The sequence below is a fragment of the Nerophis ophidion genome, linkage group LG04, assembly GCF_033978795.1.
Source record: "Nerophis ophidion isolate RoL-2023_Sa linkage group LG04, RoL_Noph_v1.0, whole genome shotgun sequence".
Classification (NCBI taxonomy): Eukaryota; Metazoa; Chordata; class Actinopteri; order Syngnathiformes; family Syngnathidae; genus Nerophis; species Nerophis ophidion.
The window spans coordinates 40,218,793-40,290,881 of record NC_084614.1 but is presented as its reverse complement, the minus strand read 5'-3'; positions in this window follow the sequence as shown (position 1 = coordinate 40,290,881).

Here is a 72,089-nt window from a genome sequence, read left to right as displayed (position 1 = left end):
GCAACACCTCACTTACCGTATGTTTCGGACCATAGGACGCACCGGATTAAAAGGCGCACTGCACATGAGCGGGTCTATTCAGGTCTATTTTCATACAAAAGGTGCACCAGATTAACAAGGCTCATTAAAGGGGTCATATTATGATTTTTTTTTCTAAATTTAAATCTTTTCCTTGTGGTCTACATAACATGTAATTGTGGTTCTCTGGTGAAAATATTGTATAGATTGTTTTATAGACCATTTTAAAAGTAGCTTTCTGAGCCTCTCTTCAATATGTGCCGTTTTGTGGGCGGTCCTATTAATTTAGTTCATCTTCGACAGCGTCTTCTCCCCGTCATCTTTGTTGTAGCGGTGTAGAGTGCAAGGATGGAAATCGAAGAAGTATCAAGAGATGAGGTTAACTGTTTAAATGACATTTTGACTTTACTTCAATCAATAACGGAGCAGCATCTCCTCATCCGTGGCTCAATAACAACACCGGAAATTTGGCTTGTATAAAACTGTCCAACCGGAATTCTCTAGTAACTAAAGTCCCGGGGGTGATATATGTAAAACCCACAACAGTTTTTATCACTTTGGTAGCTGGTTCACTGACAGATATAAGTAAAAACTTTACGCTACTTTATTTTAGAAATGGCAACAGCAGAAGATAATGGCCACAAAAGAAGATGCTTATCGATTACGGTATCTGCACGGACTACAATGGCAGACATACGCACATTTTCCGGACTTACCGTATGCAGATCCCAAATACACATCAGCAGGTACCATAATGTAAGAGAATTTGGTTTTGCATAATATTTCGAAACAATACGCCATGTAATATGTTTTCTGATAGGTGCCATTTTGCAGTCCTTATACACACACCATAATAATACTTGTATGTTTAATGCGGTGACAATCCATCAAGTGGTGCAGCTTCATAGCTGACCGAAGTCCTACTAAAATCCAGATTTTTGAGCACCGTGTGTAATGTTGTATATTCTCCATGGAGCATTTAAAGTTTTGGTGTTGTTTACTGGCGTCATCTTGCAGTCTACATGGGTCTCATATGTATGACTGCAATCTACTGATCACACTTATTACACCATGTCCCAAATAAAATTGCTTAGAGGTCGGAAAGCACAACCAAAATTTTAGGCATACTCTAAATTGTCCATTGGTGAACTGGATTTTAATTGTTATTATTATTTATTTCATTGTTCTTAGTCCATCTGTAATTCACTAGCAGCCAGTCCAATGTCTGCTAGGATCCTATTGAGGACCAGCAGTATAGAATAATTCTGTCTGGATGCTTGGACACAAGCAGTGTCATCTTTGTCAATGCTTAACAGCACGTCATACTGTACATAATGATAGATTTTAACAATAAAAAAGCCACAGAGAAATAAAAAATCAATGGTGGATTTACGGAGGAAAAGACTACCAGCATGGTGCCTATCAGGATCTTTGAGAGGCGGCTAAACTTCCTTTCCCAGGGCACCCTGTGGAGCTTGTTTCACTTATTAGCTGCACTTTCTAATGTGTCAAGCTGTTCGATTCCTGCTGGTAGAAGCTTTGAACCTGTTGCATAAAACGTATAGGAGGCTAAAAAAGTGAGTGATTGTGGATTAATTTTGTCGTGCTTTCTGTTAAGGTTACAAGGATTTGTTGGATTTTGCACATAGTCACGAATAAGTCAAATGGATGTTTTTTGTATGCCAACTAGAACAGCCACTGGAGATCCCAACAAATAAACATATCTCATGTGCAACTTTGTCTACCTAAAAGGGCTAAAACACTTAGATAATCATAAACCTGGCAAATATTGAATACTTAAGTGAGTTCCGAGAAGATATTTAAACTTGACTATAAAAAGCGGAGGGGCCCAAAGTGCGGTTCGCCGAGTCATTGAGTCATTTTGATTGGCCAGCCAAAGGGTGAGTTCCCAAAATGTACATATTCATAATTAGAGATGTCCAATAATATCGTACTGCCGTTATTATCGGCCGATAAATGCTTTAAAATGTAACATCAGAAATTATTGGTATCGGTTTCAAAATTATCAGTATCGGTTTCAAAAAGTAACATTTCTGACTTTTTAAAACGCCTCTGTGTACACAGACGTAGGAAGTACAGACCGCCAAAAACCTTAAAGGCACTGCCTTTGCGTGCCGGCTCAATCAAATAATAACTACGGCTTTTCACACACACAAGTGAATGCAAGACATACTTGGTCAACAGCCATACAGGTCACACTGAGGGTGGCCATAAAAACAACTCTAACACCGTTACATATATGCGCCACACTGTGAACCCACACCAAACAAGAATGACAAACACATTTCGGGAATACCCAGAACCCCTTGCAGCACTAACTCTTCCGAGATGCTACAATATACACCCCCACTACTCAAGTTCCACATTTACAGCACCAAAGTCACTTTAACCTCACACTCTCAGCTTCCGTCTGCTCCAACGTCTCACCCTTCCTTTGTGCAAACTTCTTCAAACAGTAGTTTTAGTTAGTTAGTGAAGTTACAAGTTTATTCACAATACCATATAACATTTACAATAGTGGTGAATATCATCATTTAAAGATGTTGGTATGTGAAAGTGTCCCCCAAATAAGCTAGAAGCTTTTGACAGGGGGTCCAAAGGACAATATATACATGGAAAGATGAAACATGGTAGCAAGCACAACAACAAAAAACAAAAACAAAACAACAACAACGCTATATGATAAACACAAGATAATAGTACTAAAGCAAGCATACACATACATACATACATACATTCATACAACCATGCAAAACCCAACAGTAGTCTACCCCACATGAGGCATTAAAGATATGTGTTTAATAGGAAATGTTTCAGTTTCTTCTTGAAGTTGGAGAATGGATACAGCATCTTGAGGCTCTCATTAAGCTGGTTGCAAATCTTTGGTCCCCTGCATACGACACTGCGAGCGGTACAAGCCAGTAAACGAGGTTTACCTGTTATCAGATCTAAGTTACGAGTGTTGTGGGCATGCTGGGGATGGTAGATAGGAACCCAGCTACAGAGCCTAAGATTCAGCCTGTAAATGTCTTGATAGGTTAAACAAGCATTTTGATAAATATTGAACTCTGTCAGTCTTAAGAGATGATATTTATGAAATAGAAGACGAGTGGGGGCATTAAACTTGGACCATGACAGGGCCCGTATAAGTGAAGTTGGTAGAGTGGCTGTGCCAGCAATCTGAGGGTTACTGGTTCAATCCCCACCTTCTACCATCGTAGTCACGTCCGTTGTGTCCTTGGGCAAGACACTTCACCCTTGCTCCTGAGGGGTCCTGGTGAACGCCTTGCAGGGCAGCTCCCGCCGTCAGTGTGTGAATGTGTGTGTGTGAATGGGTGAATGTGGAAATACTGTCAAAGCGCTTTGGGCTCCTTTAAAAAGGGGTAGAAAAGCACTTTACAAGTACAACCCATTTACCATTTACCATTTTCTTTTGCATGGATTCTAATTTGTGAAGGTAGGTAGGGAAGGTGTTACACCAGATGATATTACAGTAGTTTAGATGCGGTTCGAAAAGAGTTTTGTACAAGGTAAGTAGAGCATAAAGAGGAAGATAATGACGAAGGTGAAAGAACAGGCCAACATATTTGGATAATTTGTTTAACAGATGGCTAATGTGACATTTGAAATTGAGGTATTCGTCAATGATGACCCCCAGGAATTTTGTGGAGTATACTCTCTGTATTTCCTGCCCATTGATGTTAATATGGCAGTGCTCAGTATTTGTCCGTTTTTTATTAGAACGAAATAGAATAAAACATTTTTTATTTACATTAAGTGAGAGCTTATTGCATTTGAACCAGGAATCCACTTTCACAAACTCTGAATTGACAGATTTATCCTCGGTATATTCAGCTCTTCCACATGATTTTGTGGGCGGTATTATTTACGTGCCTCCACTTTGACTGCGTCGTCTCCCTGTCAGCCATGTTGTAGTTTTTAGCGCTTCCACTTTTAATGTACACGCTACTTTGTTTTAGAAATGGCAACAGCAGATGATGCATGTGCGAGCCAGTCTGCTCCACAACAAGAGGATAGACAAAAAAAAAAAGGAGCTTACTGACTACAATGGCGGACTGGCGCAACGCTCTTCGGGTAAACCTATACCATGAAGATATCCGCACACGTCCTTCACAAGTCAGAGCAAAATCGGAAAGGCTCATTTTGTAGAATTATGTAGGAAGACAAGACTGTTTTATAAATATCTTTGCCATGCCTCCATGGTTTGGTTTCAAATGTTCGGGACTAATGTAGATCCAATATACACAAAAACAAGTATTTAGAGGTAAAAAGCATTATCGGTCCCCTTTGAGAAATAATCTGGCATCTTTCTGCTGTTCCGAATGCGTCCACCTGCCTCATTTCTCTCACCACAGTTGCAGAGGTGTCTGCAAACCGAGCAGAGGCCAGAACACGGCACTCTGAAACCTGACCAAAGGAATGGCTTATTGGCATACAGACCATGGCAAATGTATTCGGCAGAAATGACAAATGCAATAATAATAGATTTCTGGGGAGCATTTAGGCAGCCAAGCATCTTTATTCATTGCTAAACCGAGCCTGAGCTCCATCTAGGACACACCAGTTGTCTGCCCACCCCTGAATGCAAACAGTTGGCCGCCAGGGACTCTTTGCGCATGTGACAATAAAAGGGTTCCACCCGTGTATTCTGTCAATGCTCATCTCCAGCCTGTTGACACTTTTCCAGCACCTGTTGCTGATTTTGGCAGCGCAAATGCGACTTTGTGGTGCGATTGAAAGGGAATGTACGATGACTGAGGAGACTTCAGTAGTGGCTGGCCAGACACATATGGCGGAGAACCGGAGGCAGGGAGGCTTAAAGCCCCCCTCACTGAGGGCACTGAGAGTGGTCACTGTTGTGGACAAGCCCTCAAATAATTCATTTAAAGTACAGTACTTTTGTTCACCTATCTATGCAAATGATGCAAAGTGACAGGCAGCCAAATTGAGAGCTCTACTACTAGATGGCCAAACGTACTTAAATAACCTGTGTATACATAGATATACAGTATATTCTGAGCTATCGAGCGCACTGGTATTTAAACCGCAATCACTAAATTTAGAATTAAATAATTGTTTTACACATATTAGCAGCACAAGGCTATAAACCGCAAAAAATACTGTATATGTTGTGAAATTAGATATTTGTAAATGTTTATTTACATACCTTAATTATATGTCTGCAACACGGCAGTAAAACAACTGATCAAACAAAACCGAAGTCATGTTCATCGTCATTTGATGACCAAATAACTACCTTTACATGTTATGTAGACCACAAGGAAGTTTTTTACATTTAAGAAAAAAATAATAATAATATGACTCCTTTAAAGGCCTACTGAAATGAGATTTTCTCATTTAAACAGGGATAGCAGGTCCATTCTATGTGTCATACTTGATCATTTCGTGATATTGCCAGATTTTTGCTGAAAGGATTTAGTAGAGAACATCCACGATAAAGTTCGCACCTGGAGAAAAGCCCTGCCTCTACCGGAAGTCGCAGACGATGACGTCACATGTTGATGGCTCTTCACATATTCACATTGTTTTTAATGGGAGCCTCCAACAAAAACATCTATTCAGACCGAGAAAACGACAATTTCCCCATTAATTTGAGCGAGGATGAAAGATTCGTGTTTGAGGATATTGATAGCGACGGACTAGAATTTTTTTTTTTAAAGTTTAAAAAAAACAAAAACGCGATTGCATTGGGACGGATTCAGATGTTTTTAGACACATTTACTAGGATAATTCTCGGAAATCCCTTATCTTTCTATTGAGTTGCTAGTGTTTTAGTGAGTTTAACAGTACCTGATAGTCAGAGGGGTGTGTCCACGGGTGTGTTGACGCACAGTGTCTCAGGGAAGTCGACGGCAGCTTTATGGACGGCACAAGCTCAGCTGATCTCCGGTAAGAAGCGACTTTTTACCACAATTTTCTCACCGAAACCTGCTGGTTGACATTCGGTTGGGATCCATGTTCGCTGTGATCCATAGTAAAGTTTCACCTCTGTGAATTTTAAACAAGGAATCACCGTGTGTTTGTGTGGCTAAAGCTTCCCAACTTCATCTTTCTACTTTTACTTCTCCAATATTAATTGAACAAATTGCAAAGGATTCAGCAACACAAATCTCCATAATACTGTGTAATTATGCGGTTAAAGCAGACGACTTTTAGCTGTGTGTGTGCGCAGCGCTCATACTTCCTAACAGACTGTGACGTCAAGAGTACACGTCATCATTACGCGATGTTTTCAAGAAAAAACTCTCGGGAAATTTAAAATAGCAATTTAGTAAACTAAAAAGGCCGTATTGGCATGTGTTGCAATGTTAATATTTCATCATTGATATATAAACTATCAGACTGCGTGGTGGGTAGTAGTGGGTTTCAGTAGGCCTCTAATGCGCCTTATAACCCGGTACGCCTAATATATGAAAAAAGATCAAAAATAGACCATTTATCGGTAGTGCGCCGTATAATCCGTTGGGCCCTCTAAGTCCAAAAAATATGGTAAGTTAATTGATAATGTCACCATCCAACCAGGCTTCATGGTGGTAGAGGGGTTAGTGCGTCTGCCTCACAATACAAAGGTCCTGCAGTCCTGGGTTCAATCCCAGGCTTGGGATTTTTCTGTGTGGAGTTTGCATGTTCTCCCCGTGAATGTGTGGGTTCTCTCCGGGTACTACGGCTTCCTCCCACCTCCAAAGACATGCACCTGGGAATAGGTTGACTGGCAACACTAAATCGGCCCTAGTGTGTGAATGTGAGTGTGAATGTTGTCTGTCTATCTGTGTTGGCCCTGTGATGAGGTGGCGACTTGTCCAGGGTGTACACCGCCTTCCGCCCGATTGTAGCTGAGATAAGCGCCAGCGCCCCCGCGACCCCAAAAGGTGAAGTCTCTCCCTTACAGATAGGGTGAGAAGCTCTGCCATCCGGGGTAAGCTCAAAGTCAAGCCGCTGCTCCTCCACATTGAGAGTAGTCAGATGAGGTGGTTCCGGCATCTGCTCAGAGAGGTGTTTAGGCCACGTCCGACTGGTAGGAGGCTACGGGGAAGACCCAGGACACGTTGGGAAGACTATGTCTCCCGGCTGGCCTGGGAACACCTCGGGATCTCCTGGGAGGAGCTGAAAGAGGTGGCTGGGGAGACGGAAGTCTGGGCTTCTCTGCTTAGGCGGCTGCCCCCGCGACCCAACCTCTGATAAGCGGAAGAAAATGGATGGATGGATAGACCATCCCACATGACGGTTTGCACAGTGTTCTGTATCATTTTCTGTCCTGGTGCTCTCATTTTGGTTCTACTTCCCGTTGCCACATCTTCACTTTATTTAGTTTCCTGCCAGCGCACCTGTTTTCTATTTCTAATCAAGTATATTTAGGTGTATCTGTTGCTCCAAGCCCGCGCTAGCCTTTAGTCAGCGTAGACAAGTTCCTCTGCTGCTCTTACGTGCCTTGCACTACTCTTTTGTTTCTGTTGCTTCATGCAATAGAAGTCATTCAATACTTTGACCGGCACACCTCCTTTTGTCTCTGCATCCTGAGGTCTCGCCTGTGACAGATAAACTGTAAGGAGAACAGTTGAATTGTAATATGTGAAGCCCTATTAAAGCATCGGAATGGCTTAAAAATGTCCAAAAATAAGATTTTGGAAATGAGCTAACTTATCCGTCATTATTTTGGAGAAGCAAACAGCTGCAATAGCCACATGACAACCACTCAAATGTTTCATATACATCACTAAATGTCTTCATGAGTGTCACGCTGGCACACGTTGGCTGAAGATATTTTCAGCAGTTTTTTTTTCATTCGTTTTTTATTTCTGATATGTGTGTTACGTATTGTCTCTCCAGCTACATTACCATTTCCGTCACCTCTGTGGGCAGGTTTTTAAGTTGAGGGTCTCGGTCGGCTGCAGCGAGACGTACTTGGAGAAACAAAGCGTGCAACGGCAAGTTGAACCAAAATAAGAACACCAGGACAGGAAAAGATAGAGATCACAAACTGTCATGCGGGATCATGCCAGTAAGTTCTAGTCAAGTTGTATCAAACTTATTTAACACATTTGACCAGAACTCTTGTGGGTTTTATTCATTTTTATGCTTTCTTGCTGAAAAGTGTGGTAATTACAAAAAAATTTATATAGTTAGGACCACAATTAAAGATTCATATTGACAATAATAATGTAATAATCTATTTGGAAGGAGGATACTAAATGATAAACAGCCACTTGTGTTAAAATACACTTTATATTTATACAAACATATATATATATATATATATATATATATATATATATATATATATATATATATATATATATATATATATATATATATATATATATATATATATATTAATATAATAATCAGATTGAAAAGTCATCCTGCTGTCACTCAACTGTCTTTGCTTTATTTTGCTCATTCCTGCTATCGTCAGTTCCTTTCCATTTCACCTTGACTTTATTTCTTTGGAAACAATGCACTGATACATAATGTAAAATAGACAAAGAAAAGAACCTAAGGTGGTGTGTAGATTTGAATTTCAATGCACACTCTGTCCTTCTATCCAGTTAGAGCCCCTTCACCTTATCCTTCCATCTGCCCCTCCCATGTTTTTCATTAAGCATCAAACAGTGGCTGAATAACATCAGGAGGCGCTCAACAGCTCAAGCACAGCTCAGCAGTCTAGCTGGGTGCCCAATTACCATCAGAGGTATTTTCAACCTCCATCGGCTTGAACCCACTCCTTTCCATCCACTGCAGACTCGCTGTATCCTTGGAAGATACAAAACTGACTTTCTGTCGAAAGCCCCAATCTGGTGGGAGAGTACGCGTGGTCGCATGCCAAAATGCTGATGGACGGGGTTTTTTTTAACACAAAAAATAATCGATTTCTGACTTGTGCACTGATTTTGTGATCATGAAGTTGTATCAGAGGGTTACACTGAAAAGAAAAAACATTAAATCCAAACATTTAAACTTACGATTCAATTAAAGGTTAAAATCATTAAATAAAAGTGGGTTTTTTGAAATCATTGTTGTTTACATTTACTTTGACATATCATCATCATTATTGTTATTGTTATTGCTATTTTTATCATTATTACTATTATCCATCCATCCATCCATTTTCTACCGCTTATTCCCTTTCGGGGTCGCGGGGGGCGCTGGCGCCTATCTCAGCTACGATCATTTATTTTATTATTTTTTGTTTATTTATGTTATTATTTATTTATCTATTTATTTTATTAGTTTATTTTGATATTATTATTATTTATTGATATATTTTATTATTGTCATCATTATTATCATTATTATTAATATTAAAATCTCCAAACAGAGACTTGCAATATCAAATATGATTTATTATTGCTTATTATTTAAATGATTGATATACATATATGTATATATGTATATACATATATGTATGTGTATATATATATATATATATATATATATATATATATATATATATATATATATATAAACACACACACATACATGCTAATAGTGTTCACTATGTAAAGCGCTGTGAGTCGCTAGAGAAAAAGCACTATATATCTGTGTATGTATTTACTGTATATATTTTTATATATACCTGTTTATGCAGTGTGTGTGTGTGTTTATACATATATATATAAATCATAAATACTGTTTATAAAATCCATAAAAGCAATTTTAATTAAACATTTTAATTAATAAATATATAGGACTGTCAAACGATAAAACTTTTTAATCGCAATAATCACATTTTGTCCGTAGTTAACTCATGATTAATTTTGATTATTTGCAGATATATAAATGTTTTTTGTTTTTTTTAAATCAGTGTACCTCAGACAGATCATTTTCAAGTGTTTTATACTGTCAACATAGAATTTGACAATGTGTTTGCTTTATGCAAATATTGGTTCATGAAACAAATTAGGCCCTGCGATGAGGTGGCGACTTGTCCAGGGTGTTCCCCGCCTTCCGCCTGATTGCAGCTGAGATAGGCGCCAGCGCCCCCGCGACCCCAAAAGGGAATAAGCGGTAGAAAATGGATGGATGGAAACAAATTAGCTTGAGCCGCTCAACGCAAAATGGATATAAACACTTATTTACATGCGCTATTTTCAGTCCTGGTGTTCATACCTTAGTCCGACTCACTTTAGATTATGACCAATTCATTATATAATAGAATAATGAATTCACAACCTACAATAAATCTGCATTTTAATGCCTTTATAATTATTTGTATTTTTCGAAAATATTTCTATTTCGAGCAAATACATTTAGTTTTTTCCTTCTAGTTTTATAATTATTTGATGATGAGTTTAAGTGAAAATGTTCAATGAATTCAAACCTTAAAAATAAATGTTTCCCTAGACTTAACTGCATGTGTATCATAAAAACGTGAAAAAATTTTATTTAAAAAATTTATATTTTTATTTATTTATTTTCAGTGTTTCCCTGTACTCCGCATGTATTTCTATAAATTGACAAAGTTGTCTTATTCACAAGCATGCTCACACTGGAGCAACACATGTTATTTTGTTTTAGTCAGAGCAATAATGATGTGTTAAAAATAGTCGTCTCTGACCTTGAGAGACTTTTTTTGAGCATGTGGAAGGTCAACATGGATGAATTTGCCAGCGGGTGATCTCAGGCAGATCTGACGGTGATTAAGATATAAGACGGTGGTCGAATGACTCATAAGGTTCCATATGGGGGCAGAAATTGGGAAAGAAGGAAGAGAAACACCCAGATCCGACCAGTTTTATTTCCAATATTCAGACTGTAAGGATGGATTATGATAATGTGTCTTTGTTCTTGGGTATGATCATTAAGTAAAATGTTTCCTGTGTATTATTTTATATTGCATCTGAATAGTGAATAAGCCTTTTTTTTTATTATTCAAAAATCACGGATGCTCTTTATTATATTGTTTTAATATGAAGTGCCAGGACATTGTTTTGGAATGATAACATGAAGATGCATGGCTAAATAGTCCAAGTAAATATACATGGTGATATACATATTGTATATTATCTATTTAAGTGAAATATTGTACATGCATTATAAAAGCAAAGTTACATTTAATGAATAATGAATTCATCTAAAAGATGTATATACATTTAAAAAAAATAACTCTACGGGGTGCCCCTCACATACACTAAGTATATTATCATTTGAATATTGTTAATGCATTACACAAAAAGTAAAACAGAATTAATAACTGATTATTGAAAAAAAAAGAAGGAAATTAAAAACATCTAATACAGAGCATGCTCTTCACATATATCATTCATTCTACTGGAATATTGTCCATACATTATACAAACACAAATATTTAATTAATTGATTTTTATTTTTTTAATTGTAGCTGAGATAGGCACCAGCGCCCCCCGCGACCCCAAAAGGAATAAGCGGTAGAAAATGGATGGATGGAGGGAATTATTTGGTGTTTTTTTATTCTTTAAAGTAAATGTTAGAATATAATAATACATCCATCCATTTTCTACCGCTTATTCCCTTTTGGGGTCGCGGGGGGCGCTGGCGCCTATCTCAGCTACAATCGGGCGGAAGGCGGTGTACACCCTGAACAAGTCACCAGCTCATCGCAGGGCCAACACAGATAGAATAATACATTTCTATATATATAAATATATTGTTATTTATATAATAATATAAATACAATAGAATAATACATTTCTATATATATATATATATATATATATATATATATATATATATATATATATATATATATATTAAATAATAATATGAATATAATCAAATGAGTTATTGGTATGTTTTATATTTGGAAATGTTTGTTATTCTATTTTATTGCATAATTTGTGCCCTGTACAAACCAATATATGTCTGCATACTTAGCACAACAAAGACATGATTGATGTAACATAAATCATGTTCATTCCCAATAACCTGCCTGCTTCAATATGCGACGCCATTGTTAGGGGACTTCATGCACACGTGGGGGGGTCAATCAGAGCCTGGGGTTAAGTGTACCGATGACTCTGGTGTCACTGGAGAAGTCGCAACCTTTAACCCTTGTTCAAATTCTCTAAGCCTCTCAACATCATTACTCTGGAAGCTTCTTGCCGCCATCACACCTGCCCTGTACCCCTGTGAATATATTTTTTAACCCTTGACAACCCAGAAGTAACAATTATAGATCAAAACAGGGCCATTTATGCTGCTGTTTAAGATATAATAATGGGGAATATACCACCGACCAGGAAAATATTATGAGCTATTTGTGATATGTGTTCTTTAGAATACTACTAAATAATGCCAAAGATCTGTAATGTTACATTGTTGAATGTGTCAATTTTCAAATTTACAGTAACTGATCCGATATCGATAGCTGATATCAGTCCGATATCAGCAACAATTCAGGAATATATTGGACTGCATATACAATCTCCGTATTTTCTTGTGTTTTAGTCGAGTCATCTACAAAAGGTAAACATAGTAGGCTGAAGGCTACTAGGAGCTAGCACAGGGGTAGGGAACCTATGGCTTTCGAGCCAGATGCGGCTCTTTTAATGACTGCATCTGGCTCTCAGATAAATCTTAGCTGACATTACTTAACACGGTAAGTAATGAATAATTCCGCTGGTAATCACAGTGTTAAAAATAACGTTCAAATTATAAAACATTCTCATGCATTTTAATCCAACCATCAGTTTTCTATCGCACTTGTTCAAGATGTCGCATTGATGGTAAGAAGTATTATATTTATTATTGGTTAACTTTAGAATAACAATGTTATTAAAAAGAATAAGAGACTTATTATACTCTAAAAATGTTGGTCTTACTTAAAAACGCACGCATTTAGTTGTATTCAGTCTTAAAAAATATTATATGGCTCTCACGGTAATACATTTTAAATATTTGGCTTTCATGGCTCTCTCAGCCAAAAAGGTTCCCGACCCCTGAGCTAGCATCTACACGACACCTACTGTATGCAAACAATAGCTCACCAAGCCAGACAAACACAATAAGTGTCCTTAATTTGATGTGTATATTTTCATATTTACAGAAACTTAGTGATAGTGATAGCAAACATCAGTCTGATATCAGCATAAAAACAAATATCGGATTATATCGGTTTGCATCTAAAATCTCCAATACAAGCAGTCCTTTCTTGAATTTTAGTCAAGTCATTTACAAAAGATAAACATGCTAGGCTATAAGCTACTAGGAGATGGCAGCTACACAACCACTAATCCCACAATAGCGCACACAATAGATACAGTATGTCCATAATTAAACAATATTGCAGTCTATTGTCAATATAAACAAGTATCAAATAATTGTAGTTGCACATTACTTACACATACAAAGTCTAAGAGGCAGACACATTTTAGAAAGTATCCAGTAACAAGCGTGTCTGCGCCATTAGCCTAACTTAATGAATTCTTATGTGTCGCCAAAAAACGATCACTCCACATCAACTTAAAGACAGCATGAGTCATTTCCAGATGGTTGATATAAAATGTATTTAGTGTTTTTCATACTCTGTTTAGGTAATTTCAACTTTTTCTAACATTCAACAATACAAAATACTTAAAATATGCATGGTTCCCGATGATATCGTATCGGACCAATATTGGTATCCTACTATATATATATATATACATATAATGCTCACGGCTCCAATGTTGTACCAAGGACTGCTGTTTACCAGAATCATCCATGTTTGTATTGTACATTTTAATACATGCAGAGTCTACAGTGAATTTGGTGTCTTCATCAAATAAATATGAACGAGTGAAACTATCTCCGTGGTCAGCGAATCATCATAAAAAAAGAAGAAAAGCACACAAGGGAAAGTTTGCAAGCGAATGCAGATTGCTTTTTCTTCTCCTGAGTGGAAAATGAAGTGCGAGTACAGCGGAGAGCAACAGGCACTCTGACATTTTCAGCCACTGTAATAAGTTGATTAAGATTGGCAGCTCACCAGCCTGATCTCCATAAAGTTATTTATCAAACTGATTTCCCGGGCTGAGAGCAACAGGGACTGAGGGGCAGAGGTGGGGGGGGTGCCCGGCTGGTGGAAGGTTAAGGCCAAGTCGCTATGGAAACCGCAGTCCGAAGATGGTTGGGAATAGCGAGCAATTACCGGTGAGTAGAGACACAGAAGCGAGACGTTGGCAGTCAGAGGCGACTTGAGTGCGATGTTTAAATAACGATGGGGGATGTTCCTGACAGAAGAGCGTTCAGGGATATGAAAGTTTAATCAGACAGGTGGGTAGCGAGGACCCCGACCTCTTCAAGGTGTGCAAACATTTCGTCGCCAATTATTACAGCAGTTTAACACCTGCACGCATTCACAACTTCTCCACATGGTGGCAGTGTTTACTTCATCATCTCCCGCGGCAACCAAATGCCCTGTAATTAAGTTAAAGTTAAAGTTAAAGTACCAATCAGTCACACACACACTAGGTGTGGTGAAATTTGTCCTCTGCATTTGACCCATCCCCTTGCTCACCCCCTAGGAAGTGAGGAGAGCAGTGGGCAGCAGCAGTGGTCGCACCCGGGAATCATTTTGGTGATTTAACCCCCAATTCCAACCCTCGATGCCGAGTGCCAAGCAGGGAGGTAATGGGTCCCATTTTTATAGTCTGTGGTATGACTCGACCGGCGTTTGAACTCACAAACTACCGATCTCAGGGCGGACACTCTAACCCAGACCTGGGCAAATTAAGGCCATGTGTCGGGCTGCCGGACATTCCCAAATATTTTTTTTTAGATCTTTAAGATGGAAAGTGGAGCTGCTATTATGATGTGCAGTGATGTTTTCTAATGACCGTAAGTCTTAACCTGTACAAAATATTTCAATGGTTGGAATCTGCGCTTATGGATGATATACCAGTTACTATGGTCATCTAATTAGTTGCTATGGTAATCTAATTAGTTACTACGGTAATCAAATTAGTTACTATGGTCATCTAATTAGTTACTATGGTAATCTATGCCACAGCAGCTCAGACGAGGCACCAAGCAGTGTGGGCGGGAAGCATTTCCACAGACACGGAAGGAGATTTTCACAACAAAGTTCTAAAGCTGAGTGATATATCAGATGTATCTGATTGTCGGTGGGTTTATTTTGTACCCTTTGTTAATAATTCACTGTTTGTTGCATTTTTGTTGTGTTTCACTCGATTGTAAAATATGTCAATCAAAAGGGGGTGTCACATTCATATTTTGTCAATATTCAGTGTTTTATCGTTCATAGAAAAATGTAAAATTACATTAAATTTTTTAATGCGGTCCGTCAAAACGTTTTAAACATTCAATCAGACATTATTGGCAAGTTTTGTATTAGTATCCCTAAAAATAGATATACCGGTCCCCAGACACATGTTTTTTCTCTAAATGTGGCCCCTGAATCAAAATAATTTCCCAGGCCTGCTCTAACCACTAGGTCACTGATTAAGTGGTTGATGTGTTTCAAAGTCAACCTGCATCCTTTCATCATGCACTTAAATTCGAGGTCCAAATTTAGAGAAAACATGTGTCAGGGGGGCCGGATATCTAATTTTTTGGAACACTAATACAAAACCTCACAATAATGTTTGATTGAATGCTAAAAACGTTATGACAGACCGCCTTAAAAAACGGAATGGAATTTTACTTTGAGACACCCAGAATGTACATGTAATAAAGAATGTGGGATTTACAATATTAACTATGAAGGATAAAACACTGAATACTGACAACATATGAACATCACACGCCCTCTCAATTGGCATTATTTACAATCAAGCGAGCAACAAAAATGCAACAAATACAGCGAAATATGAACGTGATAGGTAAAAAACAACAACTATCCACAATCTGATACATCACTAAGCTTTAGAACTTTGTTGTAAAAATCTCCTTCTGCGTCTGTCCCTGACACCCGCATTTCAGGCTGGCTGCTCTGGAACACTCTGTGAAAACGCTCTTCACCCACACGACTTGGTGCCTCATATCAGCTGCTGTGACTTAGATTACCATTGGAACTAATTAGATTACCTTAGTAACTAATATGTCATGCAAAAGCACAGATTCTAACCGTTGAAATATTTTGTATAGTTCAAGACTTACGGTCATTTGAAAAAACATCACTACACATCATAATGGCAGCTACACTTTCCATCTTAAGGATATAAAAAAATGTTTGGGAAAGTCTAGTGGGCCAAATTGAAAAGCTTAATGGGCTGCAAGTGGCCCCCGGGCCTTAATTTGCCCAGGTCTGGTCAATAACATAGCAGATTTTATTGATCAGAAAGTCTGGTTTCACACCGTTTGAGGACTCTTGGAGTTTGTAGTCTGCACTACTGGAGTGACTTAAGAGGGAGCCTCAGAGCGGCTTTGTCCTCATGCTGGGCCGCTTTAAACTGTCCAACTTACATGCCGCTGGTCCAGAGAACCAATCTGATGTCTGAAGGCTACTCTGCAAAAAAAAATTCAGTAGATTTTAACGTAAAAAAAAAAAAGAAAGCTGCGCAGTCCCTAAAATTTGAACTGTAAAATGAGTGGTAACATTTTTTTCATTTACAGTAAGATAGTACTTTATTGATTCCTTAAGGAGAGTTTTCTCAGGAAAATTAATAGTAATGCACTGTAGAAAAAATGCAGTGGATTTTACAGTCAAAAACAATTGCTAAAATGTTTCCGTTTAAATAACAATTGTACTGTTTTTCCATTTAGAATAATGCACTTTAATAAAAATAAGTCTGTAAATTTTACAGCAAAATACAGTCCGCGCAGTTGCAATCATTTTAGAAATAACAGCTACCGTTATTCTATTTATGGTAATTCACAGTAACAAAAACAAAAACAAAAAAAACAATTATAAGTAGACTTTGTGATACAAAACAGGCAGCTAAGTTGCCATAATTCTCCTGTAAAAACAAATTATTTATTATTTACAGTAATGCAGTATCAAAAGGTAAGCACTTTTTACAATAAAATAGTAGCACCTCAGTCGCCAGACTTTGCTCAGAAAAATAATAGTGGTACCGTTTTTCTATTCACAGTAATTTGTTGTGAAACTTTTAAGTTTTTTTTGTTTTTTTTTCCCCCAAAATCCATCCATTCATCCATTTTCTACCGCTTATTCCCTTTGGGGTCATGGGGGCGCCGGTGCCTATCTCAGCTACAATCGGGTGCAAGGCAGGGTAAACCCTGGACAAGTCACCACCTCATCGCAGGGCACCCTAAAATCTTTAAGGTTTTTTCTTGCAATGTATATAGAATAGAATAAAATAGAATGGACTTTATTGTCATTATATATGCATATAACGAGATTAAAGACTCCAACTTAAGGTGTGGTAGTGGGAACAAATATGGGGTGAAATAAATAGTACAAGAGGTAATAAAGGAAAAAACTAACAATTAAAATAAACAGACTACTATCCAATAAAAATAAGAAGCAACCGTGTACAATATACAAAACACTACAGAAATACAAAATACTGTACAACATACAGAACAAGTCAAGAGTACCAAAGTAATAAATAATAATCAGTGTCGGACGTATTGCACTCGAAGGGTACTATTGCACAGTAGGGTATTAGGGCATTATATTGTATTGGGGTGAATTATTATTATTATTAATTAGAGTTCAACATGGTGACAGCTTTGGGAAATCAATTGCTATATAGAGTTGCAAGCACAAAACAAGTATGTTTCAAAGATGAATACCATCCGAGCAATTCTCTAAATACCTCTTAAATTCCTAAGATAATAATGGCATTGTGAGGATTGTCTAACTGAATTAAAATGAGCTATTTAGGCAAAGTGTCAAGTAAATGTGATATTATCTAAAGAGATGCACTTGTTTTCAAAATATATCTAACAGTGATTTAAGCAATATATGTTTAATTATTAATATTTATAAATATGTTATTTATTTGTTTGTTTTGTTTCTGTTGTTGTCATTCATTTTATTATTCAAATATTGTTGTTGTATTATTAGATGTTTGTTGTTTAAAAAAATTAAGTTCATGTTTCATGGACTTGTTATATTCATATTATTATCAAGGAGATTGTGAAATTTGTATAATTTAGTGATACTATATGTATATTATGTGTTCAAACTGCAGGGCGTCATTGAACTGTTTAAGATCATGATTTAATGCATTATTAGAACTTCAGACAGGCTGATGTGATGGCCTTCTATGGCTGATCTCATCATTGCATGGCGAATGCCTTACAGGGATGATGTCATAGGGCGTAATCACGTCACCTGACCTTGTAGCACAGCTGTGTTCACCTCCACACAAAGGAATGAGACACGTAAGCTATGAGTCAGCGCTGTGTGGCGTCATCGCTAATCAATGAAACAAAGGCCTAAAGTTACCTTGTGAAATAAATTAAATAGTCTCATTATAGGTTTGGCTTTGCTAATATTAATTGTATAATTATTATACATTATACACTAATATTATACAATTTTATGAATGATTTAATTGACAATTATAATACAACATTAATTAATACTAAATAAATATTAGTTGTTACTAAGAACCAACAATTGAAGAATTACAGCCATCTACAAGAAGGCCGTGAATGCAAGTTTAAAGTTATTTATATAGGTTTTAAAAAGGACAGTAAAAGGAATTTTGGATAACTGGGAAGTTGAAATAGATGTGCACATTATATTAGATGTGGATACAAATGTTGATGCCCTTTTGTCGCTCCAGAATGGTCAGTCAAGTTAATCAATATTGACATCGTTTTGTCATAAGTGGAAAGGGAAAGGAAAATAATGAACAGAAAAAGAAGAAATGTTTAAAAATTGCAGACATGGTTAATTAAGACTAAATAAAACAATGACGTACATTATTAAAAAATAAGATGAATTGCAATAAATAAACAGAGACTAATTGGTACGGAAAAAAAAATGTATTCATATTAAAACAATGACAAAAAGTCTTGTGCAGTGATGGAGGTGGATAAACAGAAGAAAAGGTATTATAAACTAAAAAAATTAGTGAAAAATAAAATCATAAATATGAGTAATTAAAATCTGAGTAAATACAAAATAAAGAAATGTATAGAAAATCGAATAAGTTTAGATATTCAGAATAATATCTGCAAAGGAAGGACATTTTAGATGCTACACTATATATAGTATCACAGACTGATGGTCCTTCAATTCCCCAGTAAAAAAAAAAAAATACATTTAATATATACGTAATCGCAACATGTTTTATTTATTATATATAACTCCTTTTTATTTTTAACGATTTTTCACTTGTGCTACTGTGTGTAAAAACCTGCACTGCAACTAAATCATTTCCCCATTGTGGGACACAAAAATAAACAGTCAGGATTGTGACACTGGACAATATTTGTCTGTCTTCTGTATTCCTTTTAATGTCCCGTTGTCTCTCATGCCATCTACATGTCTGACTTCCTGCTACTTTGCATTTCAAAGAGTTTTACGAGACAAAAAAAGTAACTGACAAAAGCAAATGTCAACAGGGCAAAGGTCGTCCCTGACGGTTCAAATAGAGCAGCCTGACAACACAGTTAGTCACCTTCGCTCAATAACTCTTCCTTCATTAGGGATCCATTCATCCACATGATCCATTGTTTAGGTACGTACAATTTATGACTTGTCAGAGACTAAGTTATCCATCTAAATCAGTCCTTATTTGCTATTATTCATAGTCTTAGTGATGAAAATATAATATATGTAACTTTTAGTGTAAATTAATAATACACTATAATATGAATTTTTTGTATTCTTATGTATTTTTTTGTGTCCACTGGCCATGTTTAAACTTTGCTTTCGAGACATCGCTGAATAACCATATATATTGTCAAATCTACTTTCAATTAATATGCAAAATCTACAAAAAATGTTTATCTGAACAATACGAGTGGTACAAAAGATTATTATTATTATTATCATTATCATTATTATTATTATTATTCTTATTATTATTGTTATTATTATTATCATAATTAATATCAACAGTGACAAAGAGACTATCATCATTATTAGTGTTTCCATCATCATATTGTTACTATTATGTATTATTCTATTTAAAAAAATATTATTTTATTATTATCATTATTATTAGTGTTTCTGTCATCATATTATTACTATTATTTATTAATATTTTATATAAAAAAGGCCAACTATTATTTTATTATCATTATTAGTGTTTCTATCATCATATTATTACTATTATTTATTAATAATTTATTTAAAAAAATTATACTATCCTTATTTTATTTTATTCTTATTATTATTAGTGTTTCTTTCATTATATTATTACTATTATTTTGTTTTGTTTTATCATAATTTTGTTTTATTATTATTAATATTTCTAAATTTCTAGGTATTATTACTATCATTATTATCGTTATTAGCGACCCCGAAAGGGACAAGCGGTAGAAAATGGATGGACAGATGGATAGCTACAGTAATAGAAGTTTAGGCGCAAAGCTGAGCAATATAGAAGTATCTGACTCTCTCTAGTGGAGGAAATGAGGCATAACCAGAAGGTCCCTGTTATTACTATTTGTATTACAATTTTATTATTTGATCATTATTACTATTATTTATTACTATTTTATTAATATCATCATTGTATTAATGATAATTTATATATGTATTAAAAAAGCGGTAGTAAAATGGATGGATTGCTGTTGTTGTTATTATTATAATTATTATTAATAACATTATTAGAATAGAACAGAACAGTTTAATTTCGTCAAACATGAAAGGATAACAAAGGCATAGATTGATACTCTGCTAGGTGCAGTTAAAAAACAACAAGTAAAGAATAAATAGATTCGTGCGAACAACAGTAAAACAATGAAAATTTGTGTATGCTAGTGTTGGGACAGTTTGAATCTGTCTGCAGCAAACTAGCAGTTACTCAGTTACTTATTACTGCAGTTATTATTAACATTGAAAATACTATTATTATTATTACTATTATTATTATATTGTTATTATTATTAGTTGTAGTAATAACAGCAATGATATCTCATAGGATAACCTAAAATGTGGTCAAATGAGCCCAATGGAGGCCTAAAGCTGTATAGAGCAATATGGATGTGTAATAGTTAGCAACGTCTGCGTGCAATACCCATATTGAACAGCAGATGCCAGTAAGCAATGAGGCTGCAAGGAGCACATTTGGAGAGTTTTAATCTATGCATTGAATGACATAAAAACAAGGCAAGGTTTTTTTTGTTGTTGTTTTTTTTTATATTTTTATTGTCAGTTTTCTTAATACAGACATATACACATATAATAAATTAAATGAATACATAAATCATATATGAAAATAAAAATAATGAATGAAGAAGTTTTTTTTTTTTTTACACAGATTATATTGTGTAAAAACAGAATACATACAAAGAGGCTTAACATAGCAGTTGAATGTCCACTTTCAACAATCACAGCTGGGATAAGCTTGCAATTTTTAAAATGTTGTAATCTAGAAAAAAATCCCTAATCTTATTTAGACCCTATTGTAATTCTATGGTTTTCCGAATAATTCCCACCCCATAAGATATAATTAATAATAAATAATAATTAAATATATTTTTTATTTAACTATGTAGGCTGAAATATTTTTTAGTTGTTTTTTCTTCACTCTGTTGTTTATCGTGTGCACAGCACTTAATTATTGCTGCTCAGTGTTTCTGTAATATTTACAATTTTCCACTGAATAACTTATATGTCCTAATATAGATCTTGATCTCTTTATTTCACTTTTACAAAATTGTTACCATGTTAAACACAGGAATTGAACAAGTTGTCAGTAATTATTGAGACTGGACAGGAATCAGGCTTTGTGTTGTATTGTATCTTATATCTATACATATTAGTGAGCTATATGTATTATTTATTACATATATATTTTTTTACTTCTTTTACTTCTGTTATCGTATGAAAGAGCTCCCGATCGTGGAAATAATAAAAGTCTATCCTTTTCTATAAGATCTACTTATTCCTACTCATTTTTGAACTTGTGTTAACATATGATGCCCTTCAATATAACTTTGTTTCAATATTTTTCAAATAAGCTCAATACGTACCAACAAAAACATGAAAGGAACGTCAAAAGTAATATTTTATTAATCAAAATACCATCATGGGGTAATATGCATGATTTAAGTTGCCACATTTATTTTGGCTAGATGACTTAACTCTAAGGCAATATATATTGTTTAGCATACATGTGAATAGAGGAATAGGTTTTTGAATTTAACTGAATATGTGTCGTGTCCACAAGAGGACGACAAAGCTCCAGTAAATAGTGTTAGTTTATAACAGGAATATTTTGTGTTTACTTCTGTCCACTTGAGGGCGACATACCTACAGTACAGTATTATAGTTCTATAATGTTCACTTGTGGCCACTAGAGGGCGACAACGCTTCACTGATTTCACACAATGAATACTCAAACCTTCAATTTAACAATCACAATCAGCCACATTTGCATATTACATTGATGTGTGTTTGGTTTGTAGGAGGAGAAACTGATGTCTAACCCACCAACCTATCTTCATCATCCATCACCCTCACTAGCACTCAGACACACCCTCACCCAATTCAAATGTATATGTGGTTTTGTTGCACCCTCTACATATATTAACATACATACATATTAGGGCAGGGTGATTATTTGCTGATTTTATAAGTTCATCTCACAGAAAGATGAACAGTCCATATTTTGCGTGGTTCATTTGAACAGATCTGGACAGAAAATTTGTTAGTGTTTGATTCTCTGGGGCGGGGGTCGGCAACCCGAGGCTCAAGAGCTGCATGCGGCTCTTTAGCGCCGCCCTCGTGGCTCTCTGGTGCTTTTTCAAAAATGTATGAAAAATGGAAAAATATGATGGGGACAAAACATACGTTTCGTTTTAATAGGGTTTCTGTAGGAGGACAAACATGACACAGATCTCCCTAATTGTTATAAAGCCCACTGTTTGTATTAAACATGCTTACTGATTCGAGTATTTGGCAAGAGCTGTTTTGTCCTACTAATTTTGGCGGTCTTTGAACTCAACGTAGTTTGTTTACATGTATAACTTTCTCCGACTTTCTAGGACGTGTTTTATGCCACTTCCTTTTCTGTCTCATTTTGTCTACCAAACTTTTAACGTTGTGCATGAATGCACAAAGGTGAGTTTTGTTGATGTTATTGATTTGTGTGGAGTGCTAATCAAACATATTTGGTCACTGCAGGACTGCAAGCTAATCGATGCTCACATGCTATTTAGGCTAGCTATATGTACATATTGCATCGTTATGCCTCATTTAGATAGATAGTACTTTATTGATTCCTTAAGGAGAGTTCCTTCAGGAAAATTAAAAATTCCAGCAGCAGTGTACAGAGTTGAGATCAATTAAAAAAAAGTAAAAAGTAAATAATGGGGGTTTAAATAAAAACAAAAAAGAGAAGTATTACAATAAGAATAAAAAATAAAAAGCAACAATGGGAATAAAAATATAACAGTAAAAATAAGAATATAACAAGAGAAAGTAGGCAGTAGTGACCATTTTATGAAAATGTATTGCACTGTTATTGTTTTGCATCCCCTGTCATCCTAGTACCCCCCGCCCCAGAGAGGAGTTGTACAGTCTAATGGCGTGTGGGACAAAGGAGTTTTTGAGTCTATTAGTCCTGCACTTGGGATGAAGCAGTCTAGCACTGAACAGGCTCCTGTGGCTACTGATCACGCTATGCAAAGGGTGACTGGCATCATCCAGGATGCTCACTAGTTTTTCCACAGTCCTCTTCTGTGCCACCGTCACCAGTGAGTCCAGTTTCACTACGATTGTAGAACCGGCCCGCCTGATCAGTTTCTCAAGTCTGGAGCTGTCCTTCTTAGATGTACTGCCCCCCCAGCACACTACCATGTAAAAGACAACACTGGCAACCACAGACTGGTAGTACATCCACAGGAGTTTTTTTTACAAATGTTGAAGGAGTGCAGTCTCCTGAGGAAGTACAGCCTGCTCTGTCCTTTCTTGTACTGGTGGTCCGTGCTAACAGTCCAGTCCAGCTTATTGTCCACCCAAACCCCGAGGTACTTGAATGAGTCCACGGTCTGTACCTCAACTCCCTCGATCACAATAGGTTGTGACCGTGGACTCGACCTCCCAAAGTCAATGACCAGCTCCTTGGTCTTTGACGGATTGAGCTGCAAGAGGTTTGTGTGGCACCAGACAACAAAGTCCCTCACCAGGTTCCGAAACTCCTCCTCTCTGCCGTCCCTGATGCACCCGACGATGGCTGTGTCATCCGCGTACTTCTGGATGTGACACAGCTCTGAGTTGTAGCAGAAGTCAGCGGTGTACAGGGTGATTTGTAGGTATATTTCATCTCATCTAGTTTCCTTTAGGTCCTCTTAATTCAATTTATATCTCATGAGACACTATCTGTATGTAATACGCCTTTAAATTTTTTGCGGCTCCAGACAGATTTTTTTTTGTGTTTTTGGTCCAATACAGCTCTTTCAACATTTTGAGTTGCCGACCACTGCTCTAGGGGTTTTCTGCTGTTGTCGATCGACAACGGCTCAATTTAGAGGCGCACTCATGTGAATATGTGATATTGATGAGGCAGGAGTCAAAGATGAAGTGCATCAACATAAACATTTCGACAAAACGTTAACTTTGCATGATTAGAGCAACAGTAGATGGCGAATTATAGATGGCCGTGAAATATTCGGCTTGCAACAGGAGAGCGCCTGCAAAAACGTAAAGTTACATATTAGATATGTTATGAACCAGAGGCTTGACAACACAATACAACATGTATCAACGTCCATGTTACGTTTCGTGCCACAGTTTTGTTGGTCGTGGCCCCAGTGTGCAGAGACGGACGGTGGAGTGCAAGTAAAAGAAGGAGATTTAATGGATGGACTCGCAGAGATGATTGGCTGCCACGAAACGGTCCCGTTTTATAGGTGCTTTATCATACTGTATATGGATGATCTTCCGACATCTTCAGTGGGACGTCACAAATGGGTCAAATTCCAAACGGCTCATTTGTGTCATGTCTTGTGATCATGTTTTGTTTTGTTATGTTCTGTTTTAAGACCCATTAGTTCCTGTTTTTTCACTCCTTTGTTTTGTCACCATACTGTATCAACCCATTAGTTTCACCTGCCTCATGTGTTGGACTTACGCACCTGTTTTTAATCACAGAGACTATTTAAGCCTGTCACTTTCTGTTGGTCGTTCTGGCGTCATCATTCATGTTTCATGTCCTAAGTTGTTTTTGCCTCCGCCTTGTGCGCAGTACTTTTATAGTAATAATATTAAATCATGTATTCACCTTCACGCCTTGTCCGGTTCAGTCCTTTTGCATCTCGGGAAAACTATCCACGCAGTAAACTTCATCATACTCCACAGTTTGACAGTTTGGAGGAAGTATGTAAGAGGCAAGATTGTTTTATAAATATATATGCAATGTCACATTTTTAGGACTTACGTAGATCCCAAATACACAACAGAAATAAGTAAAACATTTAAAACATTTTTTTTCAATAGTAGGGCCTTAAAATGCTGGAGGTGGTGTCTTAACTGGGGATAAACAGATTTCTGACAGGGCTATACACATCATACCTCAATATAAACAGGTTAAAACCAATACTGTCTGTGCAACTAAACTATATAGAGTTAAAGTACCAATGATTGTCACACCCACACTAAGTGTGGTGAAATTACCCTCTGCATTTGATCCATTCCCATGTTCACCCCCTGGGAGGTGAGGGGAGTAGTGAGCAGAAACGGTGGCTACGCTCAGGAATAATCTTGGTGATCTAACCCCCAATTCCAACCCTTGATGCTGAGTGCCAAGCAGGGAGGTAACGGGTCCCATGTTTATAGTCTTTGGTATGACTCAGAAACTAGGGTGGACATTCTAACAATTTAATTGTGCACATTGAACTTCAGCACAGAGTGATTGCTCTGTCCTTGGAGGTTGTAGAACAGGGATATTCAACAAAAAAATTTTGGGGGGCCACTTCTCTAAAAAGCTAAGGACTCTTCTCCCTTCCCCAGTAGTCTTATTTTGTATATCCTGGAGAACCAGCGTGCTCTACAGTAGACATTTTGTTTTTGGTCTATCTATTTTGTCGAAGTTCCAGGAGTGCTCTGTTGATTTTAAGGACATTCTGCAAAGAAACACTGAGTCAAAGATCATATCTATGACAGCACTCTAGTATTTTTTAAGAATCTGCTGCAAAAATGTCTCTCTAAAGTTTTTTTAACTGAACTGTATATATATCCTATATAGAGAGTATACTAAAATTATTAAAAATAGATAAACTTTGAGGAACACTACTAGTATAACTAAAGAAGTTGAACAAATGACGACTAACTGCATCTGAAGCAAACAAGCTACAGCAACACTTTTTTTTTACATAAATCTCATAACTGCTAAAAAGGAGAGGACATAAAGGGGAACTGCATTTTTTGGGAGGGGGAGGGGTAATTTTGCTTATTATTCACCATCATTATGAGAGACAAGAACGCATGGTGTATGTCTCTTTATTGAATTCTAAAAATGACAAAGAACGCTTGGAAAGCCCTCTTAAAAAACTTCATAACCCTCTATCATTTTATAAACACACTGCAAGTCTATATATAATGTAGTAACAGACACTTTCATAACAATATGTAATATGTTTAATATTTACCCTATTTTGATCAATTTAATCATTGCAGGGACTGATTTCTTCAGCGCATTTATTTTTGTTTCACTTCCGACTTGTGGCAAAAAATGTGTGTTCCTACATCCGGAATCAAGTGCGTGTGTGTTATAATCATGGCAGACTTGGTAAAAGACAACAAAGACGACTATTTTTGGACAAAAGAGGATTCATAAGCTTATCTTTTTGAAGCTGAATATACGGCGGATGAACTGTTGCCAGCACGAAGGAAGGGTGAGACGTTGGAGTAGACAGAAGCAGAGAGAGTGAGGCCGGAATGACATCCATCCATCCATTTCTACCGCTTTATTCCCTTTGGGGTCGCAGGGGGCGCTGGTGCCTATCTCAGCTACAATCGGGCGGAAGGCGGCGTACACCCTGGACATGTCGCGCCGGCCTGACATGAAGCTCCAAAATGTGGAACATGAAGCCATGTTATTTCAACATAAATGGAGTGCTTACCCAAATAAACCGGAAAAAATCCCCGGCCAGCTGAACCAAACGCACAACTATCCATCGAGTGCTTCACACTTTAAATATTGATCATGATACATCCCCCTACAACTACGGTGCATACGCTGTTTGGCTTGCTCAGTTGTGTACAAAAAAAACATGAAATTTTGGCTAATACTTTACAGATACTATAATATGATTGTTCATGTTTTTCAGTCAGTACAGATTGGTTTCCTATCGCATTGTGTTGTGCATTACTCAAACTCAAACGCGTTTTGTGTGGACATAAAAGCTATCTCTTGCCGTAGTTAGCTTTTACAGCTAACATTGTAGCACGCCGATGTGTTACTCTGATAGAAAAAGAGTTACTCTGTGTTTGCTCTTAAAATAAAAATGTCACTACAGCTTGGTTATTACACTGGTTACGGAACGTAAATGAAGTATTGTTGACGGTTTTTGAATGAATTTTAAAAGTGATTTAGAGGTCAAATTAATTGCTCCCACTAGCTGCATTGCTAGCCACCTAGAACTAGCCTATTGTTACATGTTATAAAGCATAAAAACACATTTTTTCTTCTTGTCTCTCAGAAGGATTGTGAACGATGGGCAAAATTCCAAAACAAGTGCAGTTCCCCTTTCAAGTTTGGACCCCAGAGTTGTATGTTTGCTCCCAAAGTTAAAATGTCAATGCAAGGATCTGTGGTCCAAGTTCTTCTATAGAACAGGAGCCTTCCTATCTTTTTAGGATTTTCGCTCCAAAAATGTTTGTCTCCCATGTTTGAACTGGGATCAGCGCTGTTGACATTATTATTTCATGAATCATTTCATAAGACAAATCACCAACCAGTAACAGTATGTGGAATTAACTTATAAACCGAAGAAATCAAACAAGGCACCAATATGATTCTGTTTAAAAGACGGTTCAAACTACAAGTTTTAGTCTTTATTTAAGGGACAATGCACAGCAACATTAAACTCAAAGACAGATGTTCTGTACCAGATTTTAGCTAAAATAGCTAATTTCCATCTGCAGTCCCTGGCTACCTAAATTAAAGGGATACAAAAACCATGTAATAAAATTATGTCAATAAAATCATACCATATCATGTAATCAAATTAAGAAATGCCATAAAATGCCCTTTCATGGACACATACATGTACTTAATATATAATACAACCACATCTCATTTACATCATCACACAAAGACAATACATGCTCTTGTTCACATCTGTCATCTGTAAAAACAACTATGATTTTAACAGACACACCTCACAATTTACAACAAAAATGCTGTCATGGATAAATATAAAGCACATTAAGTTGATCTGTCAAACATAGTGCCCACCTTATTGACCGTGTAAGCAGCTTTGATTGCTCCAAAGCCACTTTTTTAACTTCAATTGTAAATGAAGAGTAATCTGTTGAACTTTTCAAGTTTGTTGTGAGGTTGTTCCATTCCTTTATGGCTTTATATGAAAAGCCTGATTGTGCAAACGATGTTTTACATCTGGGTATGCTACACTGCCCCCTGGTGGAAGCTCGTGTGTTTCTAGTTGTCACAGCAGATGTGTACTGGACAAAGTGCTTAAGTGGCGCTGGTTCAGTGTTATTTAGGATTCGATGGGCGATTCGTATTGATGCTAATCTTTGAACGTTAGCTGAGTTTAACGATCTATATTTTTGGAGAACTAAACAGTGATGCTGATGTTGTGGTTTTCGGTCAAGGATTTTGAGCGATTGTTTGAGCAAAGTTTCCAATGGCCTCAGTGTAATTTTGCTTGCCTGCGACCAACATGTTATACAAGAATGAAAACGAGACATAATCATTGCATTAAGATAAGTTTGAGCTGCCTCCAGTGTTAATGAATTCCTGATACATTGAACGTTTTTATGTTATATTTAAGATTTTGGCACATCTGTTTGATATGTTTTTTAAAGCCAAGTGTTGGGTCTAAAATGACTCCCAGGTAACGATATTCACTAACATGTTGTTTTATTTCCTTATTAACCGTTATATTTGGAAAGGTAAAGGAAGAAAGTGTTCACAAAATACACGGAACAAAAAATATGATGAACATCCTGAACCCTTTTTTTGTTTGTTTTTCTTTTGAGATAAAGATTATTTATGTATTTAATATTTGTTTGGTCACTATGATAAATTTTTAATTTATTATTTGTTTATTCACTGTTCTGTTACAGAGAACAAGAAAATGGGATAACATTGCTATGGTATGAAAAGGGGTAGGAATAAATAAGCTCTGCTACGTCCTACTCCTTATCGGATGTGCTGTAATGAAACAACTGGAAATATGTAATTAATTACATTGTATTGTATGCATGTTCTCTCCCGGAAAAGGGTGGAGTGCCATCTCCGGGTTCGGGAGGAGACCCTGCCCCAAGTAGAGGAGTTCAAGTACCTAAGAGTCTTGTTCACGAGTGAGGGAAGAGTGGATCGTGAGATCGACAGGCGGATCGGTGCGGCGTCTTCAGTAATGTGGACGTTGTACCAATCCGTTGTGGTGAAGAAGGAGCTGAGTCGGAAGACAAAGCTCTCAATTTACCGGTCGATCTACGTTCCCATCCTCACCTATGGCCATGAGCTTTGGGTCATGACCGAAAGGATATGATCACGGGTACAAGCGGCCGAAATGAGTTTCCTCCGCCGTGTGGCAGGGCTCTCCCTTAGAGATAGGGTGAGAAGCTCTGCCATCCGGGAGGAACTCAAAGTAAAGCCGCTGCTCCTCCACATCGAGAGGAGCCAGATGAGGTGGTTCGGGCATCTGGTCAGGATGCCACTCGAACGCCTCCCTAGGGAGGTGTTTAGGGCACGTCCAACCGGTAGGAGGCCACGGGGACGACCCAGGACACGTTGGGAAGACTATGTCTCCCGGCTGGCCTGGGAACGCCTCGGGATCCCCCGGGAAGAGTTAGACGAAGTGGCTGGGGAGAGGGAAGTCTGGGCTTCCCTGCTTAGGCTGCTACCCCCGCGACCCGACCTCGGATAAGCGGAAGAAGATGGATGGATGGATGGCATGTTCAAAATAAACTGAAACTGAATTAATAGGGCAAACTTAGCACCGTTTGAAAGCTAAGACGTAGCCATTCCAATTTTGTAAAATGTATCATTTCGATATGGCCTAAACTGAGTGATCAAGCAGTTATCTACCAGCATAAATATTGACACTTTCATCTTTATAGTCGCCCATACAGTCTCCTCTTTACTTTCATACCAAGCTCACACATTTAGACTTTGTATATCCCATTTTTTTTTTTAACTTTTTTTTGGTAAAGTGTATAGTGTCAGTTGGTCTGATAGCTACTTGCCGTGAAAAATAAAACGGGTTGAAAGCGTGAAACAGAAACCAAAAAGGGTGAAGCAGTGTGAGAAATGACACTTTTAAAAAGCGAGAAGTGTAAGATTAAATACAACAAAGCGCTTTGAGTACCTTGAAGGTAGAAAAGCGCTATACAAGTACAACCCATTTATAACTTCATTGTTAATCACATTTTGTGAAGCAGTTCTACTCAAACGACTTAAAATGATGTGTTGGTTAGATGAACCAATCTTGGTCCGGAATGACAACACCATACGTGTTCCAGCTGGTGGTGTAGTTCTTGGATTGATTATGAAATGTTTTTCTCAACATTGAGTGTGGCTTAAAGGTATTTCATGCTTTGCTGAATCCGGACATATTTTTTATTTATTTTCTTTGCGCTGGTGTTTGCTCTCTGCAAGGCTTTCTGGCTGGGATCCACACTGCGATTTTCTCAAAGCTAATTCAAAAAGACTTAAATGTGCAGAATGCAATTATAAGTGTAGGACCATCAACAGCCATTATGCTGAGTTATGGCAAGGGAATTCTAATAACCGAATAAAAATTCATCATTGAAACGTTGTGGTGCTTGTGTGTTTTCTCCTAAATTTAATTAGAGTCTCTTCTATAATCTTGAGGAATGGTCGCTTCCTGTAGTTTAGTACAATTAGTCAGATATAGCTGCTTCTTACTCTAAAATGAAATTATAATAAATAATGTGGAGCGTTCATGGATATCTGTATTCTGTGTTATATGTGGAGGGCTGTGCAACTTTTTTTATAAATATAGCTCAACAGAATTGCTGTACAGAAAATGGTGGAATTCTAAGAATGTTTTTATGCTGGAATGTTTTAAAGGGGACCTTTTGAGGTTAATTTGTATCTTTATTCACTGCAGGAATTCAATGAAACTCCACTACCATCGGACCAGCCTGGGGATAGGTTGATTGGCAACACTAAATTGGCCCTAGTGTGTGAATGTGAGTGTGAATGTTGTCTGTCCATCTGTGTTGGCCCTGCCATGAGGTTGCAACTTGTCCAGGGTGTACGCCACCTTCCGCCCGATTGTAGCTGAGATAGGCACCAGCGACCCCAAAAGCAATAAGCGGTAGAAAATGGATGGATGGATGCATCTTTATTACTTAAGCTTTTGTCATGATCGTCACCCGGGTCATTGCAGGATTTCGGTTTGGTAGTCAGTGTTTCCCACAGGTCAGGCATCTATTTGTGGTGGTGTGGTCGGGCGGGGGCGAGGGGTTTCGGGTAGGGGGGGAGGGGGGAGGGCAGCGGCCATGAACAAGAAGAACGCGGAGTTGGAATATGATTACAACACTTTATGTACATATTTATATACATATTTATATAATATTTACATATTTATATAATATGTAACTACAAGCTCCATTCACAGACATAGTCCCATTGCTTTTATGAGCTGTCGTGCGAGTCAAAAGCCCGAAAAAAAAAAAAGAAAAAGAAAAAATATATATGTTTTTTTTAACTTTTTATTTTTTGTATTTATTTTTTATTTTATTTGTGGCGGCCGTAATTCTTTCGTGGCGGGCCGCCACAAATAAATTAATGTGTGGGAAACCCTGGTAGTTTTTCTGTTTGTCTGTTTCCTGGGTGCACCCTCTTTCCCTGTTTACTGTTGGTTTCCATGGGCACTGGTTCTCCTCACCTGTCTTTGTATAGCAATTAGTGTTCCCACCAGGTGTTTTGGTTAATCACTCCCCTTTATAGTTTTCTGTCACCCAGCTTTAACTGTTGGGTCAATGTTTGCTATATGCAACGTTGCTTCTAGTTTAATGCCAAGCTCCATTATTCCTCGCTGTTCACCCTTGGTGACGTTTTGGTTCTTTGGCTCCCCACTTTTTTGGAGTCCGAGCAGTTTTGCATTTTTGTCCAGCGTTTATTTTTTAAAAGAAGTTTGATCTTACCTGCACGCCACCCCTGCTTGTTTCCTGCATTATAGGGGAACACGACAATCGTAGCCATGCGAAGAAGTGGTAACAGCATTTTTACACTGTAACTGAATTTTCTGCGTTTGAATTTTGTGAAGTGATTTTTTTTTTGCATCAAATCATGCTGACAATTTCTTTGTTTAAAAGTTTGTCAGCAAAATGCATGGTTTCAAAGTTCAACCGATAAAAATTCATTGTAAAAAAAAAAAAAAATCAGCGTTCTGAAATACAGCGTATAAAAATTCACTGCAGAAAAATTATCTGCTTCAAAACACACTGAATTTTTATACACACACATTTTGCTAATACATTTTTTAAATGAAACTACAATAAATAATTTGATGTAAAATAATTAATTAAATTAAAGTACCAATGAATGTCACACACACACTGGGTGTGGTGAAATTTGTCCTCTGCATTTGACCCATCCCCTTGATCACCCCCTGGGAGGTGAGGGGAGCAGTGGGCAGCAGCAGTGCCACGCCTGGGAATCATTTATGGTGATTTAACCCCCAATTCCAACCCTTGATGCTGAGTGCCAAGCAGGGAGGCAATGTGTTCCATTTTTATTGTCTTTGGTATGACTCGGCCGGGGTTTGAACTCGCAACCTACCGATCTCAGGGCAGACACTCAAACCACTAGGCCACTGAGTAGGTTCACAAAATTCAAATGCAATAAGTCCATCCATCCATCCATTTACTACCGCTTGTCCCTTTTGGGGTCGCGGGGGGTCGCTGGCGGCTATTTCAGCTACAATCGGGCAAAAGGCAGGGTACACCCTGGACAAGTCTCCACCTCATCACAGGGCTGCAATACAATCACTTACATAAATTTAGTGTCTAAAAAAGTATTTGTAATAAAGACACATGTTAACCTCCACAGGACCTATTATGCAAAACTAACTTTCCTTACCTATTGGTACTTGTTTTGGTCTATTTGGAATCTGCGTAAGTCCCAAAAATTTGAAATTAAACCATGTAGTCATTTCGGAGATATTTATAAAACAATCTTGCCTTTCTTTCATACTTCCTCTAAACGAGCCGTTTCAAATATGCCAAACTAGTAACGTTTTTTATGTCAGCGGATATCACCTGTCAGCTGGGCTTCAAAGCTGCTCCATACACACTCCCTTCCCACAGGAGGCGCGCCGACCACACCACCCTCCACGGTCTGCCATTATAGTCTGATGCTGTGGTCAATAAGCTCATTCTTTTTAAATCACCAAAAATTATTCCCGGGCACGGCACCGCTGCTGCCCACTGCTCCCCTCACCTCCCAGAGGGTTATCAAGGGGATGGGTCAAATGCAGAGGACAAATTTCACCACACTTATCCAATCCAATCCAATCCACTTTATTTATATAGCACATTTTAACAACAATAACGTTTCCAAATTGCTGCACAGCCATGTTAAAAACAATTGTAAAAAAAAAATAAATAAATAAATAAAATAAAATAAAAAAGTATATATATATATATATATATATATATATATATATATATATATATATATATATATATTATGCTCAACCAATGACTGAATAAAAACAAAAAACAAAAAATATAAAACCAATAAAAACAATATAAAAACAAATATGATTAAAAACTATTTTAAAGGGTAAAATCAATTAAAACAGTAAAATAGAAATCAAAGTGTATAAAAAACCCAGAGGACAACAGAGGACAGAGGACCACACAACTCACGTAGTGTTAAAAGCCAAAGAGTAAAAGTGGGTCTTAAGACGAGACTTAAAACACTCCACTGTGGAAGCAGTTTGAACATGGAGCGGCAGAGTGTTCCAGAGCTTAGGGCCGACCACAGAGAAGGCCCTTTCTCCCCTGGTCTTAAGTCTGGTCTTGGGCACCACGAGCTGGAACTGGCTCTCGGACCTCAGAGCGCGCGCAGGAATGTAAATTTGGATAAGGTCCGAGATATATTGAGGTGCCAGTCCATGTAAAGATTTAAAAACAAACAGCAATGTTTTAAAATCTATTCTAAAATGAACAGAGAGCCAGTGCAAACTCTGAAGAATTGGGGTTATATGCTGGCGTTTCCTGGCCCCTGTTAGTTTATTAGTTTCTTAAGGATCCCCATTAGTCTACACCGCAGTGGAGACTATTCTTCCTGGGGTCCAGGCAAAAAACATCACACAACCACAGAACAAACGATTAAAATGCAGTACAACATGATCCAATAATAAATTGTCATAATACAAAAATAGCAACAACAAAGAACCAAAAAATACTAATAAATGTTGTTACATAATCATTTTCATATCAAAGATAAAAATAGCAATATAAAAATAGATATACTGTATACATTTTTGCAAAAATAAAACAAAGAACCAATGGCCTAAAATATACACATTAGTGTACCAAAGACAAACAATAAGTGACGAAAAAGTATCATCCATCCATTTTCTGCTGCTTATCACATAATCAATAAAATACTCAATAGTCAATAAAAACAGTCATGACATTAGGTACAATCTAAAATAATCTCTTTACGCAATACTTCTCCTTTTAGTTTATTCTTAAAGCCCACTATGCTGGTGATTGATAGCAGATATTGTGGAAGTCTATTCCAGGAAGTGATTGCCCGATACATTACAGTCTTTTTCAAAACATCACTTTTGGGTTTAAGACGGGTGAGAGCACCTCTTTGGGCTAGCCTGGTACCGTAGTTGTGACTGTCACTGGCAAGCAAGAGCTGAGAATACAGATATGAGGGTTTATGGTATGTATAGATGTTTTTTTAAAAATAGAATCAAACTGTTAAAAGTCGTGCTGCCGCGTTCTGGACTAACTGCAACCGGGAGAGAGCTTTTTGGCTAATGCCAGCATAAAGTGCATTGCAGTAGTCCAGGCGACTTGAAATAAAAGCATGCACGACTTGTTCAAAAAGGTTAAAAGATAAAAACGGTTTAACCTTTACTAAAAGACGAAGGTGATAAAAACACGATTTTAAAACGCCATTGACTTGTTTGTCTAGTTTAAAATGGCTGTCTTAGTGTGTGTGTGACAATTATTGGTACTTTAACTTTAACTTTTTCACTATCCTCTTATTTTGGGGCGGACTGGCTCGTAAATGCAGATGCATCCTCTGTTGTTGCCATTTGTTTTACAAAGTGAAGTATAGTTCTAACTTATGTCTGTCAGGAGACTTGATATGGAAGTGCTGAAATCTACAACATGGATGACGGGGACGAGATGCTATCGAAGTGGAGGCACATAAATAAGACCACCCACAAAACGGTGCATCCTGAAGAGACGGTCAGAAAGCGGCTTGAAGATGATCTGTAAAACATAAACTATGCAACATTTTGGCCAAAGAACCACCATTACATGTTATGCAGACCACAAGAAAGTGTTTAAATGTAAAAAAACCCAAAAAAAAAACATCATAATGTGATCCTCTAAAGGGGTTAAAACATTTGGGAAAACATTCAAATTTTCTTTCAGAAAATGTAGAAGTACGGACATTTTTACAAAGTTAAAAATAAATAGCCTGAATGTTTTGAATGAGCTAAATGTTTTGGTTTTGAAATAGTTTGAGAAATGTGGAAGTCGGAAGGATTCCCTCAGGTCAAATGGAATTTGTGTTATGGATAATGCTGAAAAATGACAGAACGAGTGGTAAGTTTTAGAATGTTTACAACAGATGTCTCGAATGAGTTGAAGGTTTTTGTGTTGAAAAGGGTTTAAATACGTTCATAATTGTTCATAATTTAAACAACATCTATTTTAAAGATACATTTTTGGGGCGCAAAAAATGGAACAGTCCAAAAGGAAAACTAAAAATGTTTTGGTGTTGCAATGGCTATAATTGTTTGAAAAATGTAAAATTAGCAAAAATCCTGAAGATAAAAAAAAAATTGTCAAAGAAAATTAGAAAATTGTAAATGTGGAATTTTATGATAATCTTTTGCTCGGTTGGTGGAGTGGCCGTGCCGGCACTTGGGTGTTCCGGGTTCGATCCCCGCTTCCGCCATCCTAGTCACTGCCGTCGTGTCCTTGGGTGGGACGCTCTGCCCATCTGCTCCCGGTGCCACCTGCACTGATTTCGATGTGGCTTAGATATTGGGTTTCACTATGTACAAACCCCGTTTCCATATGAGTTGGGAAATTGTGTTAAATGTAAATATAAACGGAATACAATGATTTGCAAATCATTTTCAATCCATAATCAGTTGAATGCACTACAAAGACAAGATATTTGCTGTTTGAACTCATAACCTTTATTTTTTTTTTGCAAATAATAATTAACTTAGAATTTCATGGCTGCAACCCATGCCAATGTAGTGGGGAAAGGGCATGTTCACCACTGTGTTACATCACCTTTTCTTTTAACAACACTCTAAACGTTTGGGAACTTTGGAAACTAATTGTTGAAGCTTTGAAAGTGGAATTCTTTCCTGTTCTTTTTTTATGTAGAGCTTCAGTCATTCAACGGTCCGGGGTCTCCGCTGTCGTATTTTATGCTTCATAATGCACCACACATTTTGATGGGAGACAGGTCTGGACTGCAGGCGGGCCAGGAAAGTACCCGCACTCTTTTACTATGAAACCACGCTGTTGTAACACGTGGCTTGGCATTGTATTGCTGAAATAAGCAGGAGCGTCCATGATAATGTTGCTTGGATGACAACATATGTTGCTCCAAAACCTGTATGGACCATTCAGCCTTAATGGTGCCTTCACAGACGCGTAAGTTACCCATGCCTTGGGCACTAATACACCCCCATACCATCAGAGATGCTGACTTTTAAACTTTGCACCTATAACAATCCGGATGGTTATTTTCCTCTTTGTTCCGGAGGACACCACGTCCACAGTTTCCAAATCTAATTTGAAATGTGGACTCATCAGACCAAAGTCCACCTTTCCACTTTGCATCAGTCCATCTTAGATGAGCTCAGGCCCAGCGAAGCCAGCGACGTTCCTTGGTGTTGTTGATTAAAGGGTTTTGCTTTGCATAGCAGAGTTTTAACTTGAACTTACAGATGTAGCAACCAACTGTAGTTACTGACAGTGGTTTTATGAAGTGTTCCTGAGCCCATGTGGTGATATCCTTTACACACCGATGTCTGTTTTTGATGCAGTACCGCCTGAGGGATCAACGGTCCGTAATATCATCGCTTACGTGCAGTGATTACTCCAGATTCTCTGAACCTTTTGATGATTTTTCGGACCGTAGATGGTAAAATTTCTAAATTCCTTGCAATAGCTCGTTGAGAAATGTTGTTCTAAAACTGTTCGACAATTTGCTTACAAATTGGTGACCCTCGCCCCATCCTTGTTTGTGAATTACCTAGCATTTCATGGAAGCTGCTTTTATACCCAATCATGACACCCACCTGTTCCCAATTAACCTTCACACCTGTGGGTTGTTACAAATAAGTGTTTGATGAGAATTTCTCAACTTTATCAGTATTTCTTGCCACCTTTCCCAACTTCTTTGTCACGTGTTGCTGGCATCAAATTCTAAAGTTAATGATTATTTGCAAAAAAAAAAAAAAGTTTATCAGTTTGAACATCAAATATGTTGTCTTTGTAGCATATTCAACTGAATATGGGTTGAAAATGATTAGCAAATCATTGTATTCCGTTTATATTTACATCTAAGACAATTTTCCAACTCATATGGAAACAGGGTTTGTAAAAGCACTTTGAGTCCCTACAGAAAAGCGCTATAAATATAATTAATTTCACTTCAAATGACTTCACTGAAACACAAGAAAAGACCGACCTTGTGTGCTTATTGGAGAATATGTTGATGTTATTTATTAACCACCACTTTTTTTTTTGTGATATCGGATATCAATATCTAATCGGGGCACCCACAATAAATTACAAATTGGATGTTTAACAAAGGCTTTTCAACCTTCACACAATTTGTTGAAGTAAAAATGTTTCTCACGTCATCCTTTCTTAAAGTCAATTTCATGGCAGATTCGTTGTGTGCGTGTGTTTGTGTGTGTATATAAACACAGGAAAATGGCAATTGCATAGATTTTAGCAGGTGTTGAGCAAAGGATGCAGGATGCAGGAAGAATGTCCTGGGTTCAGACATCCTCCTCCACACAGACATGTGTCCTACATTCACGCCAAGCAGGAAGTCTTCCATTTTACCTCTCTTGTCTGCATGACATTATTACTCACTTTAAAAGCATCAGGCAACTTACTACCAACATGTAACATGCTGTACACAGAACAGTATTTCTATCCATTGTAATTAGTTAGTGTATTTTATTTATTCATTAAATTAATTCACTGAAATATCAATTAAAATTTTATGAGAAGAACATTTGACAAGTCAACAATGCCAAAGTATGTTTGTAATCAATTTGCAATGTCCACCCTCGAGTCACACCAAAGACTATACAAATGGGACCCATTACCTCCCTGCTTGGCACTCAGCATCAAGGGTTGGAATGGGGGTTAAATCACCAAAAATTATTCCGAGCGCGGCCACCGCTGCTGCTCAATGCTCCCCTCACCTCCCAGGTGATGGGTCAAATGCAGAGGATAATCTCACCACTCCTAGTGTGTGTGTGTGACTATCATTGGTACTTTAACTTTTTTTTTTAATATACATTGATTTAATTGGCCAATCTGCGATGAGGTGGCGACTTGTCCAGGGTGTACGCCGCCTTCTGCCTGATTGTACCTGAGATAGGCGCCAGCGCCCCCCAAAAACCCCAAAGGGAATAAGCGGTAGAAAATGGATGGGTACTGGAGCCTATCTCAGCTGCATTCGAGCGGAAGGCGAGGTACATCATGGACAAGTTGCCATTTCATCGCAGGGCCAACACAGATAGACAGACAACATTCACACTCACATTCACACACTAGGGCCAATTTAATGTTGCCAATCAACCAGTGACGTGCGTTGAACTAAACACCAGGTGAGGCATACATACTTTTTTTTCTTCTTCTTTTTTTTTTTTTAACTTAAATTCATATGTGTAGCTCTAGTCTTTTTTTATTTAGGTTGCACATTAGAGTTACAGGGGAAAAAAAGGGAGTTATTCGCTTTCATTAAAACATTATAATGATATTATGATATGATAAATGGGTCCAAAAACTATTTGATAAAGTTGTTATTAAATACTTTTAACAAAATAAATCAAGTATTGTGAGTATATCTTACATTTCTGTATTTGTATCGGAAGCAGCAATAGCTATACTCCATGAAAACGTACTTTGTATGATCGCATTTGTTTGGTCTTTAAGTCCAGTTTAGAGAAGTATTTAATCTTGGATACAGTATATAATCCTCCATTTGGCAGAAATATTCATTTAATCCAATTTCATTCCAAGAAATTAAACAATATTTTTGCATCTGACAAAAAACACACACAAACGCTGGCTTACTCTAATGAAAATGCCATTGTGATGGGCGTGGCCTGTGCGCCTGCGGGGAAGCGGGGTGTGGCAGGGCTGGCCTCGAGGTTGGTGACAGGTGATTGGATGACACAGCTGAAAGTGTTTGTCTAATCACCTGTCGCTCTGTAAAAGGCCGCAGTCGGGAGGCGGCGAGAGAGAGAGACAGATAGTTGCTGAAAAGCAGAAGGACGTTTGCGAAAAGACACACAATTGCTGGAAAGCAAAAAGATTTATTGAAAAATAAAGCATTGTCAAAAGTGAACGAAGCCTGTCATGTCTATCCCTGGTGGTCCGGAGAACCCGGAAGCAACAGTCTTCCACAGCCATGTTTGTTATAAATACAGTTAAAAAAAAGAAAACAAAAAAATGCTGGCTTCCCCTGGAGAGACCTGTGTCTGCTAGCTTGAGCGCCCCCACTTCTCCCAGTGTGGCGAGTCAGAGTACTGCTGAGGCATTGAACTGCAAGTTGACAATATAGCGCCCCCTACCTTGAGACAGAGGTACTTGCTGCCTCAGGACCTGCCTTTTCCACGTGACACAAAGCATGCGTCCCCTCGCACGCACGCCCAATACACACTGTGTGCAGCCATGGAGGCACCGCCTGTGTCTGCCTCACTTCTCGTATGCTGTGTTGTTTTGATCAGGAAACATGGAATTTCCGCGATTTTGACTATGAAAATTATCAAAATATACAGGAACTACACCAAAATCATAAAGAAAGCAAAAACCAAAAGAGAAATATTAAAACTTATTTTAATTTATTACTTCAATTTGGAACATCTGCGATGAGGTGGCGACTTGTCCAGGGTGTACCCCGCCTTCCGCCCGATTGTAGCTGAGATAGGCGCCAGCGCCCCCCGTAACCCCGTAAAGGACAAGCGGTAGAAAATGGATGGATGGATGGAATTTGGAACATCTCATGGTTAAGCCACCTGGTGGCAGGTGAGGGACTGCCTCACTTGCCTCCCCTGACAGCACAATACTGCAATCAACCTATCCCCAGGTGCATGTTATTGGCGGTGGGAGGAAGCCGGAGTACCCGGGGAGAACATGCAAACTCCACACAGAAAGATTCCGAGCCCGGGATTGAACTCAGGACTACTCAGGACCTTCGTATTGTGAGACACATGCACTAACCCCAAAATAATTTTGGTAATTTGCCTGTGTTTAGTTGAACACTTAAAACACAGTAATATGCCCTTTTTCTGTACTGAATTTAAAAGATATAACTTGTTTTTTGATCACTTTCAACAACAGTGTGATGATAAAGATAACAGTGATTTGAACTTTCCTTTTCATTAAAAATTCTTTAAAACACGCATGTACATTACAATAGATAGCAGCTATACATTGCAGCATTTAGCAATACCTTTGGAAAAGTCAGACTCATTTTAATTGGATGTATGATATACAAATCTGTTTATTTTCAATTAAGGTATCTGAAGGTAGTACATACAAAATGTCATTGTCCCACCACATACAGTAGGTGCATAAATATATCAATAAAACATACAAGGCTATGCAAATATTATCCAGGGGTCGTAAGAACACAACAACATCTGTAAACTAAGGAATCCATTATGTTGTCCTTTTAAGTGATTTCATCCGCAGGACTGGGTGTGACTTTTTGCACATATGCTGGTTTTATTGACAAGTCATACAGTAGCACAGGAAAATAGAGAAGTAATTGATATTCATCAGCAACAAAACAAACGCCATTGATAAGTGTTTGTTTCTCTTCATTTCCTGCTGGCACTTCCATGCATTGTTTTTCTGTTCATCAAATACAAGCTTTTTCATCAAGTGCATTGTTTTTCATAGTTGACACTACTGCATGTCAAACTGTTAAGTAAGAGGAAACAGATTTTAATTCAGAGGGAAATCTAACAACAAATTGTACGTGACAGACCAGTGGAGCTTGAAAATGTTACATGAATGACTGAAACATCATCATTCCGATATGAGGCACGCCAAACACCACAGAAGCTACAGGCAACTGCCATCCAGTATGTTAAGTATATTTGTGCGTGAGACCATGAACAACGATCAAACATTTAGTTTGTTTATCTTTGTAATTGGTGCGATACATGAAATACTCAAATATAGCTGGAGCCATACATCCGATTTCAAACGTTAACATATTATGGATGGAATCACAACTAGTGCTGGGTGGTACTGAAAATTATTGCAATACCAAGTAAATTCAGGGTCATGTTACCAATTCAGATACTATTACCGATACTTTTTACTTCAACAATTTTAAGATCATTGCATGATTTTGTGAGGTGCGTCTTTTAATATGTTGATCATGAATATATTCAGCATGAAACATGGGATGACATTTTTTGACAGCAAACTTATTTGTCAAATGTTAAAATAAAACAATTTAATACAATGTAACAACAGCAACAAAAATAGTACATCTACTGTATTATGTAGAGTCGTCGAAGCAAAAGGAAGTCAATGGTGCAAAATAAGTAAAGAAAAGCAAAAAGTATTAATATCGCTTTGCTTCTTTCCCCCAAAGCCCCTCTGTGTCCAATATCTTACTATCATCATCGGCGGTCACTCGAACGAGTATGACGAGCCTCCTGATAGGGGTATATCCTTTTATGGAGGATGCCAGTGCGTGACTTTGTTTATTGTGGGTAGACTGGTGCACAGACAGTCACCACACGATCCTTGACAGAATCGGGTCAGTGTCCAGTGGCATGGAGTCCAAGACGACTGGGGACCCTTTTCTGCTGTAGCCTTCATCCGCCATCGCAGCCGTTGTGGTAGTTCTTAAATCTACCGTCTTCCGCCTGCTCCGCCGTTGAGGTCTTCACCGTAGCCCTGGCTAGTGGGCAGTCAGGTACTAGGCCTTTGCCAAGGGCCACCTGGGGTGAAGGGGTTAACCTCTTAGTGCCCCAAAACCCCAAAGAGCATTGGTTCTCAAATGGGGGTACGCGTACCCCTGGGGCTACTTGAAGGTATGCGAAGGGGTACGTGAGATTTTTAAATAAATATTCTAAAAATAGCAACAATTCAAAAATCCTTTATAAATATATTTACTAAATAATACTTCAACAAAATATGAATGAAAGTTCATAAACTGTGAAAAGAAATGCAACAATGCAATATTCAGTGTTGACAGCTAGATTTTTTTTGTGGCCATGTTCCATAAATATTGATGTTTATGATTTCTTTATTTGTGAAGAAATGTTTAGAATTAAGTTCATGAATCCAGATGGATCTCTATTACAGTCCCCAAAGAGGGCACTTTAAGTTGATGATTACTTCTATGTGTAGAAATCTTTATTTATAATTGAATCACTTGTTTATTTTTCAACAAGTTTTTCGTTTTTTTTTGTTTTTTTTCCCAACTAGTTCAAGAAAGACCACTACAAATGAGCAATATATTGCATTGTTATACAATTTAATAAATCAGAAACTGATGACATAGTGCTGTATTTTACTTCTTTATCTCTTTTTTTCAACCAAAAATGCTTTGCTCTGATTAGGGGGTACTTGAATTAAAAACATGTTCACAGGGGGTACATCACTGGAAAAAGGTTGAGAACCACTTACCTAAGCCATTGATTGGGTACAGTACAAGTCACCTTTCCACTCCATAACAACTACCTTTGGTATGGATGTATACCAGTTAGACATTTTCAAACTAACTACATACTGTACCCCTGCTAGCATAATTTTGCATGCTAACTTTTGTAGTAGAATACAGTCAGCCGTAATACTCAGATGTAAGACGTATTAACGAGCAGGAAAAACAATTTGACATAATATTCACCCAGCAGTGCCATTTTTCATCTTCGGGATGCCTTCAGGGCTGATTTCAAGCCAATCACAAATATGAGCCATGTGCTATCGCCGATAGAATAAGTTCTTGCAAACTTCATATTTTTGTGTCTGGATCATTCCAGCGCAACATTGCAGATAGTGCCGGCGTCTCCCAGAGTAGCTTTTCTGGTGCACTGTCCAAGTGATGAATGCTCTTTCATGCAGGATATACACTTGCCACACATTCGGGATTTAATAATTCACACAAACTCCGGCATCCTCTTGACTCATATAATGTGGCTCGAGATTCAAACAAGAATCATTGTGAAGCGCTCCCCTGGCGTGCTGAAAAGTGGGTCTTTATAGCCAAGAAAAGATGACAGATTATGTATGTCTGCTGCATGTTCCATAACATAGCAAAACACTGCCAGTTGGAACAGGATGCCATTGATGTGGAGGAAATTTGAGTGTTTCCATGGTGACAGTCGGCAGTACGTGAAGAAGATCCAAATGTCGCATGCTAAACAGCGTCTGTAAATTCGAAAATAATTAGTGGCCGTCTTGCGTGTTATCAATTAAAACTACATTTACAATTGAAATGTGGTGCATACCGCCTTATTTAAATGAGGTTTTTGTGTGTACTACCAGCATTATGTGCCCATTGAAAGACTAAATCCCCTCCACAATTCTCTCCATTCTGTGTGCAGTGTTGTTGAACTTCCAACACAAATTTTTAATCCATACCACCTTTTCAACAATAAAGAATCAAGATATATAGGACAGCAGAAACTATGTTAAGCACGCAGACACGCTGTAGGAGGCGGTGGACCCTCACAACACCGCAGCGCATTCCTGCGTCAGGAATTATCTATATGCCATAAAATGTGTATTGAAAGAAGTTTTTTCACATAGGAGATATATTATAATATTATATTTCCAATATGAAAATAAAACTGCATTAAAAAACCATCAGCAGAGACCCAAACGCAAGAATTTAATTGGTTTTAATTAGCCAGTTAGGTCATCCAGCAGCTATAAAATTATAAAATTATATTGCTGAATAGACAACATCACTAACTTTAATTTCTGACAGTCTATATGTACTCACGCACACACACACACACACACACACACACACACACACACACACGTTGGAGGGAGGATATTCCGTCCATCCTCTGTCTTTGCAGTTCTATCACCTTGTTTCTCAAAGCTATGTGCGTAAGTGTCTGTGTGCATGTATGGTATTTTCTGGACTATAGAGCGCACTGCTATATAAGCCGCAGCCACTAAACATATGAACTCGTCCAAAAGATGGCGCCATAGCACAAACAATTACACAACATGTACGTTTGTTGAACACAAAACATTATGGCAGTTCGCTAGAAAAATCCGCAGATCAGCCACACCTTTGTATAAGCCGCAGAGTTCAAAGCTTGGGAAAAAAACTAGGGTGTTTATAGTCTAATTAACACCGTAGTTTTCAGACCTGCTAAACGAGGTAGTTAGGTCTTTATTGTCATTGCACAAGTTGTCATTGCACAAGTACAACAGGACTTTGTTTTCAGCACAAACCCGATCAAGATTAGACAAACAAACAGTTTACAGGGTTACAGAACAGGAACGCTGATGGGTCACCACAAGGCGCCCCGTAAAAGATGGGAAAAAGGTCAACCCAAGGGGGAGGATGAGTAAAAAAATACAATCTAGACTGGGCTCCTAAAGACTGGGGGAAAAAACTATATAATATAAGTATTACAACATACAACTCAAGACGTGCAACAGAGGGCAGGGAGTATGGGCTACGGTGGGAGGCTGCAGCTCTTCAGGCGCTGCCCAGCCGTCCATCCCCCCTAAAGGATTTGCATCAAGGGCGTTGGATGGGGGGTGAGGTATGTGTGTGTGGCGTATATTTTTAGTGTATGCCTGCCGCGTTTCTCTGTTCCGCAAAATAGTGCACGCAGAACATTTTCAGTCTTGATAAATTACATTGCACGTGCTGAATGATTATAATTGTATCTTCTCCTCCCGGTATTGTGGTGATCAGCATATATTCTGCATATTCATTAAGACTGGCACGATACATAGATTGCGCTCCTTATAGCGTCCCTTCACTGGCTTCCTGTGCGTTATCGAATCAATTTTAAACTCCTTCTATTTGTTTTTAAATGTCTAAACAACCTCGCGCCAACATATCTCTCCGACCTCCTTCAGCCTTACTGCCCCACTCGATCCCTAAGATCAGCCGATCAGCTGCTACTGACGGTCCTTGACACAAGGCTGAAGCTTAGAGTTGAAAGAGCTTTCGCTGCTGCTGCTCCCAAGCTCTGGAACGACCTACCTCTGAGTGTTAGACAAGCCTCCTCTCTTCCTGTTTTTAAATCTCTCTTAAAATCATACTTTTATTCCTTGGCTTTTAACACCAAGTGATATCCATCCTGCAATGGCGCCCCATTATACACCTGCTGTGAACCTGTTTGTATGTTTTATTTATTTATTTATTATCATGTTCTGTTTGTGCTGTGTTGTTTGCTCGGTCCTTGTATTATCTTTTAACCTGCCCATTGTACAGCACTTTGGCCAGCTCTGTGATAAATTTTAAATGTGCTTTATAAATAAAGTTGATTTGATTTGTTTATTTTACTCACTTCAAAAACTCAAGTGTACGCACAAATTTAGTACATCAGTTTTGCGTGTGCTGTCAAGTTTCCATGTATTTGGTAGACACAAACCTTTCGTAGATCAGGCCCACAATCTTAGTGCATCTCCCGCAACACGCCCACTTGGTTCGGACACGCTATTTAGCATTTGCGACTCAGGATCTTGGTAGGTCTTGTTCTTCCGACCCGTACTCAAGTACTGGCCTTGTCACACTTGGACAACGTGGGCCAGGGAGAACTTAGCACAATTTTTCAAACCGATGTACGTGCAAGAAGGACAGTTAATCCCACGAGTTTGTATGGACTCCCACCACTTTGCACTATGAAAATGAACAGAACAACTCTAAAAAAAAATCCACCAAATCAGGAAAGTTGCAATAAAACAGCACTGTCTAATGAAGTGAAAACAGGCTGAGGCCCAAATGTGTGTAGAGTGTGAGTGTGAAGCCAGGGGAGGCTTAGCACCTCCTAATCGTCTCACTAAATCTTGCACGGCATTCAAAAGCTTTGTACCAATATATAGTACCAATCTTACATAGTATAAGACTTTGGATCATATTCCAGCTCTTCATTTGAAAACTCCCTTTGAACCAACCACTAACTGCATACCTCAATTTCATGGATTGGTCTGTGTCTATGTGTGTATGTATTTGAGTGTGACCAGTGGACAGTTTGATTCCATTTAGATGGAAATAATATTATGGAAAATGATGATGTTATCTGTTATTCTGGGAGCCACAGCACCATATTTAGAGAAAACCACTAACAGTCCATCTTACCCCTCACTTCACCTAGAGCCAACAATCTGTGTGTGTGTGTGTGTGTGTGCGTGTGTGCGTGCGTGCGCGTGTGCACGTGCGTGTGCGTGTGTGTGTGTGTGTGTGCGTGTGTGTGTGTGTGTGTGTGTGTGTGTGTGTGTGCGGGGCTTTTCAAGGTTGGCCATGCAGGCACAGCTCGGGTGGTCAGGAAAAACTGCGTGTTCAGAATAAATCCAAGAATGTGTAGCTTTTAGCGCTCCCATTGTTGAATACCAGTATTTCTAAAGATCAAAACAATTCTAAACTCCAATCATTTAATTTTCTTCAAACACCAACAAAATATTATAAAATCTTTCTGGACTTCAGATCCTTACAGCACCTCATCCTGACCCCTCTTCATCTGATAAGATAGGCTCTGCACTGATGGAGGTGTGAAAAGAGAGGTCAACTTTCATAGCTTTCTCCTGTGCACCTCCATTTGTTCATCTTCATCGCTCTTAAGCTAAGGCAAAGGTCACTTTGCGTTCCTCCTTTTTTTTTTTTTTTTTTTCAACATGTCCTGTCCAACCACTCAGACAAATCATATTGTTGATGTAGATCTGGGGTGTCCACACTTTTTCCACAGAGGGCCGCACACGGAAAAATGTAAGCATGCGGGGGCCATTTTAATATTTTTCATTTTCAAACCATAACAAAATATGTGGATTTTTATTTTTAATCCTTAGGGCTCCTGGGGAGCATAGAGGGTTTCAGTTACTAAAATGTTAAAAATTTGTCAATTTATTATTTAATTTTTTATTTAATGCTTACAGTAAATCTCTATATCAACTTGAGGTTGATATCAAGTAAAACAAATAAGGTTTTATGCCTTTTCTGTCAGACAACTTTGTTTTTATAGTAAAACTGAAATATGGAGTATTTAGATAGATAGATAGATAGATAGATAGATAGATAGATAGATAGATAGATAGATAGATAGATAGATAGATAGATGGATAGATAGATAGATAGATAGATAGATAGATAGATAGATAGATGGATAGATAGATAGATGGATAGTACTTTATTGATTCCTTCAGGAGAGTTCCTTTATTTGGCAATTAAAGCCCTCAAAGATCAATAATGCAGGACACCATTGATTTTAATTATTTAATATTTTTGAGTAATCACAGTGAAAAGTTAAATATCCATATGAATACCCCATCGGACCCACCGTGCGTAGCGCTCCAGACTATAATTGATAGCTGTGGTCTCACACAAATAATAAATGAACCCACGCATCGCAACGGTAATACGATAGACCTAGTGCTTGTCAGGGGTATCACCGGTTCCAAAGTTACGATACTCCCGTATACTAAAGTATTGTCCGATCATTACCTTATAAAATTCGAGGTTCAGACGCATGTTCGTCAAACTAATAATAATAATAACTGCTATTGCAGCCGCAACATTAATACGGCCACAACAACAACTCTTGCTGACCTACTGCCCTCGGTAATGGCACCATTCCCAAAGTATGTGGGCTCTATTGATAACCTCACTAACAACTTTAACGACGCCCTGCGCGAAACCATTGATAACATAGCACCGCTAAAGTTAAAAAAGGCTCCAAAAAAGCGCACCCCGTGGTTTACAGAAGAAACTAGAGCTCAGAAATTATTATGCAGAAAGCTGGAACGCAAGTGGCGCACGACTAAACTTGAGGTGCACCATCAAGCATTTAGTGATGGTTTAATAACTTATAAACGCATGCTTACCTTAGCTAAAGCTAATTATTACTCAAATCTCATCCACCGTAATAAAAACGATCCTAAATTTTTGTTTAGTACGGTAGCATCGCTAACCCAACAAGGGACTCCTTCCAGTAGCTCCACCCACTCAGCTGATGACTTTATGCAATTCTTTAGTAAGAAAATTGAAGTCATTAGAAAGGAGATTAAAGACAATGCGTCCCAGCTACAACGGGGTTCTATTAACACTGACACGATTGTATATACGGCGGATACTGCCCTCCAAAATAGTTTCTCTCGTTTTGAGGAAATAACATTAGAGGAATTGTTACAACGTGTAAATGGAATAAAACAAACAACATGTTTACTTGACCCTCTTCCTGGGAAACTGATCAAGGAGCTCTTTGTATTATTAGGTCCATCAGTGCTAAATATTATAAACTTATCACTTTCCTCGGGCACTGTTCCCCTAGCATTCAAAAAAGCGGTTATTCATCCTCTTCTTAAAAGACCTAACCTCTATCCTGACCTCATGGTAAACTACCGACCGGTGTCTCACCTTCCCTTTATTTCAAAAATCCTCGAAAAAATTGTTGCGGAGCAGTTAAATGAACACTTAGCGTCTAACAATCTATGTGAAACCTTTCAATCCGGTTTCAGGGCAAATCACTCGACGGAGACAGCCCTCGCAAAAATGACTAATGATCTATTGCTAACGATGGATTCTGATGCGTCATCTATGTTGCTGCTCCTCGATCTTAGCGCTGCTTTCGATACCGTCGATCATAATATTTTATTAGAACGTATCAAAACACGAATTGGTATGTCAGACTTAGCCCTGTCTTGGTTTAACTCTTATCTTACTGATAGGATGCAGTGTGTCTCCCATAACAATGTGACCTCGGACTACGTTAAGGTAACGTGTGGAGTTCCCCAGGGTTCGGTCCTTGGCCCTGCACTCTTCAGCATCTACATGCTGCCGCTAGGTGACATCATACGCAAATACGGTGTTAGCTTTCACTGTTATGCTAATGACACCCAACTCTACATGCCCCTAAAGCTGACCAACACGCCGGATTGTAGTCAGCTGGAGGCGTGTCTTAATGAAATTAAACAATGGATGTCCGCTAACTTTTTGCAACTCAACGCCAAAAAAACGGAAATGCTGATTATCGGTCCTGCTAGACACCGAACTCTATTTAATAATACAACTCTAACATTTGACAACCAAACAATTAAACAAGGCGACACGGTAAAGAATCTGGGTATTATCTTCGACCCAACTCTCTCCTTTGAGGCACACATTAAAAGCGTTACTAAAACGGCCTTCTTTCATCTCCGTAATATCGCTAAAATTCGCTCCATTCTGTCCACTAAAGACGCTGAGATCATTATCCATGCGTTTGTTACGTCTCGCCTCGACTACTGTAACGTATTATTTTCGGGTCTCCCCATGTCTAGCATTAAAAGATTACAGTTGGTACAAAATGCGGCTGCTAGACTTTTGACAAGAACAAGAAAGTTTGATCACATTACGCCTGTACTGGCTCACCTGCACTGGCTTCCTGTGCACTTAAGATGTGACTTTAAGGTTTTACTACTTACGTATAAAATACTACACGGTCTAGCTCCATCCTATCTTGCCGATTGTATTGTACCATATGTCCCGGCAAGAAATCTGCGTTCAAAGGACTCCGGCTTGTTAGTGATTCCCAAAGCCCAAAAAAAGTCTGCGGGCTATAGAGCGTTTTCCGTTCGGGCTCCAGTACTCTGGAATGCCCTCCCGGTAACAGTTCGAGATGCCACCTCAGTAGAAGCATTTAAGTCTCACCTTAAAACTCATTTGTATACTGTAGCCTTTAAATAGACTCCCTTTTTAGACCAGTTGATCTGCTGTTTCTTTTCTTTTTCTTCTATGTCCCACTCTCCCCTGTGGAGGGGGTCCAGTCCGATCCGGTGGCCATGTACTGCTTGCCTGTGTATCGGCTGGGGACATCTCTGCGCTGCTGATCCGCCTCGACATCTCTGCGCTGCTGAGCCGCCTCCGCTTGGGATGGTTTCCTGCTGGCTCCGCTGTGAACGGGACTCTCGCTGCTGAGTTGGACCCGCTTTGGACTGGACTCTCGCGACTGTGTTGGATCCATTGTGGATTGAACTTTCACAGTATCATGTTAGACCCGCTCGACATCCATTGCTTTCCTCCTCTCTAAGGTTCTCATAATCATTATTGTCACAGACGTCCCACTGGATCATTATTGTCACCGATGTCCCACTGGGTGTGAGTTTTCCTTGCCCTTATGTGGGCCTACCGAGGATGTCGTGGTGGTTTGTGCAGCCCTTTGAGACACTAGTGATTTAGGGCTATATAAGTAAACATTGATTGATTGATGATAACATTACCCAAAGACAGTTTGTCAGTGTGGTTGTTTTCTCGCCAAGTTTTCTAGCCGGTGTTCAGTCTGTAACCGGACGTGACATCATAACGTCACAGAAGAGCGCCATACAAGTAGAATATATTGACCATTCACATAAAAAAAAAAAGACAAGATAGAACTGGTGCAGTGTCATGACACTACAAGGATTCTATATTTGGTCAATCGTGTTTACTCGTTCGTAAATGGGTTGTATTTGTGTCGCTCTTCTCTACTTTCAAGACACTCAAAGTACTATGTGCCTCACAATACGAAGATTCTGGGTTCGATCCCGGGCTCGGGTTCTTTCTGTGTGGAGTTTGCATGTTCTCCCCGTGACTATGTGGGTTTCTTCCGGGTACCCCGGCTTCCTCCCACCTGCAAAGACATGCACCTGGGGATAGGTTGATTGGCAACACTAAATTGGCCCTAGTGTGTGAATGTGAGTGTGAATGTTGTCCGTCTATCTGTATTGGCCCTGTGATGAGGTGGCAACTTGTCCAGGGTGTACTCGCTGGGATAGGCTCCAGCACCCCCGCGACCCCGTAAGGGACAAGCGCTATAAAAGGGATGAATGGATGGATAGTTCATGTACCTGGTCAGCCCACATTGTAAGCCTTATAGAGACTATACACTATTTCACTAAAAGACAACATATAATAAAGCATTGGGCAAAGTTATGTTAAAGTTTCACTTTTGCATCTCACAGCACATAACTGTGGTGTGTGCAAGGACCCATTTAATGGGATCTGAGGCTAGGAATTTCAACAGTTCAACAGGTCAGAAGTGCCAAGCTCCCCGGAGTGATGCTGGACTGCACTCTATCCTGGTCAAATCATATCAGTGATATAGTTACAAAGATGGGAAGGGCTGTCGGTATTTCCAGGAAATGTGCTGTTTTGTTGATCCACCTCTTCTTTGTCAGATTATTAAGAGTTTGTTATTGTGTCATCTGGACTATTTTTCTACAGTCTGGGTGTCTGCTGCAAGTGGCGAGATCAGTAAGCTCCAGATTGTCCAGAATAGGGCAGCAAGGCTGGTTCTGGGATGTTCACTAAGAACCAATGTTACCCAAATGCATGCTTCCCTTTCCTGGCTAACAGTGCAGAACAGGTTGTCAGCTAAAACTCTAATATTGTTCAAATCACTAACCAGTAGTAAAACTCCTGCTTTTCTCTAGGCCCAAATTGTTTAAAGTAGCACTATGCACAATCATAATACCAGGGCTTCTAGTGAGGGGCATTGTGTACTCCCTCGTCCCAGGAAGAATGCTTTGCGGAAATCTTTTATTTATAGATCTGTATCGCTCTGGAATAACCTGCCTCAAATTCTCACCGGCATTTAAGTGAAGTGAATTATATTTTTATAGCGCTTTTCTGTAGTGACTCAAAGCGCTTTACATAGTGAAAACCCAATATCTCAGTTACATTTAAACCTGTGTGGGTGGCACTGGGAGCAGGTGGGTAAAGTGTCTTGCCCAAGGACACAACGGCAGTGTCTAGGATGGCGGAAGTGGGGATCGAACCTGGAACCCTCAAGTTGCTGGCACGGACACTCTACCAACCGAGCTATACCGCGCCCCCCCCCCCCCCCACCCCACCCCAAAAAAGAAAGTAAACCGATTTTTAAAAGAAAAGTAATATTGTATCTGAGTCTGTAAATTAATTTGCTCCTTGATGATTTGGGGGGGGGGGGGGGTTGTATTGTGTAGTTATATTTATATGGTAATTATTATTATGTGACTCTAAATTGTTTGCTTGTGTTCTTCTCAATCCTTTTATTATTTTTCTGTATTGTGTAGTTATAATTATATGTTTTTACTTGTAATTGTATTGCATTTGTGGAGCCCAGGAAGACTAGTGGGTTGTTGTGGCAACCGGCTAATGGGGATACTTGATAAAAATCCAAATCAATCCAAAATCATTGATTGAAGTTTGACACAGGTTTTAAATACAGGGATAGGCTTAACCCCCAATAGATGCACTAATAATCAGGGGCGCTGCAAGGGATTTTGGGCCCCATGAAAAGAATCTTTACAGGGCCCCCAACACATAATTTCATATAATTTCATCATCATTAGGGGCCTCTCTGGGCCCCCCTCCATCATGGGCCCCTAGAATCCGTCTCCTTTACCCCCCCCCCTTTTCGGCGCCCCTGTTAATAATTATGTAATGATCACAATAACATTAATTATGTATTATTAAGATTATCAATAACCACTATCCACCAATCCTACATAATCCTACTTATTACTAAATGGTGCCTGCATCAACGTCAAGACATACGATGACAATGAATAGCGCTGCGTTTCTGTGGGATAAAAGTGAAATATATATGAATACAAAAAACTAAAAAAATATGCACAAATGGAGGAAAGCAATGTCATAAATATTTCATTAGCATTCATTCTTTGATGTCTTTGGCCCCAGTCACATGTTAACACAAGCAATGGCTCAGTTTGGTTATGTCCCTTTAGCTTATGTTGTGTTTTACGTGTACTATGCACTACCAAATGTACGTTTACTGCATGATTTGTAGTAGACGGCTGTAGCTCTGGCAATGCATGATAGGAATTACAGGCTCGAACTGTTCATCTATCTGGAAATGTGTGTCCATGAAGCCGGTTAAACAAGCGACAGGGAATAATTGTCCCATTGTTGAGTGGAATTATGAACCGTGTTTTCTTGTTTGGGGCCCGATTTTTCCGCATGTCACTTCTGTTTTGGATCGTGGGGAATTTCAAGTTGAATTGCTATGATTACAGTGTGGGAATGACAAATCATGTCGGGAGGTTGACTGCAGATTGTTAGTTGTTTTGTTTCTTGCAGCCTCTGGTACCGTGCCCTTTCTTCCTGTTATTATAGCGGGGGTGCTACGTTCTCGTACAAATGAGAAGGCTGCAGATAACAAGATGCCATAAATGCACGAACAGTCAGAATTAATGGGTCTGAAGGAGACTAGACGGAATGGATCTTGACAGCATGGCAATGGAAAACCGGCATGTTGTCCACGGTTTTGTGTTGTATGAAATGATCTCAGGTGACTTGTCCTTTGTTTTGTCTCTGCCATTAAGAATATAGCCAGCTGAGATATGATTGTTTTTGTCTTCATAGTGGTAGAGGCCCCAGTTTTATACAAACCCCGTTTCCATATGAGTTGGGAAATTGCGTTAGATGTAATTATGAACAGAATACAATGATTTCCAAATCCTTTTCAACCCATATTCACTTGAATGCACTACGAATACTATATTTTTGATGTTCAAACTCATAAACTTTGTTTTTTTTTTGCAAATAACAATTAACTTAGAATTTCATGGCTGCAACACGTTTGTGACATCTCGGTGGCATTGTGGTGACGAGTTGTTCTCTCGTGGGTGCAGCGGAAGATGGAACACAGCGTGAGGGTAGGGATAAGAATTTATCTATATAATAAAACAAACTAAGAACAAAAATCTTGCACAAAGGCACTAACCAAAAACCAACAGAACTAGCTTGGGAGCTAGAAAGAACAAAGGGCGCTAGCGTGGGAGCTAGGGACATAAACAAACAAAATAGCATATAAGCTAACAAGTATACAAAAATAGATTTACCACAATGTTGGAAGACCGGCGTCAGCTGTTGCATGTAGCAAGCAAGAGTCCAAGACTGAATGTCAAACAGAGGCGGGCATATATAGGGAGATAAATAATCAAGGGCAGGTGTGTGTGATCAAAGCAGAGACAGGTGACACTAAATGGGTAACTACCAACGGAAACAAAACCAGGAAGTGCCACAAAGAACTGAGGAAGACGAATACTAGACAGAATGTGATAAACAGAACCAAAACCAGAATATGCCATGATCCAAGACGTGGATCATGACAACGTGCCAAAGTAGTTGGGAAAGGGCATGTTCACCACTGTGTTACATCACCTTTTCTTTTAACAGCACTCAATAAACGTTTGGGAACTGAGGAAACTAATAGTTGAAGCTTTGAAAGTGGAATTATTTCCCAATCTTGTTTTATGTAGAGCTTCAGTCGTTCAACAGTCCGGGGTCACCGCTGTCGTATTTTATGCTTCATAATGCGCCACACATTTTCGATGGGAGACAGGTCTGGACTGCAGGCGGGCCAGGAAACCACCCACACTCTTTTACCACGAAACCACACTGTTGTAACACGTAGCTTGGCATTGTCTTGTTGAAATAAGCAGGGGCGTCCATGGTAACGTTGCTTGGACGGCAACATATGTTGCTCCAAAACCTGTATACCTTTCAGCATAAATGGTGCCTTCACAGATGTATAAGTTACCCATTCCTTGGCCACTAATGCACCCCCATACCATCACACATGCTGGGTTTTCATCTTTGCGCCTGGAACAATTCGGATGGTATTTTCCTCTTTGATCCGGAGGACACAACCTCCACAGTTCCCCCCCAAAAATTGAAATGTAGACTCGTCAGACCACAGAACACTTTTCCACTTTGCATCAGTCCATCTTAGATGATCTCGGGCCCAGCGAAGCTGGCGGCGTTTCTGGGTTATGTTGCTAAATGGCTTTCCCTTTGCATAGTAGAGTTTTAACTTGCACTTACAGATTTAGCGATAAACTGTATTTAGTGACAGTGGTTCCTGAGCCCATGTGGTGATATCCTTTAGAGATTGATGTCGGTTTTAGATACAGGGCCATCTGAGGGATCGAAGGTCACGGTCATTCCATGTTGGTTTCCGGCCAGCCGCTTACATGGAGTGATTTCTCCAGATCTTTTGATGATATTATGGACCGCACATGTTAAAATCACTAAGTTTGTTAAAATTGCACTTTGGGAAAAGTTTTTCTTAAACTGTTTGACTATTTGCTCACGCAGTTGTGGACAAAGGGGTGTACCTCGCCCCATCCTTTCTTGTGAAAGACTGAGCATTTTTTGGGAAGCTATTTTTACACCCAATCATGGCAGCCACCTGTTCCCAATTAGCTTGTACACCTGTGGGATGTTCCAAATAAGTGTTTGATGAGCATTCCTCAACTTTATCAGTGTTTATTGCCACCTTTCCCAACTTCTTTGTCACATGTTGCTGGCATCCAATTATAAAGTTAATGATTATTTACAAACAAAAAAATATATATATTTGTCAGTTTGAACATCAACTAACTTGTCCTTGTAGAGCATTCAATTGAATATGGGTTAAAAAGGATTTGCAAATCATTGTATTCCGTTTATATTTACATCCAACACAATTTCCCAACTCATATGGAAATGCAGGCAGATACAGCGTCGCTCGACTGGCAACAGGAAAACAAAATGAGTCAGAGTCAAAGAAAACTTAGCACCATTTGTATTCACACCTTACTATTTTCACCTATTTATGAGTATCTGATTTCTGGCTCATTGTTCAGATATGTAAAGTACTTCAAGTGTACACACATCAAGTAGGCTTGCACTCTGCAATTTTCTATTCACAATTTTATCATGTCTTCATTTTTATTGCCGTTTAATTTTTACTTTTTAGATACATTTCATTCCAACTCACTATTTATGTATTTTTTATACAATTCTCTTGTGCAAACATTTTAATTAAAATGGTGATGAAACTGTCAAAGAATGGGAATATGGCACCAACTTAAAGAATGTTTACAATTAAAACAAATTAATATTTAATAACAATTTCCACCAATAAAGTAATATTTGTGTACATTTAAATTATTCTGCCCTTTGAGACTCTTGAGCTAAAGAGGTAGTTTAGGGGTCCCCAAAGTTTTTTACTCGGGGGCCGCAGTGGGTTAAAACAATTTTGCCGGGGTGTGTGTGTGTGTATGTGTGTGTGTGTGTGTGTGTATATATATATATATATATATATATATATATATATATATATATATATATATATATATATATATATATATGGGCAGATTTAAAAAAAGAATAATCCTTTTTTTTTTTTCTTTCACGTGGGACTTCCTTTTAGACACTGTCGGTCCGCATCCGGCTGCAGTTTGGGGTTCCCTGGGCTACATTAACACATACTAACTTTACTAAAGACATACTGTAATAACGAGCCAGTCTTTTCAGCGGCTCTTTGAAAAGGAAGAGCTCCTCAAGATCAGGCAGGCTCCTTTCAAAGAGCCGTAAATCATTATTATACTCTATTTTGCAATAGTATTATTAAAAAGTAAACCATACTATACGCAGACTTGTCCTCAGCCACCATTATTTCCATTTAGTAGCTCCTCTTTCCCAATGTTGCTAATACTGGGAGTATTTATCAGTGACATGTGGTGAACTAAACACAAGTATTGTGAGTGTATCTTACCTTTCTGTTTTTGTATCTGAAGCAGCAATAGCTATCCTCTGTGAAAACCTACTTTGTATGATCGCATTCATTTTGTCTTAAAGTTCAGTTTAGAGAAGTATTTCATCTTGGATACAGTATATAATCCTCCATATTGGCAGACACATTCATTTAATTTAATTTCATTCCAAAAAAATGTAACAATATTTTTGCATCTGACAAAAAACACACACAAACGCTGGCTTACTCTAATAAAAATGCCTTGTGTGTTATAAATACAGTTAAAGGGGAACATTATCACCAGACCTATGCAAGCGTCAATATATACCTTGATGTTGCAGAAAAAAGACCATGTATTTTTTCAACCCATTTCTGAACTCTAAATGGGTGAATTTTGGCGAATTAAACGCCTTTCTGTTTATGGATCTTTTGGCAATGACGTCAGAACGTTACGTCACCGAGGTAATACAGCTACCATTTTCATTTTCAACACATTGCAAACACCGGGTCTCAGCTCTGTTAGTTTCCGTTTTTTCGACTATTTTTTGGAACCTTGGAGACATCATGCCTCGTCAGTGTGTTGTCGGAGGGTGTAACAACACTAACAGGGAGGGATTCAAGTTGCACCACTGGCCCGAAAATGCGAAAGTGTCTCCACATTTTACCGGCGATGACAGACATGGCACAGAGATGTATGGATAACCTGCAGATGCATTTGCAACGATACAGTCAACAAAATCACAATGGTGAGTTTTGTTGATGTTGTTGACTTATGTGCTAATCAGACATATTTGGTCGCGGCGTGACTGCCAGCTAATCGATGCTAACATGCTACACTAATCGATGCTAACATGCTATTTACCGGCGGTGCTAAAGCAGACATGGCACAGAGATGTATGGATAACCTGCAGATTCATTTGCAACTATATTACGTTTCCTTCCACCCACATTTAATGCGAAAAAAAAACACTTACCAATCGACGGATTTAAGTTGCTCCAGTGTCACAAGATGCGAAAGTGTTGATCGTTTGGTCCGCACATTTTACCGGCGATGCTAACGCAGCTATTCAGCCATGCTATGGCTATGAATAGCGTCAATAGCTGTTCGTTCAATAGCTTCAGTTTCTTCATCAATAGTTTCATACTCCAACCATTCGTTTCAAAACATGCGTAATCTGTTGAATCGCTTAAACCGCTGTAATCCGAGTCTGAATCCAAGCTAATGTCGCTATATCTTGCTGTGGTATTCGCCATTGTTTGTTTACATTGGCAGCACTGTATGACGTCACAGGAAAATGGATAGTGTTTTCGGGGAGAGCGAAAAAAAGGCACTTTAAAGCATTTTTTAGGGATATTCCGGGACCGGTAAAATTTTGAAAAAAAATTCAAAAAATACAACAAGCCACTGGGAACTGATTTTTATTGTTTTTAACCCTTTTGAAATTGTGATAATATTCCCCTTTAAAAAATAAAAGCTAAAAGAAAAATGGCTGCCTTCTGCTGGAGAGACCTGTGTCTGCTAGCTTGAGCGCCCCCACTTCTCCCAGTGTGGCGAGTCAGAGTACTGCTGAGGCATTGAACTGCAATTTTACAATATATCGCCCCCTACCTTGAGGCGGAGGTACTTGCTGCTTCAAGACCTGCCTTTTTCACGTGGCAACAAGCATGCATCCCCTCGCACGCACGCCCAATACACACTGTGTGTAGCCGTGGAGGCACCGCCTGTGTCTTGCCTCACTTCTCATATGCTGCGTTGTTTTGATCAGGAAACATGGAATTTCCACGATTTTGACCATGAAAATGATGAAAATATACAGGAACCACACCAAAATCACAAAGAAAGCATAAACCAAAAGAGAAATATTAAAAGCTATTTTATTTCATTACTTTGTTTTAGGACATCTCATGTTAAAGCCACCTGGTGGCAGGTGAGGCACTGCCTCCCCTTACAGCACGTCACTGTTATTTAGGGAGGTTAGTCTGTATTTTAATGTACACGCTTGTGTAATTACACTTTAAAATGTGTACTATGCACATATTGGTAGTAAGCGCACTCCGTACTTAATTCATTTTAGTCGCTTGTATCCTCGATCTTGTGTTCACTTTCCAGGTGAGGCTATGAATGTAGAGCCTTGCCTTCCTTACAATATACAGCTGTGCAGAGCCGTCACCAAATAGCCGGTGAATTGGTCAATTATGCTAACTGGAGAGCATCTCTTTGTTCAGGGTGGCGAAAGCAATGCTGGGGAGTTGATGTTTGTTGGGGAGCATGAGAAGAGGCAAAAAGTAAACAAGAACACAGGGCAATTTTATCGATGTCTATGCTGGTAGTATGCTTCAATTAAGCTTCAGCGGGTCCTAGGATTGGACTGATCGTGCTTATCATTTATGGCTCTGGAGACACGGGAGCTTTTGAATGCCCTGCAAAATGTCACAATCCAGCTGGAGAGGGCAAATGGGACTAGCAGGGGTTGTAGTGTTCATCAGTGCATTGCTGGTCAAACGCGGGTAAATGTGGAGCAATCGGTTTGGAATTTCAAATGGCGGTGCCCTTTGGGGTCGTGCTCACAGCTGTTATTCAGTCCTTCCAATCGTTTTGCCTGCGTTTTTGCTCTCGATTGAAAAAAAAGTGGCCCACTTGCTTCGGTGTCCTGCTGCTCTATTATTACAGAAAATAGCAAACAGGTGTAGCATGCAATATTCAGAAGATGTCTCGACCAAGAGAACGCAAACAAAAAGCTACATGTTGGTCGTAAAGATCCTCACATTGCTGTGCTTTGAGGCACAATCAGGTGCGTCTGGTAGTACAAACACTCCATCTTAGGGCCACAACCACCAGGGGCCACATAATCAAAGCCTCAACTTTTGTAAAGATTTTAAGAGGTTTTTATTCTGTCATTTTAGACTACTAATTAAAAAGGCAACGTCAAATTTTGGGGGGATAAAATACATATTGCTATCAAAGTTCAATACTTAAGTTGTTCTAATTGAATTAGGAATATACAGTACAGTGGGGCAAAAAAGTATTTAGTCAGCCACCAATTGTGCAAGTTCTCCCACTTAAAATGATGACAGAGGTCTGTAATTTTCATCATAGGTACACTTCAACTGTGAGAAACAGAATGTGGAAAAAAATCCAGGAATTCACATTGTAGGAATTTTAAAGAATTTATTTTTAAATTATGGTGGAAAATAAGTATTTGGTCAACTATTCAAAGCTCTCACTGATGGAAGGCGGTTTTGACTCAAAATCTCACGATACATGCCCCCATTCATTCTTTCCTTAACACGGATCAATCGTCCTGTCCCCTTAGCAGAAAAACAGCCCCAAAGCATGATGTTTCCACCCCCATGCTTCACAGTAGGTATGGTGTTCTTGGGATGCAACTCAGTATTCTTCTTCCTCTAAACACGACGAATTGAGTTTATACCAAAATGGATACATGGATGATACAGCAGAGGATTGGGAGAATGTCATGTGGTCAGATGAAACCAAAATAGAACGTTTTGGTATAAACTGAACTCGTCGTTGAATTTTTCATTATCTCAAAACGGACATGTCATCAAAGCACACATTTATTTTTGCATTCACACACAGCGCCAACATTTGGGAACCAGGATGAGATTCATCCATCCATTTTCTACTACACAGAAGGCGGCGTACACCATGGACAAGTTGCCACCTCATCACAGGGCCAACACAGATAGACAACATTCACACTCACATTCACACACTAGGGCCAATTTAGTGTTGCCAATCAACCTATCCCCAGGTGCATATTTTTGGAGGTGGGAGGAAGCCGCGGTACCCGGAGGGAACCCATGCAGTCACGGGAAGAACATGCAAACTCCACCCAGAATGAGCCTGGGATTGAACTCAGGACCTTGGTATTGTAAGGCACATGCACTAACCCCTGTACCACCGTGCTTCCTACCAGGATGAGATGATAGAAGAAATGTAAACATATGAAAACATCTATTTGTGGCAGCATCAGACAAAGTTATGTTTAGGTTTCACTTTTGCATCTCATAGGACATAACTGTGATGCGTTCAAGGAGCCTCGATTATTGTCAAAACATGGGTTACACATACAGGTGGAAACTAGGTTTTAAAGTCATGGGGAGACTATTAGATGCACTAATAATAATATAATTATAATCAAAATAATGATGTTTTTTTATGAATATTATTATTTATTTGTGATAATCCTACATGAATCCGCTAAACTTGACATATTTATAATCATATTTAAGTGAATCATTACAGGTTACAAGATTATAAAAACTCACGTTCTGGCAACTTTATGTATTAAATTTGTCAGCACATTTTTGTAAAAAACTAAACAAAACTAAAAAAAGCCAACATTTTCCTGAATAAAACAAAATCAAACAATTTCAGGGGTGTCCAAAAATATTTTAAGGGCCCTTTTGCACATTGGTTTGAAACATCGAACACTCGATGAAACACATGATTGCTAAAACTAAGACATATTGTGGGCTTTCTGATCATGGAGTGCACCGTGTACTTTACTCAGACTGGGATTGATTGATTGATTGATTGATTGATTGACCAATTGATTGATTGATTGATTGATTGATTGATTGATTGATTGATTGATTGATTGATTGATTGAAACTTTTATTAGTAGATTGCACAGTTCCGTACATATTTCGTAGAATTGACCACTAATTGGTAACACCCGAATAAGTTTTTCAACTTGTTTAAGTCGGGGTCCATGTTAATCAATTCATGGAAGGCTGGGACGTGCGTAAAATGTTGAATCCGATTATCAATCGGATTGTATACATGCATGAGGGATCTGGTTTACAATCACATAATCTAGATTTGTTCATCCCATCCTTTAAAAATTAACAATTTAAATTAAGCTTTTACTTTTGTTTTAGTAGACCAGTTTCCACCAAATTTAGTTGATTTTTTTTTTTTTGTGCATGCAATCATACTGAGTGTGTGTATGTGAGGTGGTGAAGTCAGGTTATGGGTGGAGTGCCCTTCAAGAGTCTAATGATAATAAAAAATATTGATGAAATGGTAGCACAGCAAAGTATTGTTTATGGCCACAAAGACCTTAAATTAGTCACTTTTCAAAATAAAATCTTTTTTGTGGTTCAATTGACAGGTTTTGCCTGACCTGTCCATGCATTTGCAGTGGACATCGAAATAAAACATATTTAAATGTCAGTTTAAACATTTGCCTTATAAAGTTGCTCAACCCAGTTCTACACCTCGGATGGAATGGAGTGAAACCAAGTCAAGTCACCCTTCTCAGGAAAACAAAACTTCATGATGTTTTTCTGCTAAATACATTTTTTCCAAAGGTTTTTTTTTTTTCAACATGCCTAGCGCATGTTCTGGGCACATTCTTTAGTCGTGCACCCACACACACACGCAAGCACACACACACACACACTTACACACACTAACCCCTCCTCCACCGTAGTAAATCTTTCGTATATTCATTAAAATATTCAATATATTTAAGTCTTTTTTTTACTATTTTTTTTAACTATTTTTACTTACTGTGTTTTTTTACAAATTTTTAACAACGGAAATGACCAGTGTGTATGATACAACATTTTTATTCTGATTAAATCAAATTCAAACACACTAACAAACTACTGTATGTGTATTTGCAAAATAGATTTTTTTTAACAGTATATGCAGTAGTGTGCAAAAGTGTCAACTTTTAAAACCATAAAGTTGCATTTGTGTTGCCATGGTAACCGCTACATGACACTTGATCAGTCCCTGCAGGAATTTGCGATGTCGCGATCGCTCCAGTTCAACCAAATTCAACCATTTATATTCAAATACAACCATTTATGTGAGGACTTGTAACTTTGTCAAATGCCTGCAACATCCCTGCACATTTTGGCCAATCAAATTGGTCTCTCAGCAGTGCTTGAACGCGCACGTCAGCCGTCTAATCCACATTGAAGTTTGTTTTTTGTGTAAACGAACAACGAAATGTAGTAATATATCAAACCTTTTCTCATTTGCCGTCCTACCATTTAGCTCAGGCCTAGGTCAAGTTTCTGTCTACAGCCGCAAAGTCTTGTGGGTAATATAGTCGTACGTCCTGGTTTACTTGTACAGTACAGTATTTATTTAACCTTTGTCTAGGGCAAGGCAATCATATTTAATTTGTAATACTGACCTAGCAAAGAAGCAGCATTTACATGACAGAGATGTTGAAGTATGATGATAATTGCCGTATCCATCCATCCATTTCCTAACGCTTATTCCCTTCGAGGTCGCGGGGGGTGCTGTACCCTATCTCAGCTACAATCGGGCAGAAGGCGGAGTACACCCTGGACAAGTCGCCACCTCATACTGATATTGGAGCCTTGAGTATTGGTTGATGCCGATTTTCGATTCAATGTCAGTCTGAATCAGGGGTCGGGAACCTTTTTGGCTGAGAGAGCCATGAAAGCCAAATATTTTAAAATGTATTTCCGTGAGGGCCATATAATATTTTTTAACACTGAATACAACTAAATGCGTGCATTTTTAAGTACGACCAACATTTTTAAAGTATAATAAGTCTCGTGTTCTTTTTGATAACACTGTTATTCTGAAGCTAACCAATAATAAATAAAAAAACTTCTTACCATGAATACTTCTTACCATGAATGATTATTTATCTCCCTTCTTACCATGAAAACGGATGGATGGATTAAAATGCATGAGAATGTTTTATATTTTGAAAGTTATTTTTAACACTGTGAATGCAGCTGAGATAGGCTCCAGCACCCACCGGGATCCGAACGGGACAAGCGGTGGAAAATGGATGGATGGATGGATTACCAGCGGAATTATTCATTACTTATCGTGTTAAGGATTTATCCGAGAGCCAGATGCAGTCATCAAAAGAGCCACATCTGGCTCGAGAGCCATAGGTTCCCTACCCCTGGTCTGAATCATAGTACATTCATTATTTTGTAGTGTAGGATGTTAAAAAAGCCTTAATCAAGTGAAATTACTCAGAGAACGATTATAGGTATTAGAACATTCCCTTATGACGGATTATGCTGTCTTTACATTGAAGTGGAGTGGTAATTTGTTTTTGGCGACAACTAGAGGTCACAACAAATCATTAAGTTAATTAAGATCATGACGCAGTATGTTGAAGGATGCGGTTATGTTGATACTGGATAAAAAAAGTTCTGCTTTGGAGACTTTGTATGTGTAAGTTAGGGGTGTCAAACGTACGGCCCGAGGGCCGGAATAGGCCCCCGGACAGGTATTATCCGTCCCGCGGGATGAGTTTGCTAAGTATAAAAATATACCTGAAATTGTTGAATGAAAGAAAAAGCTGTTCTAAATGTGTCCACGAGATGTCGCAATAGCAATTCTTTATATCTTTGTAGATGATACTACATATGTGAAAAAAAATAAATAAACCACTTAATGTTAGTGCACCAGTCGAGGAACCTGAGCAAACTACATAAACAACATCCTGTAATTTCATTTTGATATAATTGTTTCTCTTATTAGATTGAAAATGAACACCAATGAGTTTACTGATAAACATTATCACATAATTTATTCAGAAAATATAAACAACAAATAAAGATATAATACTATTATCCGCAACAGGTAAGTGTAAAAAAAAAAACAATAACATTATGATTTGTACATTTTCAAAATGTGCTTGTTCTATTTTTAAACAAAGACAACAATCTGAATTTGTTTTTATTTTTAAGTTATTGTGCCGTGATGTTACCAGTCCGGCCCACTTGGGAGTAGATTTTTCTCCATGTGTGCAACTTTATCTATTTGATACTTGTTTATATTGATTAATGTGCTGTTTTAGACCGCGGTATTGCCCAAAGGAGGACACTCTTTGTGTATGTCTGTCAAGCTTGCGTGCTATTGTCTGCTTACCTGTTGCGTAGGTGCTAGCTCCTATTAGCCTATAGCCCAGGCCTGGGCAATTATTTTGACTCGGGGGGCCACATTTAGAGAAAAAAATTTGTCTGGGGGCCAGTATATCTATTTTTATGAACACTAATACAAAACCTCACAATAATGTCTGATTGAATGCTAAAAACGTTATGGCAGACCGCCTTAAAAAACATAATGGAATTTTATTTTTTTCTATGAAGGATAAAACACTGAATATTGACAAAATATAAACATCACACCCCTTTTCAATCGACATATTTTACAATCAAGTGAAACGCAATAAAAATGCAACAAACGGTGAAATATGAACGCGAAGGATACAAAATAAACCCACCTAAAATCTGATGTATCTGATACATTACTAAGCTTTAGAACTTTGTTGTGGAAATCTCCTTCTGCGTCTGTGGAACTGCTCCCCACCCACACTGCTTGGTCCCTCGTCTGAGCTGCTGTGACTTACATTATCATAGTAACTAATTAGATGACCATAGTAACTGGTATATCATCCTTAAGAGCAGATTCCAACCATTGAAATACTTTGTATAGTTCAAGACTTACAGCCATTATAAAACATCACTGCACATCATAATGGCAGCTACAGTTTCCTTACTAAAAATCTAAAAAAATCATTTGGGAATGTCCGGCGGGCCAGATTGAAAAGCTCAACGGGCCTCATGTGGCCCTCGGGCCTTGCTTTGCCCAGGTCTGCTATAGCCCATCATGATAATCTTTTGTAAATGATGGGTCTAAAATACAAAAAAAGACCAACCCTTGTGGGCTTATTGAAGGACATTTTAGATGTTAGCAGATCTACATGTATCAGAAGTTTTGGATCAGATACTTGTTTTTTTTTACTGATACCGGACCGTAGGGCTGGGCGATATATCGATATATACGATATATCACAGGTTCGTCTCTGTGCTATATAGAAAATGACTACATCGTAATATCCGATTATATGTTCACACGCAAGACTTTTAGCTGCGGGCGTACACTTCAGGCTCTCCTCGCTCTTTCCTGTCTCTCCTTCTCGCAGACAAGCAGACTTACATACGTCACACGTCACATACACGCCCTCGCAGGTCAGAGAGGTAAAAAAAAAGAAAAAAGGGCAGAGAGGTAGCGACGTGGCTAATGTTAGCTGCTAACGTAGCCGTACAAGAGAAACATGGTGCGGATCTGGTAACAAATGAAGGAAGACTTAATTCCCAATAACAACAGCAGGGTTTCCATCGTCTGGCGGTGGTTCTGCTTCAAGTGGGAATATGTCGAACATGCAACCGTAATTTGTCAAGTGGGGTGGGGCGTTGCTATAAAAAGTAGCATTACTGCTAATATGTAGCATCATTTGAAAAGTCACTCACTAGAGAATGAAGAGAATTTCATAACCTTAGTAACATACCACATAGTGAAGGACCAATACTATTTGATTTCCTTTTATGCAACTCATCTTTATTTAACACTTAAAATGTCTCTGACAAGCTTGCAATTTATGTTTTGGAAATGACTTGAATGTTTGTGCCATTGCTTAATAACTGTTTAATAAATACACTTTCGTTCAATTGACTTAGTTTAAAAGTAGCATATATGAATGCAGTATGAAGAAGAATGTTTTAATGTAGACACATAGAATCATCACACTGCTGTGATTATATGCATCAAGTGTTCATTCAAGGCCAAGGCAAAATATCGTAATATATATCGTAGATCGCGATATGGCCTGAAAATATGGCGATATTAAAAAAAGGCAATATCGCCCAGCCCTACCGGACCGATATCAATATCGGATCGGTACACCCTTAAAGATAATCTCTCATCCTCTGCGACTTATCAAGAAATAATACCGTTATAAATTGTAGTAGTAAGATGTCAGCAGTGAAGTACAATCCGGCGTCTTCCTACTGCAACCACATTGCTTAAAAGCACCGCACCTGAAATAAAGGTAGATGTGGACAGACACTCTCAAGGAGGGGAACCACTACAAAATAAAGGGCAGAACGAAAACACAGAACATACCAATACCTGCATTGGAATCATGTAAAAATGAGTGATGTTATGCATGGTCCTAATATTCCCATATAAAATAACAAATCTAAGGTTGATCTCAAACTTGCTGTCAATTTTGTCTTTTTATCAGTAGCACAAACTCACTGGTCTATTTGCCATTGTGCCTCTCCATTAGTTCCTTTTTTTTTCCATCCAATGTTTCTTTGTGAGGCACCACAGACAAGCAAAGACGAGGATGCCTGTGAGAATGAAACATTAATTCCTTCTCACTTGGTCACTGGCGCTACAAGGTCATCTGCTCGCTTTTCATCGTCGCAAAACAGCCTGACAGTGGAGGCAATTGAAACTGAAGACATTTCCACCGTGTCCTCCTACAAATTAAACCAAGGAAGCCGCGGCTTTTTTGTTGCGTGACCTCGGCTCTCGTCGGTACCTGGAGGGACCAAGTAAGGTGAACGATCCGACAGTGGCGAGCTCGGAGGCACAAGAGAGGAGAGCTTTGGCTTTATTTGTCATACAAGGCTCTGTGTGTGCATGTATGGTGGGGGGTGGTGCACGGTGTGTTTTATAGGAGTTGTCTTACCTCGGGTTAAAGGACAGACCAAATCAATAGAAGCAATCAGTGTTGCATGAAGGCTGAAGGAAAGAAAGGGCCGACACATACTGTACTTGTGCAGCAACATACCCAGACGACCGGCTGGCATTAAAACATTAACAGTACGTCTTTGTGAGACGTCCAAGTGTGTCTGCATCATTCAAGTTTCTGAGTCCTGCGTTTGATTTAATAATTGTTTTAACTTCTAAATGTCGCAAAAAAAAAACACTCCACTTCAAGAGGTTATCGTTTTTCATGCCTACCATTGTTCTCTGACTAATTATACTTGATTAAACCTATTCTAACATTCCACACTACAAAAATAATACAAGTAAGTGCTGATGTTGTACCAAATTAATATCAGTATTAACCTGCTCAGGCCTTGTGGTTAGAGTGTCCGCCCTGAGATTGGTTGGTCGGGAGTTCAATCAATTATTGTTTGTTTATATAGTCCTAAATCACAATTTTTTCAAAGGGCTGCACGAACCACAACGACATCCTCGGTAGAGCCCACATAAGGGCAAGGAAAAACTCACCCCATTGGGACGTCGGTGACAGTGACAATGATGACTATGAGAAACCTTGGAGAGGACCGCATATGTGGGCAACCCCCCTTTCCGAGACATATGGTACAATACAATCGGCAAGATAGGCTGGAGCTAGACCGTGTACTATTTTATACGTAAGTAGTAAAACCTTAAAATCACATCTTAAGTGCACAGGAAGCCAGTGCAGGTGAGCCAGTACAGGCGTAATGTGATCAAACTTTCTTGTTCTTGTCAAAAGTCTAGCAGCCGCATTTTGTACCAACTGTAATCTTTTAATGCTAGACCCGAAAATAATACGTTAATGTAATCGAAACATAACAAACACATGGATAATGATCTCAGCGTCGTTAGTGGACAAAATGGAGCGAATTTTAGCGAAATTAAAAAGATGAAAGAAGGCCGTTTTAGGAACGCTTTTAATGTGTGACTCAAAGGAGAGAGTCGGGTCGAAGATAATACCCAGATTTTTTACCGAGTCACCTTGTTTAATTATTTGGTTGTTAAATGTTAAAGTTGTTTATTAAATAGAGGTCGGTGTCTAGCAAGACCGATAATCAGCATTTCCGTTTTTTTGGCGTTGAGTTGCAAAAAGTTAGCGGACATCCATTGTTTAATTTCATTAAGACACGCCTCCAGCTGACTACAATCCGGCGTGTTGGTCAGCTTTAGGGGCATGTAGAGTTGGGTGTCATCAGCATAACAGTGAAAGCTAACACCGTATTTGCGTATGATGTCACCTAGCGGCAGCATGTAGATGCTGAAGAGTGCAGGGCCAAGGACCGAACCCTGGGGAACTCCACACGTTACCTTAACATAGTCCGAGGTCACATTGTTATGGGAGATGCACTGCATCCTGTCAGTAAGATAAGGGTTAAACCAAGACAGGGCTAAGTCTGACATACCAATTCGTGTTTTGTTACGCTCTAATAAAATATTATGATCGACGGTATCGAAACCAGCGCTAAAATCGAGGAGCAGCAACATAGATGACGCATCAGAATCCATCGTTAGCAATAGATCATTTGTCATTTTTGCGAGGGCTGTCTCCGTAGAGTGATTTGCCCTGAAACCGGATTGAAAGGTTTCACATAGATTGTTAGACGCTAAGTGTTCATTTAGCCGCTCTGCAACAATTTTTTCGAGGATTGTCGAAATAAAGAGAAGATGAGACACTGGTCGGTAGTTTACCATGAGGTCAGGATCGAGGTTAGGTCTTTTAAGGAGAGGATAAATAACCGCCCTTTTTAATGCTAGGGTAACAGTGCCATTGGAAAGTGATACGTTTATAATATTTAGCACTGATGGACCTAATAATACAAAGAGCTCCTTGATAAGTTTCCCAGGAAGTGGGTCAAGTAAACATGTTGTTTGTTTCATTCCATTTACACGTTGTAACAATTCTTCCAATGTTATTTCATCAAAAAGAGAGAAACTATTTTGGAGGGCAGTAGCCGCCGTATATACAGTCGTATCTGTGTTAATAGAACCCAGTTGTAGTTGAGACGCATTGTCTTTATTCTCCTCTCAAATGAGTTCAATTTTCTTATTAAAGAAATTCATAAAGTCCTCTGCCGAGTGGATGGAGCTACTGAAAGAAGTTCCTTGTTGGGTTAGCGATGCGACTGTGCTAAACACAAATTTAGGATCGTTTTTATTAAGGCGGATGAGATTTGAGTTGTATTTAGTTTTAGCTAAGGTAAGCATGTGTTTATAAGTTATTAAACTATCACTCCATGCTTGATGGAAAACCTCCAGTTTAGTCATGCACCATTTGCGTTCCAGTTTTCTACATGATAATTTATAAGCTCTAGTTTCTTCTGTAAACCATGGGGTACGCCTTTTTGGAGCCTTTTTTAACTTCTGCGGTGCTATACTATCAATGGTTTCGCGCAGGGCCTCGTTAAAGTTGTTGGTGAGGTTATCAATAGAGCCCACATAATTTGGGAATGATGCCATCACCGAGGGTAGTAGGTCTGCAAGAGTCGTCGTTGTGGCCGTATTAATGTTGGGGCTGCTATAGCAGTTATTATTATTATTAGTTTGCCGAACATGTGTCTGAACTTCGAATTTTATAAGGTAATGATCCGACATTACTTTAGTATACGGGAGTATCATAACTTTGGAAACGGTGATACCCCTGACAAGCACTAGGTCTATCGTATTACCTTTAAGATGCGTGGGTACATTTATTGTTCATGTAAGACCACAGCTATCAATTAAATATACTGGAGCGTCATGCACGGTGGGTCCGATGGGGTATTCATATGGATATTAAAGTCCTCCATTATAATTATATTATCGGCGTGCGTAGCTAGATCAGCAACGAACTCTGAGAATTCATTGATATGTCCAAATAGGGCCCTGTGGGGCAGTAGATAACAGCCAGGTATAGAAGCAGCATTGCGACAGACCGCATAGTGAGCACCTCAAACGATTTATATTTATTATTTAGGTTAGGACTAAGGTTAAAGTTTTTGTTGTATATTAGTGCGACCCCCCCCCCCCCCCCTTTTTAAGGGGACGGGCAATACGCGCATTCGTATAGTTAGGAGGAGATGCCTCATTTAGTGCAAAAAAGTCGTCTGGTTTAAGCCAGGTTTCGCTGAGACCGATGACGTTAAGATTGTTGTCTCTGATGACCTCATTAACTAATAACGTTTTGGGAGACAATGATTTTACGTATGTTTAAAAAGCCCGTATTATAGGTAGTGGGCTGTTTTAAGGAGTTTTTAATCAAATTATCCGTAGTAGTATTATTAATAATGTTGCGTTTATTATGCGTAGTGCACTTAAAATAGTTAGGACCATATCTAGGAATTGATATGACGGGAATTTTCAGATTGTTTGCTTGGTGCTGAGATAATAATAATAATAATGGATTAGATTTATATCGCTCTTTTCTATTCTTAGATAAACTGAACGCATCATAATTTGCCACCTCAGTAGAACGCATGTCCAACGCTGAAACAGTCATAGCAGAAAAAATATTATGTGAGTTGTGTATTATTCTAAGAGAATTGCTATGTGTGCAGGGATTATCCAGCCTGGCGCTGTCTAGGTCTAACTTAACTGACTCCTCACCCAGACTAGGAGGCTTTGTAATTGCCTGTGACCGGACTTGCTCTAGTGCAGTTAGTCGAGTGTGACTTAAACAGAAATCTATGTTCCTAGACAAGATGATAGAGCCTTCCCGGTTAGGGTGAAGGCTGTCTCTCATCAGCAAGCCAGGTTTGCCCCAGAAGGAGGGCCAATTATCAATGTATGTTAGTCCCTGTTGTCTACAGAAGCTAGCCAGCCACTTATTAAGCGACACTAATCTGCTATACCTCTCATCATTGCCTCTCGCTGGCAGGGGGCCAGAGACAATTACTGGATGGCTGAACATCTTTCTAGCGAGATCACAAGTCCTGGCTATGTTTCTCTTTGTAATCTCAGACTGTCTCATCCTAGTGTCATTGGAACCAACGTGTATAACTATGTTCGCATAACTAGTGGTACGGTTAGCCTGTCGTACGTGTTTGCTAGGCCT